This window comes from Echinococcus granulosus (assembly GCF_000524195.1).
Source record: "Echinococcus granulosus chromosome Unknown EG_S00010, whole genome shotgun sequence".
NCBI lineage: Eukaryota > Metazoa > Platyhelminthes > Cestoda > Cyclophyllidea > Taeniidae > Echinococcus > Echinococcus granulosus.
The window spans coordinates 1,634,268-1,704,048 of record NW_020170390.1 but is presented as its reverse complement, the minus strand read 5'-3'; the positions used below and the strand labels follow the sequence as shown (position 1 = coordinate 1,704,048).

The following is a 69,781-nucleotide window of genomic DNA, read 5'->3' as shown; positions in this document are numbered from 1 at the left end:
GGAATGTTGTCTTCCACGATCTTCTAAGCCAACTGCACAGGTAGAGGTGGTATCCGAAAAAAATGCAGCAGTGCGCCCATCGGTACAGTACCTCGTTGAACTTGAATTGCCTCATTGACTGACAGACAAAATCAGTCACAAAGTCGCGCTGAAATCAAAATCAAATATGACTTTACCGTATAGACGAAAATTTATGCGATCAAAAATTCAGGCCCTAGGGACCTCTCCCTCTCCTCTCTGCTTTCATCATATTTACTTATCCTACATTGTCCCTGATTTAAGTTGATTCTAAATTGGCTGTCACGTTTTGGGTGGTTAGTGAATGACTGAATTTGCGGTCTGCCTTTAGGCCAATTATTGTTCGGACTGTTGATCTCAAAGTTACACAATCCTTCAAAACATGCAAACCCGAATAGATGCAGAAGCGTCAGCAACTTGACTTACGTGTTTGGTGCCGTTTTGCTACTTAACGGTGCAATGACATTAATTTTAACGTACGTCCCGGTGCCCTCCTACCTGACATCCATTAGCAGCGGTGGGGCAAATGTAGATGCGTTGATCTTCTCTACCACCGCGGGACGTGTATTCGCAGCTATCTGTTTCTTCCTCGGTATTACCGATGGCGCCTTTATGACCTTGTTGGGGCCAATGCTAGAGTATCTCCTGGATGATACCAACTTTCCTGCTGGTCTGGGCATTAGCCTCTGTATCATGGGTGCTTTTAACCTCGCCGGCACACTCATTGGCGGTAAGGCAGTCCTCCCACTTTTCTTTTCCTTTACCGGACCTTTTGGTTCGCCAATATTCCGTTCATTTGTCATTACTATTCCCGTTCCTTTTTTAGCTCGTAGTAGCCAACGGCTCTCATTAGTGTGTTTTTCCCTACTTTAAAGATGCGCTGCGATGTGGCTTTTTCCCGATCGCTCTAACCTCTTATCCAACCTTTTTCCTTACAGGCCATTTACTAGATGCGTCGGGAACATACTATAGTGCCAATCTAATGGCCGCATGTCTCCCTTTGACAGGATTTCTCATTCTCATTGTTTTTTCACTCATTTTTTGCTCCAGAGAAAAGAATTTTTTGGATTTCGATGAAAGCACAGCATAGAACGTCCAGCATTGCTCAACATATCTGCCTACACTGCTTCCCTACGTTCACTATCAAGCCCATCAGGAAACATGCTTTGCTCGACTTTATGCTTCATAGTATTCTAGAACGCTGACTGTAAAATTGTGTATGTTGGGGATTTTATGTACGCGGACTAATCAAAAGGTGGTAATATAGCCTAGTTTTCTCCATATGCAATCATATTCTATCGAACTTCCAACCAGGTAGTCGACAGACAGAAGGATATCGGAGCAGATGTCTTTATTAATCGATGTAGTGAGTGGGCAAAAGAAAGGAGAATGAAATACGCATGCGCTTGGCGGCTAGGTGATGTGCGTGTGAGGCGGCTGCGTGTGTTTTTGGTAAATTTGCGGTAAATGGTTCTGGCCTTCGAGTGTTTGTCATTACACTTAACGTACACCGCTGCTTAATGTGAGCTCATCAAAAGAGAGTGAGCAAGACTCTAACTCTCCAGAAACTCGAAAAAAAGTGTTGTTCCAGAGCCAAAGACGTTGTCAGGACCTCCTCTTGCCAAAGCATTGGTGGCGACGACTTCTGAAGTCGGCCTGCAACCATTCCGTTCTGCACCTTTTACTTACCCAAATGCTATTCTGCTATGTGCGACAGACCAGAGGGAATGTTGTCTTCCACGATCTTCTAAGCCAACTGCACAGGTAGAGGTGGTATCCGAAAAAAATGCAGCAGTGCGCCCATCGGTACAGTACCTCGTTGAACTTGAATTGCCTCATTGACTGACAGACAAAATCAGTCACAAAGTCGCGCTGAAATCAAAATCAAATATGACTTTACCGTATAGACGAAAATTTATGCGATCAAAAATTCAGGCCCTAGGTGAAAATTGCAGAGGCAGATTTCAGTGCTGGTTGTTAATACAATTAAGACCTCAAAACATACCTTTCAGAGACATTTTTAAACCCGATTAGAAAATTCATCGATAAGAGAAAAAGTCGAGCCGAGAAAGGTTTTACCAGCACAAGAACCCAGGCCGATAAGGGAAGGGTACCATGCAAGTTGGGTTTGTGCCAAGGTGCTGAGGCAAGAAGTAGACTCGAGGCCAGTGAGCCACTGAGTACGGACATAATCGTAGACGAAGGTCCAAGGAATGACAACACCCGCTGCAGCTAGCCCGTTGGTCAGCACGTAGATGAGGAAGGGCGCGTTAGTCCACACGGCAGGGGAGAAAAGGCAAGAAAGACTGTTGTGCAGTTGACGGCAAAATTCCCTCGCTTGCGCGCCCGGGGCCTCCGTAGGTCGCGTCTTCATGTAGTCACGCCTCTGCGCCCGCGGTCGGTGCCGCGTCGGTGTCAGGATCATGAAGATGGGGCACAAATACCACAGACTCTTCAGTCGATCCACCACCACCCTTCGGTACACCGGAGCAACTGTACTGAAGCAAATCCCACAGGTTAAAAAAGAACTGTATTACCTTCTCCCACATATACAGCACTTCATTGCTTTACTGATACACTTATTTCTGTCCTTGGTTATTAGCGGATAACCGGAGGCTCGAACTATTTGGAGATCATCATTACTTCTAAGGTAGGAAGCCACAATAAGTCGCCATAGAAAGTAGAATAGTCCCTCAAAAGTGCATGCACACCTGAAAGCACTTTGCAACACACCCATACACCCTCTCATGGTGGCAAACAGAAGGATTGAGTATTTCTCTTCTGCTACCCTGTAATCACTCCCCCACTCCAGCCGCTATTGGCCCAATGCCTCAGGCCTGATCGAAAAACTTTTAGGCCTAGAAGACTTCCACAATTCTAGGTAAGTAGAGATTCATGCCTGCTTTCACATCTACTCTATCAATCCGAATTTGGCACGCCCCATTGCCATTGAAATAGTTTACCAACACTCAGATGAACCGACCTGGTTGGATAGTTATGGGACTGAGTTCTGATGTGTCTCCCAAGGATTTTCGTCTATAGGAGAAAATATAATCATAGAATAAAGTCCAAAATTTAGGGACTAGCTATTACTAACAACGATTAAATGTTCAGTTAGAGGAGTGAGCATTGGTTGCAAGGGTCTAGCGAAAACATCATCGCCAAGACCATTGGCACATTTGACACTACAAAGCACACCTTGAGGTGAAACAGCATAAAGTTAGTGAGATGACTTCTGATTCGGGTGTCACTTTAACGACTGTAGGTGTGTCTAAGAAATGGTGTTACTTGCATGTTGACTTTGCTTGGCACAGTGTAGATATTTGGGGCATTACAATTGACCTACACATCAATACACAAAGCACAAAATAAAAGCATTCGATTCCAGCATTAAAAGACGAGAAAACATCATAATTATCAAGGAAAATCGATTTATGAAACATTGGAACTCACACGGTCGCACCATCCACCTCTCGCATTTCTAAAGCAGGACAAAAAATAGGTTCCGCAGTGCAACATAACCAGAAATTAATAACACGTTCTATCCATAGGCAATGAAACATTTAAACCGTCTCAAGAAAGGAATACAAGCATAGCGTTGTCAGTCCATCGCACAAACTACATTCGAGCACGTGATCCACTTGCGAGGTGTATGGTGTCATTTCAAGTAAAGGTCGATTCATGTGATGACAAATATGTAAACGATTTCACCAGTTGAACGTCAAAAGCTAGGCAAGGACAGAGTTTTGGTACGTACTGCAGCACAGCAGAGTGCACTCAACATTCAGCATCTTTCTGCGCTAATAATGAGGCTTATAAGGACGAATCTATGAAACTATCCTATTATCTAGTAAACCAACTTTCAGAGCGAACTGTGCAGAATTGGTGTACAAATCCGATCCACGCTCAATATTTCACTGTTCATAGTTGGTGATTTTTGCTCTTCCCCTGGACCTCCAACACCAATATTTAGGTCCAGATACTATCTAAACGGTAAGCAATCGCTAGATTGTCATCAACAAGTCACAAACTGCCCATTCGTATACATACTCACCTGCCTTTCTTACATTTGATCCCTCATGTATGCCTACCCCCCTACCCCGAGTAAATTCCTGATTAACACCAACCAAACGTAATACAGACCCTGCAATTAGTCAAGAAGCCGCGGCGACATCACGACCACACATGTTGCGGTAGCATGGCCACTCACACATACCGAGATGTGACTCGTATTTCTCCCACTCGCTCTGAATTGTGGCTCTTTCGTCTAACCAGTAGAAGAGGGAGGCGGAGATCCAGGCATGGAGAAAAATACCGCCCTGCAGAATGAGAGCCTCGCGCCATGTCCAGAATGAGAGGATCCAGCTCAGTAGATGATTCGTAGCAAAGGCTCCAATTCCTCCACCACACACCATCACACCACACGCCAATCCGAGCCTACAAATCGGTAAAAAGTGCGTTGCCTTGGATGAAAACTTACCACACCATCAAACGAGCCCTCTACATCAGTATTAATATAAGAGTGAAACAATGTAGGTAACTGCAAGTTAAGAGGAAAATTGGTCGCGTTCTATAGGTGTTTCTTAACAGCGAAAAAGCCTCGCCATTTGCTGTGCGTTCGCCATTAAAGTAAAATAGTTGCATGCCTCGCTTCTCCCATGCTAAGCAAGCCTACTCCATACCCAAGTATTTTTCAATGTTAGGATCCAGCTGAAGTGAAAAGGTAAGTTAACAAAGATTGAAACGTTCAGTGCCAGTAGGCACATGGATGATTCTCCGGTGGACTTACCATTTGCTATCCTTGAATGTAGAAACGACGGCCATAAATGCGGCTGTATAGGTCAGTTGCAAACCAAGCGACAGCAAAGCGCCATACGCAAAGTACGTGAGAATGATTTCCTGCGCCAAAGAGGTAACTAAAGCCAGTATGCCACAAGCGTCCAAGCTTACCAATGAAGCTAATACATAGGAAGAGTGCTCCCCACGCAGCTGCTGTTGAATACCCCACAATAGCTGTGAATGGGCATATGAAGGGTGACATAAACTGCGGGATGGCGTAGACCAGTGCCGGCAATAGTGAGGTGGCTGTTGCGCCTGCGTGAAATATGTCCTTAAATTCGGTGAACAAAATGCCCGCCGAATACGTACATCCATCAGCCAAAAAGTATGAAAGGAAACCTCCCACAACAATCATCCACTTCAGAAATGTACTTGAGCTCATCGCGACTCAAAATTCCAAACAGCTGTCGGGACCAAAACGCGTCTGAAACTGAGCGCGGCGTATTTACTTGTTCCATCAAGGACAAAAGAAAGCTATGAAAAGAGGACTGGCTAAACGAGCAAATAGACAGAATCAAGGCATTTAATTAAATATGCACTTTTGACAACTTGCAAGTCAATTTTTCATTTGTAGATATTGTACACGATCAGTTACAGTTGTTAACCAAGGTGGTCACCCAAAGAAGGTTACATCAGATGGTAAAGGCAGGACATATGTGATGTAGCTTTAATCCAGCACCTTCCTGGTTAGTATTGGCCATCTTTCTTAACCATTCCAATCCAGACTTGAATGATTGTGCAGCTGAGGCCTGGAATCGTGCCTGTTCAAACCCTGTCAAAGCTAGACATTTTCTCACACTTGAGTAGCGTGTCATTATTTGCCTTATCAACGGAGCGATTTGTCCAACTGAATCGTTAAGTCTACTACACATGCCTCGATCAAAACAAACAGACCGTCCTCTAGGATAGGTTCAAATTCGAGAACGACAAACTGCCAAACACCAATGCTGTTTGAGCAGCGTATGTGCAAACATTTCCAGTACAGCCATGAGCCCATCTTAAAACAGCAAAACTTTATTGCAAGATACATTTTGCTAATCTTTGATGGGGCTGGCTGCATGCTTACTTTGATTCGTTTCAAATTATTTTCAAAACCCCATAAAAAGTATAAAAATGGCCTGATCGGTACGCGACATTGGCACAACATTGTAACGCGTCCGATGCGGCAGTGTACAATGGCTAGATGCCAATTAAATGGTGCTGTCATTCTTGTTAGCCGGTCTCATTATAATTTTGCGACTACCACTCTTCTACATTGCATCCAAACTCGTTGCAAAAATACACCTCTGAAATTAAAGGATCGCTTCATGGTGCAGAGAGTTATTGATGTAAGTATGGACAGGGAAATTTTGCCAGTATTTCATCTTCAGAATATCTATTTTTTATGACAGACTTTTGAGATAGTGTCGGGTTAATTGAAGGAAAATATGAGCGCTTCCTCTTCACAGACGTTTAAGTTTCTACCCCGACCAAGCGGCCGACTTTTCACGCCCCCCTGCCAGCATTTAATTCGACTCAATTAGACACACTAAATCAACATCTTAACGGAAACACTTCACGAGAACTTGCTTCGTCCGGGCGATCTATTCGTTCGCCATCTCGCTGAAAATTTTGGGGCTTTTGAAAGCAAGCAAAAGAGTGGTTCATGCAGCGGTAGCATACTCGGGGTTTTATTGACTGTCGCACATTCACATCTTGCACGCAATCCCAATATTAGAATAAGATTGGGAAATCAGCGAAAAATTAGGCACATTGCCTTCTTCGCATACTATTCTACGGCACCTGCTTGCTTCAAAGTTTCCTAGACATCCTTTAACCTCAACCTTGCCATATGGTTCTTTATGCACTCCAAAATAGGACTAATAAAGGCCACAGAATGAGATGTGACCTCAATGGAGTTGTTTAAATGTCTCCTGGGATCGAGCATGTCGCAGGCAGCAGTGCACGTGGGTGTTCGCGACGGTTGCTGCGTGCTCGGCAGGCGGTGGGTCGTTGCTGATGAAATTCTCCACCAAACTCTTTGATGGCATGATATATGCATCACCAACTGATATGATGTGCAGTCAGTGTTCTTTTTTCTGTTCTAGATTATTTGCTACGGGAGGGTAAGTAGCACATCTCAATGATGATTAATCACGATGGTCTTCGTGCTTTGTTGTGACGATAAACCCGTTTCTGATCGCTTCGGTGACGACGCTGTCTCCTTGTAGGTTCTCGCGGTGACCGGTGGCCCGGAGGTGGATGAGATGTAAACGGTGAGTATTACGGGATGACAAATTCTTTCCCCGAATGAAAAGCGATGTGATATCTTCGCTGATTGACTGACGGACGGTAACGATTTTTTGCACTTGTAGGTATTTGTTCAGTGGTAGCTGACCGGGAATGAAGTGTGAGTGAGTCAATGATGAAATAGATCCAACTCTGCTTCGTGATGCTTTTGTATGAGCTTTTTAACACTGACAATTTGACTAAATGTGACGCGGCTTTATTTTAGTTTGATCACATGGTGGTGGGCCTCGGGTTTGCACTAGCGACGAATCCTGTCTTGACAACTAGATGTTGGCACAGGTAAGTCGACGCGCAGGATGTGATGGCATCTTTCGGGTCCTATTGGGATGCGGACAACTTTCAACTGATCCTAGAGGGTGCTAAAACAGTTATTGTTTTTTCAGGTGAGGTATTGGACTTGTGGGACGTCTTTGACTCTGGTTGACATATTGGGGAATCTGACATGCGTAATTTGTGAAATACACTTGTTTTATCGGCGCCACTTCTGGCGGTGTTCTTGCTTCTTGTGGTCCAGCTTTTGAATTTGTTGCCTGTGTATGAACGTGGTTTTATTTGGGCGGTTACATACTTCGGCCACTGGTATGTGAGGTAGTGGTCAGTTGTTGTTGCGAGGGTTGGGAGTGTCGCTGACACCTACCAGTGCCCGACTGGTCGGAATTGCGTCTATGCGTCGGTTGAGCTCGAGGTTGCACCCTGTCGATGATTTCTCGGTTTGCTGTGGTGAAGTGGGTGACTGTGTCCATGTCTGGCGAACGGCTTAAGATAACGTGACAATTTGTCGTGTGTGTGCATCCAGCGCTCTGTCCGTTGGTGATTGTTGCTGTCCATAGAGTGCCTGGCCGAGGTCGCCTCGGGTTTTTCAATGGCGCTGCCAGGTCCCCCTACCACGTCTGTGTCAGCGGCGCAGTGTGCGCGAGAGTGGAAGTTGAAAGCACTATTGTGGGAATCACGCTTTCTGTGTAGTACTGGATTTTCGCGTTTAGGACAACGGTAGTGGTACTGCGAAATATCCGTGGTGAGGGCGAGTCTAACACTAGTTCCGCTGAACGCTGCCCCAAGGCACTGCGGTCTGCACGCCGCCTCGCAAGTGTGGGTCACATGACAAATGGTGTTATTTAGCGAAATACAATGGGACAAACTAGATAAAATGCGGGTTTAATGAAAGGGGTCATGAATGTTTTGAGGGAACGCTGTCTGAGGAGTCGAGACTGCTGTCACTGGATTTTCTGAGGAGGGGCAGACCAGTTTGGTTTCTCCCCCCCTCAATGTTTGAGTAGGTTATTGGCTGCCCGTCGATGTCATTGCGAGTGACAGAAGACAGTGAGGTGGTGCGTGAATTGCCAGAGAAGTAATGTAGCGAAAAGTTCGCGGCAGATACATTGGCGCCGGTGATGGTAGAAGTAGCAGCATTGGGAACGGTGGAATCTTCGTTCTCAACGGAGGGCCTCTGTTGGCGACTGTTATGATGATGCCTTCTGCGACGCCTACGCTGGTGATGCGCCACTGCTAGCGGTGGTGGCACGGCATCCAGCGACTGATTGCCTGTGGTCTCTGTGCCAGCGGCGTCCAAGGTGGCTTCGGAGTGGAGAGAGAAGGTTGACAAATCGGCTACTAGGGAAGAGGAGGGTGTTGAGGGTTCCTCCACCTCGAGTAGTCGTGGACGCTGGTGGCGGAGAATGCTGACCGTATCTACGTAGACAGAAGGTCCAGAACTCTCCACTGCCCCACTGCTACCACCGCTGGCGTCACTGACGCCAGCAGCAGGATCTGTGGGTGGTGATATTAACTGTGCCCGAGTCGACTGCGAGGAGCTTCGCTGTTGTACACCCCCGTGATCTGCCTCTCCCATCAAGTCATCACTGGGGACATCCACTGCAGCAGCTGGACACTCCAAGTGAACAAGATGAAAAACGTCGTTTGCTGTGTTGCCGGTCCCCGTGATGCGTATGAAGGTGACCAGTTGCAGAGGGAATTTAATGGTCTGCCAAGAGCGGCAGAGAAGCTGGGTGGCGTCGAAGACCACAGTCCAGGACAGACGATCTTGAGATACCTCGACAATGTAACTGTATGCTCGACTATCGAGATCCCAGAGCAGAAATCTGAAATCAGTTGCAAGGCTTGTCGTCAATATTCCTCACCGTGACGCGGGAGGACATTCTCTCTCCCGCAATGGATTATGGGATTGGAGTGGGAGCCTAGCTCGCGTTAGTTTAAATAGCACATTGCTAAAAATAACGAAGTGGGAATTGACCCACCGCATGGAGGAGACCAGGAAAGGTTGTGACAGTTGGACGTCAATGGAGCCGTTACCAAGTTGGTGACAAGTAAATCCATAATTGAGATTGTAAACAGAGACGTCGCCATCAATCAGAGAATTTCTGAGTCTGCTCACTCCCTCCAGTACCGTGGCTCCACGGTGAATTGTTGCCACATTGGTTTGCGGTACCTACAAGAGACAAGTGTAGTGCAACTAGAGGAGGGGTTGCCAGGGCAAGGGAAAAGGAACATGACCCTCTATCACTCTATTACACCTACCAGGAGGTCGTTCTGAACCGTGAATTTTTGGCGCGTGTAGAGGCACTGAAATGTTATGAGATGGAAGTACTTGCCCACCGAGCTGCGAGTGCCCACAATGCGAATGTAGCGAATAATGCGTTCGGGAAAGTAGAGTGTCTGCCAGGAGCGGCATGCGTAGTTGCTGTAGTCAACCACCTTCTGCCAGGAGCTCTCATCCAACGACTGGGACACTTCCACATAGTATGAATACGATCTGAAATCACAAACTCGATAACAACTTTGCAATGCTAAAGGCGTGAAAACTAATGACCACAATTACTACCTTTTCCATTTGGTGGCTGCATCACCTCCCTCCACAGAGGATTTGCGTGGCCGTCATTTATGGCTGAAGTGTGGCTCCAATGCAGCAATAATGGACTTACTATGTGACCGTGGTCGTTTGCATTCATCTGTCGGCCTAAGCACGATCGTACTTTACATATCCTTTATCCCACTGCTAATTCCTCTTTCTCCTACATGAATGAATCACTTCATGTTGCCAATGCGGCTAGCGGTGTCCGTAAACCTCTCAACAGTGAACACCTTATCGGTTTGATTATGAGTTCTGAACCAGGCTTATTCCTTTGTGATTCAGCTAACGCTGCCTCATTTTAAATATGCTAAAAAATGCATTTTCTTCTTGCTTTGTTTTTCTACTTGTCCTTTTTTTTCTGCAAAATGGTACCTTTTGGCAGCTGAAGCCTAAGTTTCCTTATTTACAACTGCTTTGCCAGAGTGTGGTTTAAAATATGCAAAATTTTAATACTTTTTTGGTTAAACATCCCTTTATCTATCGAGATGTTGCAATTTCGCACGAAAATTTTGACTCGACGACGTCAACTTTTTGAGAGAGAAAGAGCGCTGATGTCACTTTAACTAGTTATTTTTTCGAACTTTCACCGGCTCTCTTAAATAAAAGATGTCTTCCTTTACAAAAATTTCTACGCTGCCGCCTGTGTAATAGGCTCCGTACCGCTCACTACCGCGTCTAATTCATATAAATTTTGAATAAGTACAGGTGTAGGAAGACTTCTACTATTTGAGAGGCATGATCGAAGTTTGCAGGTCTTCGAAAATTTTAAGGGGATTAAGGTTGATAAGAAATCCCTCTACTATAGAAACATTGCAAATCCTTCATCTTCTTATGGGCACCAAGATTAGCGCCCCCTTCGCTCAACGTTTCCCTTCGATCATTTTAACGTATTTAGTACTGAAAAAGCCAGCTGCCACAATGATTAAATTCGAATTTGAAGCATATAATCCCAACATCACTGATACGCCTCGACAATTCCGCTGCATGCTAAGTTTTGTCCCACCCGTAAAATGTGTTGGGTAAGGAGAAGTGCAATGACTTCATCCTGCTCAACACTGCACTATTCTCTTCCACGAAAATAACTCGGATGTCAATTGTCAGTCGTAATGCTGATGGCGCCAATGCAAGGCCATTCAGAACAAAATAAGGATAACATTTGGCGTATATTATTCATTGTCCCTTCCTTACATTTTCAATGCTGCCTCATGACCTACCTCGGCTCTATTCAGGCGGTACAGACATGGTCACTCAATTAATATCCCCATATAAGCGCCGTAGACAGCTCCATAATAGACTTTTCTAAATGGCTTAAATCTAGTGTCATTGCTACCATTCTTGCAGGACGTGGGATTGAAGTAATTGCTAAAGGTAGACGCGATTTACAGCACTTCCTTTAGGCATCTTCACAGATTCACCCATCCAGAGCAGAAGCCTTTCATCTGTGGCATTAAGGTTCTGTATTCAGCAGTAGATGTCATCGTAGTTGTCCTCTAGGATCGTGTTCGTCCGCCACCGCCACCAGCGCGATTCTCCGGGTCTACCCTGAAGATGTAATAAGGCAAACAAGCGTGAAAGAAGATGCATGAATAATGCACAGAGGGAGTGAGGCTCGTGGCATGGCCCGGAGCCCATTTCGTCGAGCAAATCAGTCAATACGAATCTGGTGAGGGTAGGAACGTAATCTCTGATACCTGAGAAAGAGGCTCACCCTAAATAAGTGCCACCCTGATCACTGTACCCCCTTCATAATATTGCTAATAAAGAGTACCCCCCATCTAATCAGTCCACTCGCTCCAGGAGAATGAAGGCCGAGTTTGAAGAGATGAAGGCCAAACTTATTGGGGTACATTCTGCGGGGACTTCAGTGCCTTCGCGATCAAATACACAGCTAAGAAAACAAAGCACTGCAAGTTTCCTATATCGTTCATTCCAACTAGGTGTGCTTGAAGCCTTGACCACCAACCTTCATTATGGTTATTTTTAGTGATACTAAGTGGAGATAAACGCGGCATGTCTTATTGGTCCATCCAAATATATCCTAATGTACGGTAATCTGTATAACAAAAAACCATCGCTCAAAATTGATCGTGCACAGTGGTAGTATCGGGGGCCTAAAAGATGTGTTGCAGGATTTGCTGCCTGTAAGGCTAGGTTCAAGGACGTTCCCATAAAATGCAATTTTAAGGTAGATGTTTCTGATTTGCAATTTATGTCGTTTTGCACTTATCAGCGCATAAAATCTCGTGAACCTTACTTTGTGCGTTTGGGTGGTGATGTATCTGCAATCTTTTAAGGCGACCAATACAGGGTGGAATTATGGTGATTGGATCTATTTACGAGTCCTTAAGGGTTGGATGAGTGAGGTATTATCCTTTCAAGCATGTAGATAATTTGGAAAAGCAGAATTACTCTCATTCCTTAAAGCCAATTGTTGAGGTGCAGGTGGTATTACTGATCTGACGCAATGACGGCGCCAAGTGTATGCGTGATCTATGAAAGCGGCCAAACTGTGACAAGTATTTTAATACAGTTAAGTTTAATTGCCAGACGGCATCTGACGGACGTTTCGAAGGGATAATGTTTGGTTTAATTATGTTGGCTTCCACCACTTTAGACCGGAAGTAAAATAATCTCTTTAACCTGGGGTATAAATGAGTTGGGTTTAAAATTCGGGTGCCCTTCATGAAACCGTTCAAGCTTTTCAGCAACGTACGTGCTTTAAGTCACTATACGTTGCATACTAAGAAGTATAAAAAAAAATAACTCCAGTCATTTATTTTTTGCTTAATATCATGTTAAACCGCATGAAATCTTTATTCTTGGCAGTTTGTACCTTTGCTAGATGACACCGTCCTCCGGCCTTGTTTACAAACTCCCACTCCTTCTGCACATTAGTAATGGACCTCATCGCATACTGGTGCAACTTATCTCCACTGTGCATTCACGACGACGCAAATCCGTGCACTAATTCAAAATACAGTTTAAATTAACAGAATAATCTCATGCAATCGGTTCACAAAATTCCGATTCTTGGAAAATGAGTTTAGTTTGTGTTGGAAGTTCTTTGGAAGCTTTCCTTGACAAGAATTAATAGTTGTTCTAGATGTGCGGGAAGCTACTGAGATATACGGCGTTGAATGTACCTCGAGTTAGTGAAAGAGAAAATTTGACAAACACTGCGATTGCAAAGGGCCCGTCAATTCTCAAAGTGAAAAAAATATCTTTTCTGAGTGAATCCGGCTGTTCATACGATCCCATCTTTCCATAAAAAATAATACCCGGATCTAGGAGTGAGGAAGAAAGGGATAATCCTAATGGCGTCTAAATTGGCCCGGTTGCTGTCTTTTATAGGGTCGAGTGTTGCCGTGTTTACTGCTGTGTCTGTTGGATATTCATTAAGAATGTAGAATGATGATCATTTTGCCTTACTACATCGCGTACCTTTTTTAGCGATCCCGTTACCCTCTTACATTGGTGAACTAGTAATTTCCCCCATATTAATGACGAAAATTGGAATCTTCAAGTTTAACGAAATTCGTGCTTTGGACACATCAAAAATATGTTTCATGTTCAGCCAGGATATTTTATTTCTTAAAATCAGTTTCGACCGCACTCGGAATTTTGGATGATGTTTAATGGTTATGACCTTGTCCCTCCTTGCCTGTCACATCGTGCTGCCTCTGTGGTAAGGCTTTCTAGAGCCAATCAGTCTCTCGGTTTGGGGAAACGGGTAGTGTTTCCGGCTGAGCTCCTGTGCCTTTTCTGATGATCGTTTTTTAACAGTTGACATCTTTGAGCCGTTTGTGAAAAAGGGGCTACTTTACATATTCATATTGAAAGTTAACGTATGATGAGTATTTTCTTACAAGATAACTGCAGGATTTTTCCTTTAAGGGATGATGAGTTCTCAACGCGGAAATACTCAGCGAAGCAGGCCTCAAAAGTATCAGAATACAAGTGCCTTCAAAAACAATATGCATGATACATCAAAGAAAACTGCATTGTTGAACCAGTTAGAAATGGATGGATTATGTGCAAGGTGTGAAGCGATAATCGAGTGGAAGATAAGATATAAGAAACACAAACCTTTGACTAAACCTCGAACCTGGTATGTTTTATTTTTTTCTGTTGCCCTAACCCATAGCCACGTAACTTTCCATAATTCCTTCATAGCTGTCATGAAGGCAATGTCAGATTTGCCTCTGAAAACCATTATAATTATGTACTCGCAATCTTGCTTTTCAGCATTAGATGTGGTCAGCGAAGTGTTAAGAGGGCTTACTTCACCACGTGTGAGCTCTGCATTTCTGCCTTTAATACATGTGGAAAATGCGGTCAGGAGATTAATGCCGTTCCTCCTTTGTGAGTTTGCTCCTTGAGCAAGTAATCATCTTCTAGACCCGCCCTTGAGCAAGGTGAGATCAACGAGCACTCCGAAACGAATTTCGTAAAAGTTTGCTAGAGGGAATCGCGTTAGCTACTAGTACTTATGCCCACCGGTTACGGTGGCCTTTTAGTGAGGAATTTGTTTCAGATACTCAGAGGAGGTGTGGTGTGCCTGCACCATATTTGGTGCTCACTACCCCACTCTACTATTTTGTAGATATTTGACTCCTCTGTTAGGCCCTTCGTGTTATGCCCTCAGTAATCTTCTTATTGTTCAATCACTGATTGCAATTCAAGAAAACCTACTACTGATGACGGAATTCAAGACGAATAAATCCGATCACAAGGCCGCGGAATATGCAGTGAAAAACCCCTTGGAGGAGAAAACGCGATCCTCGTCAGAATACAGTGTTAACTCGGGTGACGAATCCCAATAGTAGGCTCCACTCGAATGCCCATTGTGCCCTTCTTCATCGTAAAAGAATCGGTCATCTCTTTATCTGCCTGCACTTTATTTTCATTTAACATATCATTATGGTAAATACACACCCACACAGAACATATGAGGGACTAATTGATTCGAAAATTAACCCGCAGAAAAGTTGGCTGCAGATGAGAAACGCACGACTGCTGACAGTTCACGTTGGCATGATAAGTTTGAAAGAGAGGTCTGACATTGATCGCTAAGCATTAGTCGTACGGTGAAGGGTTGCCTGAATGATGAAGGGTGAGGTTTTTACAATGGGATGAATCTGTACGTCTTGAGGGGTCGATGGCCCTATGGAACAGGCGTTCGAGGATCGTAAAGAACGGTGTTCGATCCGGTCGGCGTCGAAATTTGGAAATGTCCAGCTTGCAGGGTGCTGGCAGAAGTGAGCAAGTGCGCTTGACCTGGATAAAACCAAAGTTAAGTCAGACTGATAGAAAACAACAGCTCAGAATTCTACAAAAGAATTAGGGGGTGAAAAAGCGCCTCACGCCGCGTATACGCTCTAGGCGTGAGAATACAGTAGAGGGCAAATTAACTAGGGACCTCCAAGAGCCCAGCATCCATTGGGGAAGACTTCACCAGCACCGATGGGGGCTGCATTCACCAACCCAGCGACAGCGCCACAGGGCGACTGGGGAAGGACCGTAGCGGCAGCGATCATTCCACCGCCAACTCCAATAGTTTGGTCAGGGACTGCGGTGGCGGCGGCAGCACTGGAGGGAAAGAGGAGGGTGGCACCGGGGCCGCCCACCGCAGCAGTGTTTGTAGCCACGAAGGCACCCCGACTAGTGGAGCCCGGATCGGCCGCAATGACTGTGGGTTGCGTCTGCGAGCCAACTACAGCAGTAGTCGACCCCACGACATTAGCGAAGTACATTTCAGTAGGCGACTTGGTGTGGGAGCCAGGTGGGGGAGCCGGAGGATAACCGGTATAGCGGAAGTGCGGATTTTTCAGGTCCAAGTGATTCGTTATCTATTCGAGATAAGTGAATCACAATAAAAGCGCCTACAGTACTAACGCGCCAGAAAATTATCGTTGCAATCAAGATGCCTTCCACATCAGATTGGTGTACCAGGCAGCCAAAATGAGGTTACATCAAACTGGATGGGCGAACGGGAAGTCGCTTGCGTTCAGAGGGACTGAATCTGCCTGTCAAACGATAGTACATACCTTTGTATCGCTGTTGGGAACCACTAGTTCGATTTCAACATCGTAGGACTGCCGCGTGTTAGCGACCATTTTCACGTGACCTGTCAGAATCTGGCCCTCTTGTACAAACAACGCGGTACCCAGTAAACACCGAACCTAAAGAAAATAACACCCATCAAAATCATAAAGTGCATCACAGTAATTTTTTTATAATTAACTGCAAAAAGCAAAACTTAGAATATCGCATTTGATTCCTGGTCACCAAGGTTTCTAACAGACGAAAGGATCGAAAAATGTTTTCGGCCAAAATAAATACTAAAGAAAAGGCAGATTTAGGGTGTTGAACCAATTAATAGTCAAGGTTACTACAGCGCAGTCGCAGTGGAAAAATGAGATTGTCAAGGTCTCTGTTACCACATAGAAGATGAAAAGATACCTAGCAGGTGAGATAAACGCACCTGATACCAGTGTGTAAGTGGTTCGGTTGGCGCTGTTGACAACCAAACATCGGTCTGAGAGCCCAGAAAACCAACGTCGAACCAAAACGCCAAACCATGTATCTAAAGCACCGATACGCTACCACTCATCAGCTGAGCATTGTATAGAATAAGCTAAGGATAGTAGAACATTCACATTTTAATTAGTGGCGTGGTTCAAGTATTTTGTGAGGGAAATCGTCTAACTACACTACATAATATAACTTTGCTGGTAAGGATAAAGAACAACACAGACTGTTTGAGGAACTTGGACAAGATGTGTCCAAAACTTACAGTTGAGCATTGACTGATGTGGAAAACTAATGGGATTTCAATGTTGGCGAGATCAGACTCGCTAACAGTTCGGAAGTCGACATTATGGACACAGGGTTCAGTCACAGGACAGATACTTATATCAAACGTATCCACGACCGGTTGATTAAAGTATTCTTTGATCGCAGCTCCGCGCAATGCACTCAGATCCATCCCATGGAAGCTCTATTTAATACAACAATATTAGGCTCATACAGATCCAGTTAGTAATGGTCAAGGCACAAAGCAAAGTTGAAGATCGGGGAGGTAAGGAATAACTTGTTGTTCATCACCATCTAATAACTGAAAACGCAACATCGAGAGTTAAGACACAAACCTGTTGATACCAGAAGTTGGCTTTCGTATACAATTCTGCGAAGAGGGCTTCATCAGAAAATGGCGCGACAAACATTTTACCAACAGAGGGAAACATGACACCGGGATTTGGCTCTGCGAAAACTTCTCCGTCCCAATTCTGGTAATTTTTGTTTACGAACGCGTCCCCCATCTCGGAATCAGAGCTGCCATTTTCACCAGCATCCCTTTTCCGCTTTGCACGGTGTTGAAAAGCAAGAAATTTGCGAGCATGCACGTAGGTCTCCAACATCCGTTCATTGTAGAGCATGTAGCCCATCGGCTCGGATACTATAACATCCACCGGTTCGGGTAGAGTAATGTCCTCTATCTTGCCACTACCAAAACAGACGAATTTGGATGGATGAGCACAGATATGGATAAAGGAATGGGTGCTTGGTGTGCAAGAGAGATAGTAGATGACAGTTCGGATAAGCTATTTTACTTTATACCAAACATTAAAGGAAAATAACATACCTAACAACCACAATTCGTCCGGCAAGCTTGTTGGCTTTCACGAGGACTTGGCAATGCTCAGCCATATTTGATGCTTCCACAGCGTAAACACGCTTTGCCCCAGCTTGCACTGCGAAAAACGACAGAATACCTGAACCAGCACCTACATCGAGAACAACTTTGCCGACGAAGTCAGCTTTTGAATTCGCTAGGATGGCACGCTGGTACGTAGACGTTCGAATATAATCCTAGAACAATTCATATTACTAGATGCTTGAGAAGTTTTACCTGCATCATATTTTGTTGTTGGCTGAGATAGCTGTAAAACTGGAAATACTGAACAGCTGACCATGAATCAGTCCTTTCATCAAACACGGACCCATGACCACATTTACTTAATTCCTTTGTGTTATTGTCAGAAATCGTATCCTATATGTTGGTTAATCAGCATAAAAGCCAACCATAAATCTTGAAATCTCAACAGAGTCGCTAAACGACACTAAGTACAGGGTATTGGGGTCATTAACGTCAATAAATACACTTTTGCCGAGGCAACGAATACATTGGCTGGGCTTAACATTTAATTCCAAAATAATTTGTTCATTTCTGAAGTGTGTTATAAGACAAACCCTTACTTAACAAAGGACAAAACGGTTTCATGAAGAGACTGCACTGCAAGACACAGCTCACGTTCGATCAATTCACAATGAAATGCTCCAGCCGTCAACTTCCGCAGATCAACGTTTTTAAATTTGAAAACCATGAGTACGAGCCCCAGCAGAAGTCGCCAGACGATAAACGAATCCTTAAAATAATGCGGGTTCCGTGACAAAGAATAAAACGACCAAAATAACGCAGGAGCCCAAGACCATAAGAGAAATATACAGTTGTTTAAAAGCAATTAATAGTCATAAGAACTTGCTTGTATATATTTTTTTGTTCGAAAGCCTTTCCTTTTATAATAAATAAATGCAATCCCACATAGGGAATAGAGTGCTAGAACATGTTTGCAATATTTTATGATGTACGAGCTTTTTTAAAGCTACGGTGCTTGTTGCTCCGATTTCTACCCTTTTTGCCCTAGATTTTGGAGGGCTTTGTTCAGTGATTATTTTAAACCAGGCCATATTCGCCCTCATTACATGAGTATTTTGAACCTCCTGCAGTGTTTAAGATCTTTGCTGAGATAGCCGTAACTTAAAAGAGCATGAGAGGAAGTATATTATTGGTGTTAAAATGGCTGAGAGGTTGATAATATTTATTTAACACTGCTCAGTGGAGAGGGAGGACGACCCAGGAAAAATGAAATGGCCGTTTTGCTTAACACATGGTTAAACAAAATATCACTTTACTGCACTTTCCTTAATCAGTCACCTGTGGCAACCCTGACAGCTACAACGTAGTCATTACTTCGACATCAACTCGCTAGCCAGCAGCAAAAGTCTTTCAATTTCAATGCTGCCCCGTCACCTACTTAGGCCCCATTCAGGCGGTGCAGACTTGGCCGAGATACTGCTTGGTCAATTAATTAACCTCTCTATATGGACACCGTAGACTGCTCCATAATAGACTTCGCCAAATGGCTTAAATCTAGTTGTAGCGTCCCGAGACTGCCTGAAGACGAAAGACACAATACTCGGGCAGAATATATACCCAGCGCAGAGAAGGTGTCTGGGCTATTGGCATGACCCAAAAGGCCAGCCCACCCAGCGAGGTACAAGAGGGGTAATTCAAAGTACAAAAGTGGCGCCTCACCAATACCGAGGGACAAACCACTATCGTATTACAGAGTTTCGCTTCAGTCATTGGTACCATTCTTGCAGAAGGTGGGATTGAATTAATTGCTGAAGGTGGACGCGATTTACAGCACTTCTTTTAGGCGTCTCCACAAATTCACTTATTTAGAGCAGACGTCCTTTATCTGTGGAGCTAAGGTTCTGTATTTAGCAGTAAATGTTATCGTAGTTGTCCTCTGGAATCGTATTTGCCTGCTGCTGCCAAAATAATGTGGAAGGAGACACATTAATATCGTATGGATAGTTTGGCGTCTACTAGTTTGGTCTGAAGACAAGTCGAGGAGTGAAAACACAATCTACGACAGGTGGGGTGCTCCGCGTAGTTCAAAGTATAGCTTGACAAAATACCACCTTACTTCACCTACAATCGTCCTTAGTCTTATTTTTCTATGTTAGCTTCTTTAAATTCAATTAAATTCATTTTATTAAATCGTGCTTAATTTAGGAAATGGGGGAAGGATTATGGCCTTCATTTGTCGATGGAATTTTGCAGTTATACTTTCCCAAAGGGCACCAATTATATCGAAGTTGTATTTTGTTGAATCATATCAAAATCCCATATTTTACTTACTTCTTGAAAAATTGCTTTGGTAGTTTATTCTTACCATGGCGACCATTGGAAAGTTGTCCACTTGATCAATTTTATTTTTGCTGTTTTTACTTCAAATGCTCAATCGCATGGACATCAATGAGTGCCTTAAAAGGATGATGAGTTAAACTGCCTATTTTATAAATAGCTTAAGTCAGTCTTAAGAATGTTTCTTCGGCAAGCTTTATAATTACATCTAGTAAGTCTTGATATTAATCACGATGCCCTTCGCTGTTATCATGACTGCATTTTATACTAATTGACCTGCTCTGGCTTAAACACGATGCACTAACCTAAACCCCATATTTGTTTAAACTTTCGACATTTACTAAGGGTATAATATCCCCATTCTAACTATTAGTTTATTAATTTTTACCTAGGCAGTCAATTTTTTACTTCATGTCCCATGCGTTTCAACTAATCAAAATGAGGTACAATAAAGTGCATAAATTCGTCTGTGATTTCCAAAAGTTACGATGTTCTCTTTTAAAGCAGGTAGCGTGTTAACCTGAATGTTTTAAAGTGTACAAAATACTCCCCATATATTAACCGTATTAGCCCACTTTTTGCAGAGAAATTCATTTTGCCCGGGGCGTAATATTTTGAGCACTTTAAGTAAAGAGATCCAATATCTCCTAATACTCTTTTTGAAAAGATTTTTGGAGGGATTATACAAACAATAACCCACGCAACTGCACTAAAGGAGTCTTTAGTTGTTAACCTAAATCTTTTTCGAGTGCGTCAGTTGCTGCATTGCAATACACGCCTGTTTGAATGTGCCTTTCGGGTTAGAGGCTGTGGGTAAATACAATCCCCGCGGTGGATCGGGAGCTATCGGACCCCGAGGAGGTGAAAAAGCACCCTGAACATGCTTAAAGCGTGGTATCTCCACCCCCTTAGCCATCACTACCCCATGAAGCGTGCCCTCGCTCACCGCGTCCACTCGTTTCAGAGTAAAGATTGAAAGTGGAACAGAGCCTTTTGCAGCAGCACAGTAAAAACAGTTAAATTTAGTTTTCCGCACTTTCGGCAAAAAATTTTCTCAAGAGCTGGTAATTTAGTCCCGGCGCGGACTGCACTCTCAAGGTGGGGGCATAAAATTTTTTCATACTAGTGAAAAATAAGGCAATATTGAAAACTACACAAGTGAACTGAGAACGGTTTTTAAAAACGCGACGATTTTAAAGTCAAATCTACTTTTAAACAACTCAAGCTGATTGACATTTGCGGCCTTCTGTTTTAATAGCAAGTCTTAATTATAATGGACAGTGGTAAAAGCTCAAAAGAAAACAAAGCTTTTATATTCTTAGTACGGAAGGAAACAAAATGATTCAAACGTCTACACTTTCATCAAATCTTTAAAAGTACTGTGCAAAATGTTGGTACTTAGCCAGTTTTTTGAACAAATTTTTCTCGGATGCTCTCCTGCAGTTTACGGCCTATTTCCCTCTTTTAAGTTATGTCCTTGGAAAGCGGGGTGTCTGTACATTAGAATGCCATCTTTCATGCATCAAACAGTTTTGAGGATATGTGAATGAGCCTATGTCCTTCTTACACTCTTAGCGAGGCTGTTACAAGGCTAATAGGATATCAGTCAATGCCTTCTGATGCATGTGAATTGCTGTTTTTCACAATCATCTTGTTGCAAAAACGTTAAAATCTGAGTTCCTACGAGTTGTTTCAACTTGTTTTAGTCCTTTTCTGACTTTCATGACAGAAATTGGTATTAGTTTTAGTGGAATACTCTGATTACTTGTTAACGTTTTGTTTTGGTTTCTCGAGCATTTAAGACACCGCCCTTGTACTTCCGGTGAGCGTCCTGACCTCTGGTCCATTCCAGTAAAGGCAACCCTCTTTGAACGTCGCCAATAGATACTATGCTTAAGTCTTATCCTACTTTGTTTTCAGTGAAATCTCAGGGCGCTACATAGATAAAATCGCACAGTAGTAGTATGCATATAATACCAACCGGCTAAATTTCAACTTTTTTAAAGGGGTCTATAAAGAAAACCCTCAAAAAAAATTTGCTGCAGTTCACATCAGAAAATATTCTGTATTTACAGGAATGAACCCTAAAACTAATTATCTGCAGAAAACTATCACATGAATGCGTTGATTCACTTATTATGTCCCGTGTATTCTGCGACTGACTTAACCTGAAATGCTATCGTATGCTGGATGGTTTTGCAAATTCGATGTAGCAACTCCCTTCCAAATACTTGCTCTCTGAAAATACTTATAATGTTATGTACAGAAAGCCCAATTTAATATTTTTAGTCACTCGGATTTATTGTGGTGTAGTACGTGATTGTTTAAGTGTGCACTTTAAGCAATGGGCGGTCAGTAAATACGAATACAACACTATCGGTCCCCAAGGAGGAAACGAGTTACCCGTATCCTTTTATTTATCACTACACAACAAAGGATGCCCTCGCCCAGCTTGTCTGCTCGTTCCAAAGGTGTGAAGGCTGCGGTGGAAGAGAGAAACACCGAGCCTATTACGGTGGGCTACCCAATACGTCAAACACTTTGTGATACCAATGGCATTGCCACCGGCAAGCCAAATCCACTGTATATGAAAATAATAAAGAAATATTTCGAGGCTTTAGTGCATGATGCTAAAACTAATGAGGTGTTGTGCTTCTATGTAGTTACCGTTAATATAACGGGGCCTTTGTGTGTGAGTAAGTGAATCACTAGGGGTCAGTTATTTGCAAAATGCAAACAAAGGGCTCCAAAGTTGTTTAATTTTTCCTTTTATGTAAACAAGCAGCTAACTGAAATTCACAGTGCTGCAAGAGAGAGCTGCATTAGGGGAACTACTGACTCCTTTTTTCGAGACTTGGATCAAGCCCTTTTCCTAACATATTTAAAGCTTTCTTAAACTACCTTTTCAAAATAAACTAAGCATATTTTGCCATGATAATGTTCGATTCCACTCGAATGTATGTTAAAAAGGACTCTAGATTTATTCACCGCTCCATCTCACGAATTATGGGTCACAAATAACTACTTGAAGCGAGTTATGTACTGTGAATTTAATATTTTTGCTAAATATGATACAAGACAGCAAAGATGTTTCAATAACCAGAGTTCAGCAAATTAAAAGATCGGATTAGAAGTGCCGGTCACTTTTGAGGCGCTTCTTGAGTTTCATACGCCTGTTCTGGAACCAAATTTTGACCTGTGTCTCGGAGATCCCCAGCTCACTGGCAATCTCGTCGCGGCGCGTTCGAGTGAGGTAATGGGAAAAGTGAAACTCCTTTTCCAGCTCCGTCAGTTGATGTGTGTTGAAACTGATTCGCGATGCTCTGTTGAGGAATTTCTCGTAAATAAGGTGGAAATTAAAACGTACTTTTTCGGGGCCATTTCACTGTTCCCCTCATTGTTATTGGATTCGGAAACTTCGGATGGTGAAACTAAAAATTTCAGTGAACTCTTTCTGTAAACCCGTTTTGGCCCAAAGGCGTTTATTCCACTCCCATTTACCACTGTGTTATGTGTGAGTTGACGAAGGCCTAGCATTATACGACAATTCTACCACAATTCCGGCCATTTTCGGAGGTACAGCAATCTTCAAACATGGTTAAACGTATATTCTTTATTCAAACTCAAACTAGTGTAAATACGAAGAGTTCATTTAGCCTAATTACTTAGGTAACTCTCCGTTAATGCAGCATAGGTTAGTCATTTTAACAAATGGCTTCAGTTTATTACATTGGACGCCAAAGCCTCCTGTAAATTTCTTCGTCCCACGTGTGAGTTTAGAATATCTCCACATCAAATAAAATTGGCCATTTTAAGCAGTTCAATTCGCTAAGAACTGGCCTTTGGGCATCCAAAGTGTAGACTTCACAACCATGCAGGTGGATAATGTTACATACTTGGGCTGAATTCCTGCCTATAGTGCCTTCCTGTTAAAAAGCGGTCATGAAGGCTCGGTGTCTCAAACCAAAGCAGGGGATACTTTTACGACCACCTCCAGAGTTCTTATACGTCTACTCAATGCTTTATAGTTAAAACAAATTTTAAATCCCATAAAAAGTCGAGCCGTGCTCTATAAAATAGCTTACAATCTATGGTCGGCAGTCATCTTGACACAGAGTGTAAGGTTAATATTAAGTCTGCGAAATATTGCGATTTTCCGCACATTTTTCGGCATAAACTCTTGTATTGCAAAAAACTGGCTCAGGCTAAATAGTCTACTGAATTAGTGATGAACTTATTCTACGTTACTTAGAGACTATTTTGACATACTTTAAAACCTAAAAAAGGGGTAAATCCATGTTTTAAATGGGTGCTAGATGTTAACAAATAAGGGTATGCGATTGTGGAATAATAAAAGTCAAAATGTAATAACGTTCCTGCATAAAATTATAAAAAAAACTAGCAGGTCAATACATATGTTTATCTTTTAAAAGAATCAATGTATTTGTCACCGTGTGCTCACCCGATTTTGACTTGGCAGGCAAGTGTTGAGGATAAGGTGGGAGATTTCCCGTAAATTTCTTCTCGATTGGATCCTCTAGAGGAGCATCGCTCATTATAAAAGTAGAGACAAAGGTCCCATTGTTAACTGCTCTTTTATTTAGGGCCGACTAAAGGCAATAATGTGATTGGATGAATTTTAGCATCTCACATGCAACCCTACACGAATGATTTTGGTCTATGTAATACGTTGGTTGTTTACTTAGCCCTCTTTTTTGATGAAGGGGTTACATGTGGTTCCCGCCATCGCACCTCCGCCGGGTGGACTAGACTCCGGTTCATGTCAGTAGGCCCCAAGCCCATCTGTAGGTCGATAATGCAATTTTTACCCAGGTAATGCGTCTTTTTTTACCCTCAGGAAAACCTCAGAGAGCTACATTAGTGGCAGCAGAATGAGAATTCCATCTTAAGGGACATCTACTCCGAGTTCTGCTACCGGATAATAAGCCTTAGAGAGGAGGTAGAGCCGCATAAGCTGCAGAAAAGAGAATCGGTGACAACCCCTAAAAGAAAACTAAAACTGACGTCTAACTTTGACAACTGCCTCTGCAGGAAAGCTACTAAAAAATAAAGCAGCTCTAGCCGTGAACCATCTGGAAAATTACATTACAGTTTTGCCCACAGTACATACATAAAGATATAGAAAATGTAAACTGGCCATACCTCCTCCACTTCACTACTAGCTCGACAGGCCCCAGCTAAATGTGCTTGAGCCGCTCTGAAGAACAACTTTGCAAGGAGGTATAGAAGAGAAACCCTTCCCTCAAGGAATTGTTCAATTCCATCCTTTTTTACGTGATCGCTTTTAGGCCAGTGTTTTGTGACTATGGATTTTTGTAATGGCCAACACATTTCCAGTGTCTGAATTCGGTTTCCACAGAGATCAAAGCTCCAGATGCAACAGAACTGCCAAGAGGAATCATTGACACTGTAGTTAAGTATCTTCACAGTTGAGTGGAAATTTGATGACTGACAGGATTTTTCCTTACGGAGCAGATTAATAAGTGATGACTGGCTTGGGAAGTTGAATAAGGCTAGCACCACGAACGACACTCGAAGGAGGAGAGGACCACGTAATGGGCCAGCTGTTTAATTTTCAGTTACGGTTAAGAGGCCATATAGGTGTCTTGCCATTGCAACTTCGCCATATTGTACGTCGATACTATGTATCTTGCTCTGATACTGTATTTTCTATTGTCTCTAAAAAGTTGAAACGCAACAACTACTGAGGGAAGCAGACTTACGTATAATATTCAGTCTGAATTGTACTTTCTTTTAGACGAAGAGTATTCTTGAAGGCAGACCATAGCTTACCAAACCTTATGCACAAGGAATTAAATAAACACCTTAAAATTCTAATAGGCTTTGTGCTATTATGGAAAACAAATCATACAAGAAAGCAAACATTGGTCAAACTTAGAAAATTGACATATGGTGTAATACTTATTTTGTTTTAATGTGCCCTTCAGGGAGGAGGAATCAGGAACTACGAATCTCGTGACCGGATCGTCCTCTCCCTTACCTTGTGACTGCGGCTCCTCTCCTTCTTGAATATTGTATTTTCCCTCATACATCTTGTCACCTTTAATAAAGATGTCCAGCGCAAGTCAACCGGGCTTGTCTAGGAACGCTAGGAAGAGGGAAGCGGAGACCGAGGAGTCTCGCTTCACAATGGCTCTCCTAAAAGTCATTCACAACAACAACAAATGCTCACTCATTTGAGCAAAAAATAAGACAAACATGAATTACTCGTTAATAAATCCACTACGTTGGTTGTTTGACTCTCTGATTTGGTGAGGAGCCACCTTCAACTGGGCCACTGTACTAAGCCGGTGGGGCTGACCTTTGGGTCATGCCAGTAGCCCTAGTCCCCAATGTGTGTCGAGTACACATATTCTGACCCAGCATTTTCTCCTCTTTCGTCCTTAAGGAAGTCTCAAGATACTTCATTAATGCCAACTGGTCCTGTTATAAGGCTTTATTCTCGGATACCCTTTAAGTAGGTTGATTTAGGCACTCTCGTGTCGGTCGTTGTCGGTGATGTTGCACTTGGCTTTAGTCCCCCTTAAATTAATTTAAGTTTTGCTCCTCTAACGTAAAACATCTGTAGTATGCTTAACACTCCTTGAAAATGTGCCTAGTTTGGATTATAAAAATCGAACGAATCTGACCTTGAAATGTGTTGTTCTTCACTACTAATCCCTTCCCGGCTTAATTGTAATCTGTGGTGTTGTGTTCGCGGTTTTGTGTAATGGAGTTTCTCTTGGGTGATGTGTCTGACTCAGACTTTTTAATCAATTATCAACTTGAAAACCAGATTGGACTTGGAAGTCTCCCTTTTCCCACAATGAATAGTACGCCTGTATTTTCTTAAACTTCTCCCGTAGAAAGTGGATCAGGTGTCTGTACATTCTTCCTTACAAACTCTTGTCGACTAAGCACACGATGTCCATTTCGTCATATTAAAGGCGATAAAACTGTTGTTTGCAAGCATTGGCTACGTGGCCTTTGCAAGAAGGGGGACGATTGTGATTTTCTGCACGTGTACGACATGACTAAAATGCCAGAGTGCTACTTCTTTTCAAGGTTCGGTATGATTCCTACATAGGTACGTTATTCGCTTGGTTAAGGTGTGTGTATGAATAAGGAGTGTCAATTTCTGCATGTGGATCCAGCCACAAAGATACAGGATTGTGCCTGGTATGCTCGGGGGTTTTGTCGAAATGGTATGCTTTAACTCTTCTTACAATCGATGTCTAGGTCCAGCCTGTCGCAATCGTCACGTACGGCGTGTAGCCTGCCAAAATTTTATAAACGGCTTTTGTCCAGATGGCCCTGACTGCAAACAGGCGCAGTATGTATATCCTACTTTGCACTATTATTTTTTTAGTCCCAAATGGTGGCCGCTTCCTGGATCTGATCAAGAACATCACAAACAAAAATGGATTTGTCATCATTGCAGTAGGTTTTCAACTGGTTTTTTTTTCCTCGCATCATCCAAGTAGCTCATTTTCAGTGTTCATATAAATGCGTACATTTCAGTGCTTATGTGCTTATGTGTCGATACTTAAAGCACTTCGTTAGGGTAATCTATAAATCCTCCCGTTTTTTGATATCTCTGTTTCGTACACGGTTTTGCAATGTTAGTAAAGGTTTTAACACTGGAATGCATCCAATGTACCCTAAGCATCGGTTTTTATGGAGCACTAGTCCCTTAAAGCGGAATTTCTCAAGGAATGAATAACGCATACCATAGCGAATGGCAAAAACTCAGTACACGGTAATCCTCAACAAAATGCTAGCATCTTAGAATAGGTTCGTGCCAGGACATTTTCCTTTCTTTCTCAGCCTCCCCTAAGGCAACTGAGCTGTACGTGAGCACCGTTATGCTTGCTATCACAGATTATTGTGTCTGGCTACTTTGTACTCATTTTTTGTCTTGCAATTATGAATGAACTCTTGTGTTACAGAGGAGAGAGGCCACAAGGTTCAGTTCTGCCATAAACTGCCTTTGGAGGAGCGCCAGCGATTGCAGGAGCAGTCGTCACAGCGCTATCAGCCGCCCTTTCCATCTTCGAATCAGCCCCTTCTGGGCAACAATTCTGCCTTCTCCCAGGGACCACCTGGCAGAGGCAATTTGGCGGTCAATCCAAAGCATGGGAGCATGTCGGTGCAGCAGAAGCCATTGGATGAAGTTACCTGCTACAAGTGCGGTGACAAAGGTCATTATGCAAATAAATGTACCAAGGGATACCTTGCTTTCCTCAGCAAAGGCTCCAGTGAGGCTGCTCTCGGCATCACGCCAGGACCTTGATCTTAACTGCCTTTTATCTCTGCACAATCTGATACTATTTTTGTATACGTCTTCCCAGTTCTATCCGCGCGGGGGTTGGGGACGCGGTGGGGCCATCCCTCCTGTCGTGCTGGTGCGGTTAGCGTCATCGGTCCCCCTAGCTAACTGGGTTTGTGGGGTTGGGGTTTTGCTCCATCGTCCGGGTTGATCAGGGAGCTCGTTCCTGACTGGATGCCTTCACTTGATGTGAAAGTTTCTAAGCGTGTGGGGGCAACAAATCATTGGCATAAACCTTGTTTGTGTTGTCCCTTCGTTGGCGCTATTTGGATTGCTCCGCTTGTGCTTAGAAGAATTGATTTTCGATGCAATTCTTCTGTTGTGTTATTGGAAGTTGCGACGTGGACCCGCCCGGTTAGCGCCGTCGTTGTTGATAAAAAAGATGGCGTCTGGGCTCGTTTCCCCGTCCCGAGTTGTCGCCTCGGTGAGATCCATACCTCTGTCCCTAAGCACCACCTGTCCCAAATGCCTTAGTAACAAGGTCAAGCAACCACTTCCAACTCTCCCGTTCCCCCTCATTTCACGCGGTTATGGGCCACTTTTTTCAGTGATTAGTCGTTCGGTGGTGTCGTGCGGCATCGGGAGTACGTTCATTTCGAATACTTCATGTATCTAGTGCCTCAGCAGGTTCGTTTCTCTCACGTTGATGTCACAAGTGTCCCGAGTTTCGATGCACATCGCCTCAACTCTACCAGGGACCCGAAATCTCTTTCCTCAAAGACCGAGGTTAATCGGAAGGTCTTTACCTATACAATTGCATTTGGTAAGTATGATGTTATGATTTTTTTGTAAATCGTGACTTGTGAAGTTGGGCTATCTTCTGGTTTTAGCTGGTACAGTTCTAGCAACTACTTCGGCGAAATATGCAGTTAAGACGCTGATCCAAACTATTGGGCCTTCGGCCTCAACTCTGGCTCTTGCTAACTTGGAAGTGAGTTTGGCTTCCATTCCTGAGGGCAAGAATGTTGTTTTCAAGTGGAGAAATAAGCCATTGTTTGTACGACATCGAACTCAAAGTATGATTGATCAAGAGCGCAGCGTTCCACTCTCGTCTCTTCGCGATCCAGAGACCGATGAACAACGTGTAAAGGACCCAAAATGGCTCGTCTGTGTTGGTGTTTGCACCCACTTAGGTAAATGGTACAAGCAGCTGGCCTCCCTTTTCCGTTCTTGATTTAGATGAGAATTCTCTTAATCCTACAGGTTGTGTTCCTATTGCTGATGCCGGCGAATTCGGCGGCTATTACTGCCCCTGTCACGGCAGTCATTTTGATTTTTCGGGACGGATTCGAAAGGGCCCAGCTCCGACCAATATGGAAGTGCCTAGCTACAAGTTCATTGATGAGAATACTATCCTAGTTGGTTAACTTTGAGGTGTCCTTCTCGACCACTTTTGAAATTCCCCAAGGGGCCTGTGACTTCACACGACCATTTCGTTTTTTCTTCATCAGAGCTTGAGTGCTGACTTTGTTATACGAGTGCCATTAATAAGACTATTCGCAGCTGTTTTTTCTCACTGCTACTTCGTAAGATTGGTACTTTGGAACTGATCGCTCAAGTGCTTATAAACGTTGTTCCTGCCTGATTTTTGCTTATTTGCCAACGAGATGGCTGGTTGCGGTTCTTAATAAGCATGGTCTAGTTTTATTATTTTTAGTGTGTAGTTCTTTAAGGAGGTCAACCTCCGGTAGGTTTCGTTTGAGCTATTACCGGAGTTGGTCTCATGGGTTCGGGGTCCCTGCTTATCACTTGTGGGAGCGACCCACACCCCTTCTGTCTGTCATGCGGGAAAAAAGTAGATTGTGGGTATTTAGCCACGTTCTAGGGTTGGCTTCTTGGTACCTCGGCACTTATCTGTGCCTAAATGGGTATGCCTGGAGCCGGTTTTGACGTTTGAACACTTGATTACAAGTTCATTCATTACCATCTGGTTTGAATGGAAGTGGAACTCCCACTGGTGTCTTATTTTATGTTTTCCGGACGGGACCCTTCCAAAAAGGGTTGGTGATAGGTGTGAAATTCATGTTGTTCGGTTAATTCATTCCCACCTGATGCATAACGGAGTAAGACAGTAAGTGAAGCCGCTAATTGTCAAACGGCCGCAACCGTTGTCTTAGGAAGCTTGGGTCAAGAGAAAGCAGCTTGCCATAGTTATTATCTAACTTGCAAGGGCGTAACTGTGACTGTTCCTAGCTGATACTAAGGTTTCGACGTCATTGGGGCAATTTCTTGCCTCTAATAAGCACCGCTTACCAATACTGGTCAGGCTTGTGCATAACTTCCGTTATAAAAGGTGGTGTTGCCCTTACTTCGAGTTAAAAAGATTTGTTATGACCAATCTGGAACCCATTTAGACAAATAGTGAATGGTAATGTGCAACTGTAGTCATGAATTGAGAGGAGAAGAATATACATGGAGCAGCTTTGTGAACTACCATTTCTCCATCTGTATACGATCTGAAAATTTTGTACAAAGATATTCTGACACCTTTAAAACAACCAGATAGGTTCAATGAAGCAAAAGTTTTGAATTCCAATTAAATGCGTGGCAAGTGGAGAGCCGTGTAGCTTTGCACATCTGTGCTGAAATCGTCAAAGCTCAAGATAGAATGGAGGAACTTATATAAATAAGGGAAAAAGGGTCGGGAGGTTACTAACATTCCCCGGAGGTCATTTTAGAGAGAGGAACCACTACCTGCGGAGAATGAAGCATGCGTGTAGTTCAGCATATAGTTAAAAAAAAAAAACCAATTCACTGAATATCTCCTCGCTTTTTGAGTCATTCTCGCTACTCCCATTGACCATCCAACCGCTGCAACCTTGACGACCACAATGAGGTCAGTACTTTGACAACAAATCGCGAACCAGCAACACCGATCATGCAAGTTTTTGCATGTAAAAAGGCATTTCATTTCAACGTCGCTAATACATTCCGTCAACTCCACCGCATCCGAAGTCTTGTTCTATTCGTAAGGGAGAGTGCACCAACTTCAAACTACTCAACACCGAACCATGCTTTACCATGGGAACAACTCGGATGCCAGCCGGTAGTCGTAGGGATGTTGATCTAAAATCAGAGTCACATAGCAAATGCTAAAGTTTAAAAAGTTTCACTAAGCAAAAATTTCGCATCTATTCCTCATTACCCTATTCTTTCAATTTCAACACTCCCTCACCATCTGTCTCGGCTCCATTCAGTCGGTAGAGACTTGGAGGAGGTACTGCTTGGTCACTTGATTATCAACTTCATATTGGCACTGTAGACAGCCCATAATAGACTTTTCCGAATGGCCAAAGTCTGGTGTCTCTTTGGTAGTTAATACCAGTCTTACAGAACACGGGATTGAAGTAATTGCTGGGGGTGGACGTGATTTACAACACTTACTTTAGGCGTCTCCACAGATTGTCTATCCAGGGCGGATGTCCTTCTTCTGTGACGCCAAGATTCCGTGTTCGGCGGTAAATGTCATCGTAGTTGCCCTCTAGGATCATGTTCGCCCGCCGCTGCCACCAGCGCGACTCCCTGTGCTTTTCTCTAGATCGAAATAAATCAAAACAATGTCGAAGAAGATAGATAAACACGGAACAGAAGGAGTGAGGTTACTAACATGATCCGAGGATCATGTTGTGGAGCGAAAGTGTAACCTGCGGTAGCTGAGATGTCCGCGTAGTTGAACGTACAATTCACCACAGTACCAACTCACAACAATCGGCGCTGGAGATTAAAAAGACAAATTTGTGTTTTTTTTTTTGATAGCAAAGTTGAGTTTTTAACTGGTAGCGTAAAATGGCCATAATAAAGCAAAAATTACACCTTTATGAGAGCGGATTGATTACGTGACAAATTCCATTAACTGAATGCAGCCCAAAGTAAAATACAAAAGAACTTTGGGTTCCTTCATGACAGTATGCGGCCATTTAGACTCATTTCCATAAAAATTGTACGTACTGGAAGTATTTCACATTTTTATAATGGGAAACATGCCTAGATAAACTGCTATTATGCTGAGTTTGCCTGCAAATAATTGCTTGCTGCATGCATGAGCTTGGCACCCTTCCTTTGGACAATAAAACCCGTTAAGGTGCAAATCTTTGCAAGTATACTAACCTTCATTCTCCAGATATTTTGAGTTGCTGCTCAAAAGTGCCTTTGACACACGTCAGATATTCTAGTTACACATGCCTTACGCGTGGCACCAAGCAACAAGCATCACTGTGCTGTTTTTCTCTGCATATCTGTTTCACTGAGAAATCTGTGTCAATTAGTGCCATCAATTGGTACCATTCAGTTCTACCAATTCACTTAACGCCACTAACATTCACTTTCCAGTCGCTATAGATGTTCAAAATGAGAGACAATTGCATGGTTGGAAAAGGCGGCAGAGGACGAAATCAAAAGTGCTGCAGCTGTACAAGCATTCCTGTGGATGTTCAATGCACTTGTAAATAGAATAAACTACTGCACCGCCTATTCGGTAACTTAACTAGACTAGATTTGATAACGTTTCAAACGCCAAGTTTAGCTGCATTTAAAATAGCACCTTTATTTACTTAATTGACATTAAGTGTTTTCTCCGATGTCTCTCAGGGTCTTCTAAAACATTCTGCATAGCTCACATAAAACCTTCGTGCAAAATGTGATAACCGGTGCGAAAAATTCGTTTCCCTGTTTCTTGACGGTAACACATGACAGTTTTCTGTACAACTTTCAAACACTGGAATGACATACCTGAGAACGAGAAACGTCCTAAGGATGGTCTGCTACCATCGACCGTGGTCGGGTGATGCCAAACCGACCGCACGAATTGTCCACAAAACGTTAACGTAACACCACAGATTAATGACCACACCGTTTCGTGAGTGGAATGGTTTAGAACAACACTAATCAAACCTCACTTCTCATTCTTAGCGTATTCTTTGATTTATGTGCTATCGAGACTAAACAGCACGAATTTGGTCCAAAGTGTGTAAAATTGGTGGAACAAGGTAACTGCGAAAAGCAATAATTTATCCGAAGTAACAGAGATCTCATTTATACCCGAGGGAGTCATCGAATAGTCCAAGTAGGGTGAAGACTTGGACATATTTCCCTTTCTCTAGAAAAACTCAAATTTTAGAGCAAAAGTCTTGAATAAAGTCTATTCTCTAGTGCAGTTATAATCGAGTTTTGGACACCAATGTCAAATAAGAGTTGAAGAATCTACCTTACAAAGGCAATTCGAATGCATGTCCACCAAATTAGACGCTTCATACGTTGATACAGGAAGCACTACAGCGCCGCAACCATAAAGCAGAGGCCCATTTATACCCACACAAGAACTAGGCAAAAAACTAATAAATTAATGGTAAAAAGACGGCCAAGACCCAACATTTTTGCCTACTTAGCCAGTTCCAAATTAGGGTCTCCAATTTAACAGATACAATTAAGAAGTCAATAGCTTTTGCTGTCTCAATCCCTGCTCAGAGTGACTCTATGCCTATATCAGCCTAGGATACCGCAAAAGCACTCAGGTTTAAGATTTGAAGGGCTCACAGTCACTGAAGGAAATGGGCTTTTAAAAGGTCCCCACAATGTATGGTGGCTTTCGCCGTTGTAAACAATGTCACATTCCGGTCTCTCTCCGTTTTGGACAGATTAAAAAACCCTAAGTAGTAACCATCAGGGCACTTTAAAAATTTAAGACCCAGGAAGACACCTGGTTAGGTCCTCCTTGGCCAGCTACCTTTCACAAGACCTGCGCAGCTTAGAGCAAATGACTGCATGCATCCCCTGATTAGAACCCCTAGCATTGCTGTGTGGGGCATTTCTAACATGGGTGTCAACATACGAGACAACAGGATTTAAGACTAGACCGCATCCGCCACTGACGATTTCGAGAACGAAGTCAGGGCAAACCACTCAAGGCACATGGATTGCCACCCCAGCACTCACAGTCAGGTAGTGATGCTGTTCACAGGAGATTTTCGTCTATACAAATACATGATACAACGGTTCATGCCTGAATGCTCAACAAAATCTTGAAATGAGTTGAGTCCCACTGGAAATGTCTGGCAAATATGTGAGTTGGTCGGATGGTAACGTAAATACTACCAAGTAAAAGCAGAGTTTAAAGCTATACAAGGGTATGAGATCCAATGAACCAAGTAAGACGGCCTTAAGTTAGCTTTCACTAGCACCCTTTGGCAATGTCTAAACTAAAATGGCTGCAAGACAGCCTACGAAAGCAGAAAAAATGATGTGGTTGGACGAAATATATAAAGCATAAATCTACAATAATGTTCTGCAATTCACATGAAAAAAAAATTTGAAAGCACGACTGAGGATAGTTTTTTCTACTTTTGCCTGTCAATGCCTTTTGTGATGTCTCTGAAAACTTCATCCATGCCTTGGGAGCCATCGAGAGTAAGAAGCAAATTCCTTTTTTGATAAAATTCCAACAATCGAGACGTCATGTTGTGGTAACTCTCAAGACGCTTTCGAAGAACCTCTTCGGTGTCATCACTTCGCCGAACAAGTCTTTCTCCAGTGATCTAAAAACCACCCGATTTATGAATGAAGAGGGATCAGAATGGCAACTGAGTAGAATCATCGGAATATTCACGTACGTCATCAGTCATGGGAACCTTTGGAGGGTTGAAAGTTTCATGATAGGATCGTCCACTGGCCAAGTGAAAAAGCCTACCGCAAATCCGAGTTATGAGCAATTCATCAGCAACTCGAAGTTCTACAACAGCCGTAAGATCCTCCTTCCTCTTATGCAATAAATCGCTAAGCTGCAAATTATCAGTTGTCCGAAACGACTAGCAAACCTTTTCAGCTTGGGGAATCGTCCTAGGAAATCCGTCAAGAATGAAACCCTTTCGGCACTCGGGGCTGTCCAACTTCTGATCGATCAGTTCACATACAATGTCATCAGGCACCAGTTGACCCCCTTCCATAAGTCCTTTGACCTTATTTCCGAGTTCTGAGCCCGAGGACGTGATAGCTCTAAGCATATCACCAGTTGACAAATGACACACTTCATATTTTTTCATCAGACGGGACGCCTATAAGAATCTTTTAGAGGATAAACCCATATACTTGAGTGCCCTTCCCACAACCCGGTGGACCAATGAGTATAAGGTTGGTTTTGGATGCACCTTTCTCCTCAATGTTATGACCAAATCCAAGAAGGCTCAAAATACCCATTGTGAGTAACCCACGCTATCAACGAGGACAGCAGCAAAAAACGAAATGACGCAACGGAGGGAATGCACTGATGACAAAGCGCGATTGTCCATTAAAAGTGTTTCAAACTTGAGAATTTTTTGTTAGTGGGTTAATAACAGCTTGCTGATAAGTAGCTATAAGTGCTAAACCAACGCAAATGCCTATTAAAAGATTTGAGGATCCATAATATTAGCTACTAGTTTTAACAGTCCATCCAACCTAGCAGATTTCTATGCAGAAACAATTATTTGTATGTGTTATAGGCGCCTATTCACAAATAACGTAAGAAGTTAATTTTTAGGTGCTTGCAAACCTTTCCAATAATAAGGGTAAACACAAAATCTTTCCATCAGTGAAACACTTTTTGTTTTGGGCTTTTTAAGGAGGCATGTAGCTTGCCTGTTACTCTAATGTTGTTGCAATTTTTTCCGATTTTTTCTAAAAGCCTTACATTTAAAGTGTTTTTTAGGAAGCATGTCCCATTGGGATATTGTTTTATCATTTCATTGTTGTGATAATTGGCGAAATCCGCATAAAATCATCAATGTCAAATTTCTATTTATCAAAACATAGTCCGAAGCTGAAAGACCACCATCTCTAGCCAATTGTGATCCTCTTTCCTATGCGCTTAGTTTGTACCTGGGTCATTCGCTGCGGGATTCGGCGTAATTAATGAAATGGCTCTAGAAAAGATGGAACACGATTTTGCCGCCACTGTGGATGAGCAGATACCTGCTTTCAAATGTCTTGCAAAGGTGGGGTGGTCTTCTATGACCTACTCTTGATAGTGCGGCAAGATTGATGAGGCTTTAGAAAAGTGTTACGCATTGGAAAAACAAACGAGGACGGTAACTGTGCATTGTAGTTCACGTGCTATCTAGGCTTCTGATGCTATTTCTACTGGTCGTCTTCTTGTTTTCATTGTGGAAATGCTTGGTGATAATAAACAATGGCAAAAGTTGAACGAGCATTTAGTAATTATGTCGAAGAAAAGAAATCAATTGAAGCAAGCTGTTGCAAAAATGGTCCAGGCAGCGATGGATTATGTTGAAAGCATAGCAGATGAACAGGTGAAACTGAACCTTATCTCCACCCTAAGAACAGTAACAGAAGGAAAGGTATTTCGTGCGCATTTCTGCTTATCACGTTCCTAGATTTATGTCGAAGTTGAGCGGGCCCGTTTGACACGAATGCTGGCTCATATTAAGGAATTTAATGGTCTCATAGATGAGGCTGCCGATGTGCTTCAGGAAGTCAAGGTGGAAACGTTTGGTTCTATGGATAAACGCGAAAAAGTTGAATTTATATTGGAGCAAATGCGACTTTGCTTAGCTAAAAAGGATTATTCTCGCACACAAATTTTAAGCCGTAAGGTCTCACCAAAATTCTTTCAAGAGGAGGGGACTGAAGATCTAAAGCTCAAATTTTACAAACAAATGATCGAAGTCGACATTCAGCACGATGCCTACCTGTCGATAAGCAAACATTTTTGGGAAATCTATAATACGAAGTTGATACAAGAAGACCCTGATGAGAAAAGAAGCGTAATTTCTGTTTCCTTGTATTTACTTCCTAGGCTCTTTGTAATATCGTCGTCTACCTTATACTTTCCCCATACGATAGTGAGCAGAACGACTTGATGCACCGTCGGATGAAACTTCGTGACCTTGAGGCTCTTCCTGAGTATCTGTAGGGTGTTTTTTGTGTTTGCAGTGCATATTTCATTTTTTAAAGCCCTCGGTGTAATATGCCTAATTTTTTTCCATGCGAAGAAATCAAATCAACTTTATCAATATTTCTTTTGTGGGTTTTTGAAGTGAATGACCATCAAACACCTCAAGTCCTTGACCTCTGTCTTTTTAGGGATATGCTTAAGGCATTCACCACACAGGAGCTTCTTAATTGGCAGAACTTCCGTGAGAGTCACGAAAAAACTCTACGATGTGAGACACTGGCCTTCTGCAGTTCTACTGATTATCAAAGACCGGAAAAATCCTTCAAATCTCTACAGGAGCGTGTCACTGAACACAACATTCGGGTGATATCCGCATATTACACCCAGATACGTCTCGCTCGTTTGGCTGAGCTCTTGCATTTGGATGTTGAGGTGAGTCAGTCAGTCCATAACCATCATCACGTGTTTATCAATCACTGGAATGTTTAATGACTTTATACCCTACTATTACCCTGTCACGGACTTGGGTAAACCTAAGTGGAATGGAGCAGTATCAGCAACTTTTACGCTAATCTACCTGTGCTCACTGTGGTCGCTTATTCGCCTGAAAGACCCATCATTTTCGTTTTTTAAGTGGTTGAGACACGACTTGATGCCCAAATGATCAGTGTCGTGTCCGTTTGCGGTTTTTTATTTTTTTACGAATGTAAACTTGTTTACTCTAGGAGGTTTTTCAAAAGCCTAAACGGTGAAATTTTGAAACTTGTCTTGAAACTCGCTGTACAAACCATTGGAGACACTTTGCGTATGGTGATGGAATTTCCCCACTATCACTTCTTTTTGGCTTATTTCTTTTTAAGCGCCACTTATAGGCTGATTCGTTTAACACGTGCTACTTTGATCTAGTGGTAGTAATTTATGTGTGTACTTTTGTAGCAATTATTTTTAATAATCGGGAGCAAGTAAAACGGTCCACTCGGCTCACTCAAATGGATCACCTGTATGTTATTCAGGATTTCCTGCCTGCACTCAGTTATATTCACCGTTGGTGTTAGTGATTTTTTTTCCTTATATGGTTAAAATTTTGCATTTCTTTTAGGAAGCCGAAGAGTGCTTGTGCAAGCTGGTGGTGAACAAGACTGTTCAGGCTAAGATAGATAGGCTCGACACCGTTGTGCGCTTCACTGAAAGCAAGTTGGCAACTGATGTGCTCAACGATTGGTCTCACAACGCTACCTCTCTTATGTCCCTCATTAATGAGGCCACCCATCTCATTAACAAGGAGCGGATGGTTCACTCTGTGTAATCTATTTGATAAGTGGCGCGAGTTTCTTATTTTTCACTTCTTTCCATTCCTGATTTCACACGGGAACTTGCCGAGCATAAACCAGTTGGCATCTTAGATCTGTTCAAATCTCTACTTGTGCGTCTTCGGAGAATAGCACCAGATGTATTTATTGCAAGGGCGCGAGGCATTCGAGGTTGATCCCTGTTCATTTTTCAGGGCATAATTTGTAGAGAATGTTCTTTTATCAGAAGGATCATAAAGGATTTTATGAAACAAACTAGGAACTTGTTATTTTAGTTTCTCTAAGGATGGGCACGTTGATAGCTGTAAACGGACTCTTGCTTCCATGAAATAGATTTGTGGTCGAGGAACCGACAGAGGTTCTCATAATGCTTTTAGGACAGGAAGTTATGCATGCATACTTGAGTGGTGGGGAATTGTATGCAAAATACTCTAAAACAAGACTAAAACAACACTATTGGTGTCAGGCGAGCACGCAGGACTGTCGTACAGGCGCCAACAAAAAATCACGCAACAACGTCCAACTCCTCGATGGAGAGTGTGAAGACAATAGGCTGGGTACTTAGAGGGCATCTTTGAAAGCTAAAGATAGTTCAGAGAGCCCCTAAAAAGAACAAAAGAGCACAGCTAAGTCGAAGGTTTATGTTTGTTGATTTTAAAGTTAGAAAAGAATATATAGCTAAATTTCGAGGTGGGAGCTCACAGCATACCTCATACTTCATCGTTAGGTAGACCTCTGTATTTCGGAATAACCGAAGAAACACTGGTAGCCACTTAGTTTCCTTCCGTCCCAAAGTGAACGACGTTCGCATGCGCCCCTTTTTTACGTAGTGGTCGAAGATAAGGTCTACCTCGTCAACTAAATCTGGGTCTTGGCTAGAATCTACACTAACAAGGAGGAAGTTCATCTTCTTTGCTTCATGGTAGTCGCATCTGTCAAGATCGGGTGCCGCCGGCACGTTGGTTACCCAGAAGGCGGGGAAATAATCCGGGTGGATGGTGGCGACGAAGTATTTTCCACTCGTCAAGAGTCGGAAATAATCACCTTTTCCGTCTAGATCCCAATAAAAAATATGGTGATAGGAATTTGAGATTACAAATACGCATTTATCGAACCCTATAAAGTGCCAGAATCGTAAAATCCCATGGTCGGAAGTGTGGCGATCATTTGCAAAAAATAGCCTAAATAGAAATTTAATCCCTACAGCATTCTGCGATTCTAAGGTTTGAGCTCAAAATAAAGCATATGGATGCAACCAGACTTATAAATAGCGTTTTGATTCCAAATTCAGAAGTGTCACAGCGCATTTATAAGCCAATGAAGAGAGTTAGTGTGAGCTAAAATCCCCGACATTTGATTACCAAAGCTAATGGTGGTGATGGAGATCTTTTAGCACGCAATAAACCGCGACTTACTTGAAAAAATGGCATGGTCGATTATTTTTGGCTTCTTCTCATCAGTAATGTTCATCGCCAAAGTAATTGAACCAGGAAGGGGCATGACTTTGCCATCCTTATAACCGAAAGTGAGACCCTTGATTCCTGAGTGAGCCTGAAAGGGTTACGGTCGTCATCCATAAGCGGTTTGGATTCTCCACGTCACCCTTATTCAAAGCATTAACATACATCTAGTAAATGATAGGGTTCAGAAACGAATACCCAGTTTTGTGCGTCAATTTGACCAATACGCGTATGGCAATCAAAGAACTTCTACTAAAATTCCTTGGAAAATATTATTATAGGCAAAATAGTACCTGGTGTTAGAGCAGAAAGGCAATGTAAATACACGTTTGCCCATTGCAGAGACCCATATGATAGCAAACATTTGTCTTCACAGTGGAAAAGGGCACAAATCTCAGTGTTTATGCAAGCACTGATGTCAAACTTTGGTTGTTAAACCCTCGGTTTTGGTAAAAGGGCCGCTATCAGTTTCCACTATCGTACCTTCTCCAGGTGGACTGGCCTCCGGTCCATGCCAGTAGCCCCCAAGCCCATCCGTAGGTCGCCAACACATTTTTCGCTCAAATAATGTCAGGGAAGTCCCGGGGTGCTAGACTAAAACTATTCTTGTCACGTTTTACAAGCAATGCTGAAAAGTACTGGTTTATACTGGAACAAATTTATGCTTGATTGCACAATTTTTAGCCAAAGGAATTAATACGATCTACTATAATGTTGAAAATTCCCACACCGCCTATCCATGCAATCACAAATTGGACAGAGTCTTCGTGTTGTTTAATTTATCCACAGTGCATAGGTTCCACACCAACTTTAGGTTTGGCCTCGGGAATTGTAAGTGTGGAGACACAGATCTTTTGCCTGGTTGTAACAATAAATGAGTACAGCGAAGTTCACCGCACACTGTTACAAAAGGCACAAGCAAATTGAGGCAATATCTGCTGGGTACAACCTGTTGATAATTCTAGAGGAACTGATTAACATCATCTGAATTGGGATGTTTACATTTTGGCTAAGAAACCAGATTTATTTTGAAGGTATGTATCGTGAAGCCTGGCCATCCAACTTCTCCCTTATGCAATGATCCTTGTAGAAAAAAGGAAGGAATGGGGGTGGGTTTTTAACTTTAGGTTATCTAAGGGAAAGTTCAGTTAGTACAACGAGCAGAAAAGCTACTCGAAATAATCTTAGGTTTACCACAAATAATATTCCCGATTTAATTCAGATTCTGATGGCGTTCGAAGTTTGATTTACTCATCCACACAAATGTAACTAAAGGACGATTTGGAAAATGCTGGGTGGACGAACTTCGTCCAGGCAACATTATTACAGTAGTATAACAACAAATGGTACATATGTGCAAGTTTTTTAAAAAAGGTATTCGTAAAGATTTCTGATCGCCGACATTGCGCGGATGTGAACGCAGTCATTGTATGCTAATGCAACATTCGAGCAACATGATACCAGAACCAATCGCCAGTACAAATAAGACTAAGGTGTGTGGTTAAAGGGTAGTAATTTAAGACTAAACGAACCTGAAGGACGAAGTTGAGTAAGGACTTCTTGTTTTCATCCCAATAGTGCGGTAGGTCCTCCGCCGGTGGGTACTTGTCACAGCCCAACTCGAGAGTTATCTCAAAACAGTTTGTCTCCAAGTAGTTGTAATCTTGCATGCCTGAACGACAAATCAAAAGGGAGCTTGCTTCAAAGCATTGATGCCACCTTCCGGTCCCGTCAACAACAGAGCATATCCACTACCCTAACCCATGGTTTGCAGTAGAAATTAATGCACGTGCAAATAATCTTTACGACAATCCACAATGGCAAGCAAATTTTTGTCATACAAGTTTTATCAAAAGACAAGGCCTTTAACCTCTTTTCCCATTCACCATTTCCGACAGGTGATCATAAACGTAAGCTGAAGAACCATTTAAAGGATTGCAAACAGCCGTTTCATCTTTCCTTGACCCATTTAGCTTTGCGGTACATTTAAAGTACTTGATAGACAACCATAAGCATGACGTTATTCGTGCACTAAATAAGGTACGTCATAGCCACGGACAGGTCAAAGCAATTGGACAAATGCTGCTATGAGAGCTAAGGAGCAAACAAATTTTGGAAGAGACACAGCCATTTCGATTTGTTATTTTTAGCAGATTGGCTGTAAGGAAAAGCAAGCCTATTCCATCCACCTATGTTCTCAAACTCGCGTAGGCGATCGCCGTGAGGAGATGCTCAGTTAGCCAGAGGAGCGGGCGTATGAGGACGAGGTGAGCGCGCAAGTGCGTTCAGCGAACGAGCCAATCACGAAAGACGAAAACGCCCCGCATCGACGCTGCTCTTTCAGATCGATACTCCTCCGTTGCCCACCGATCAGCTTCATGGGAATGATTTCAGGGAGGAGGACTTCATGCACAGATTTTATGCATTATTGACCTACCCGCGTGAGTAAATCAGAGAATAAAATTCAACTAAGCTAGAAGAGTATGCTAGATTTACGCAGTCAAATTCAACTGAAAAAGTATTTTCTGCCACTTTATAGAAGTAGGTGCAAAATCATGACCAACTCAATCCCTGGCATTAACCTTCGTATCATGCTTTCAAGCTTGCACTGTGTATATCAAACAAGTGAAGACGCTAGTAGGTTTCCCACGACAGTGGTAAATTACATTATCGGAACAGAGCAACAGGAGTTTTTATGAAACAACCTCATAAATCCGCAATGTGCAAGCACAATAAAAGGAGCATGCCTTAGTAAAACGCATGCTGAAGTGGTGATTGATGTCGTTTTATAAAACAAAGATTGAGAGTAAGAACATGCACTTATTCGATAATAAATTAATTGTTACAATGTCAGCGCACATTCTTAGTATGTCCTATAAATAAAGTGCTTACGCACCACTTTTAACAGGATACCAATTCGCCCCATTTGTAATCCCACCAGGGAAAGAACGGTCGCCCGTACAGATTACCTCACCAGTTTTCATGCGTGGATGGTAGCTTGAATAGGCTTCGGCTAAATCCCTAAAGTGACAAGAAATAAATTGTACCATCGTATTTTATTTCAATCAAGTTTGTCTGTGCATACACATCGTATCCGTAAAATCACGAATAATATTTTTTGCTCATAAAATAGGTTTAGTGAGATGATACGGAATAAAAAATGATAAACATGACCCTGATATAACTGAAGACAAACCAATTAGAGTACAACAATTGCTGAGTGATTTGATGCTAATTACATAAGATAAAGTGATTTTGACCAAAATGCATTTCACACAAGTCACAGCAAACGTAGGAGCTAAGTTTATGCAAGATCGTTTGCAAGTAAAGTCCAACATTTTGATTGACAACTCACACAAAAACGTCATTATCAGGCGTCGGCGATTTTCGTCTCTGCCCATCGATGGAACCATCAAATGGGTAATTTGCCACCAATGCTCCTCCATGTATGTTTGCGGAAAGAACAAATGGAACTTTATGGAGCCACCTCTCTATCATCTCAGTTTCGATTTCTGCCTAAAGCAAAAATATTTGCTTACTGATAGTCATTTCACACAAGCATCATTAAACATTTGCTTTGTCAATCGCGTTGGGAGCATGATGATCGATCTTATGACCTCGATTACTTGTCGACTTATACATAACCATGTCTTCCAAGATTACTCTGACATGTTTGCGTAGAATAATAAGGAATTTGAGTGTGCCTACATTACCTTCGGAGCCCTAAAATATTCACTAAGGATCTCGAACCGTTCGCCTAGATCGTCTGCGTTCCATTGGTAATGAAGGCGATCCGAGTCGGGAAAATTCCTATTCAGATCAACGCCATTCGCGTTTTTTCGGCCTCTATTTTTACTATCGTTCTGAAAAAAAAAAGTTTCGAAAGAAAGGTCATTACAAAGACCAATAGTAGACTGGATCGATTTACGGATCAATATTTTCGCATTCTAGCAAACATTAGGAATAGAACTTACACCCGGCACGGCCATATCGAAACCATCTGGATTCATCGATGGCAAAATGTGAAGCCGTGTATTTTTCAAAAGCCATTTAATAAAAACGTCACCATCAAGGTACTGAGTACAGATGTAATCGGCCAAACGAAGAAGAAGTTCACGACCAACTACCTCATTACCATGCATGTTACCAATTAGCTTAACTTCGGGAACACCTAGGTCAATAAAACAAATAGTGCATTTCTAGAACATCTTTAATTATCTTGCAACGGAAGGTGGCAACCTTAAAATCTAGTCAAAGCCAATGCAGCTCAATCCAAAGATTTTCTAAATAAACAAAAGTCGGTGTGTGAAGTAAAAACTAGCTTTTATTGAAATTCATTGCTTTCTTGCCATGCACAAATGCCCTAAATATAAAGAAGTACATAAACATACCTACTTTGTGCCAATAAGATGATTGGCCAAATGCCAAAACGTAAAGTTTGTTACCGTTCACAGTTACATCGCAATCAGATGCTCGCAGATAATAAAAAAACGATGAAGTCTGGCACTTCTTGTTAATCTCACCCAGAATTGACCCGATCTCAAAATTTGAATGATAAACTGTCCAGTTAAAAGCCAGTCCGGCATGGACAAAATGAGTTAACGCCAGAAATATAGGCAGTATTGAAGACATCACGATACAGCGAACCGGCACTTTTTAATAAGGTGCGTGATGTTTCATGAGTTGTAGTCAGTTAATGTAAACAAATGCCAAGGTATCACGACAAGACAAAAAAGCTAATAATACGCTTAAAAAGCTTGCAATTACCCAGGAGTGCATGCGCATTGCGCAAAACTGCTTTGTCCGCTGGAGGTGTTAATGGCATAAATTAAGCCTTTAATTAGGTGCCTGCAGTGAGAGTGTCATTTTTAATAGGCAAATTTACTTATCTCCTAAAAAATGAGTTGTTTCAACAATGCGTGTAGGTTTGTTATCGTTTTCCTCCACTTTTTAAGCTATTTAGCGCAAAATATTCGTCCCAAGAATTGTAAAGCTGTGTTTCCGTTAAGGCTGCAATAATGTATGTCAACACATGAAAAGAGTTTATTGTTAGTGTTCAGGGTGTGTGATTCCACAGGCATAGTTGTAAAGCTGGCATGTCACAACGGGAATACTCAATAATCTCACAGAAACGAGCAATTACTTATGTCACCTAAACAGAAGTAAATTCACGGCAGCATTCTGGATGATCAATAACGTGTAATACGATAGTGGTGTATCCCTCGGTTCTGGTGAAGCGCCACTTTTGTACTTTGAATTGGCTCCCTTGTACCTCTCTGGGTGGGCTGTCCTTTTGGGCCATGCCAATAGCCCAGACACCTTCTCCATGCTGAATATATATATTCTGCCCGAGTATTGTGTCTTATTTCGTCTTCATGGAGTCTCGGGACGCTACAAACGTCCCAAGCCACTTTGATCTCAACTCTTTTGCAAACGCTCCTCTTTTTATTCTATCCACTACTATTTAAGGTAATAGATTATGCTAAATTTCCTTCTGAAGTAACCTAATCCGCCATCTTCTCAAATTGTCATTTTAACTGAACACTGCTTTGAGCCGAATTTCTTGCACAAATCACTTTATTTAACTCTATTCGAGTAAGCGGTTTGGTACCCTTCTTGATCGATTTGTTTATGGTCGGACCCCTTGTTCTCTCACTCTGTAATTTTGGTTTTGAGGCCTGCCAGCAGCCTAGGGAAGATTCGGGATGCTACACGAAGTTATCGGGACATACGCGACCAAGATATAGCATTACAGAACTCGGTATCTTCCCTGAACTCATTAAAAGACTTGAGAGTGCAGAGCTGAATCCCCTCTGGATTCATAAAAGATCCGACGACTTGTCAGCAGAGCCAGAACTAAGCCAAGGTTTCGGTGTCCAAAACCTCACCCAGACTGAACAAATAACGATTCAGTAAAGTGCAACGAGACCAGAGACTATCTTTATGGCAGTCGGTATCAACCCATGTGGGGGCTGATGAGTTTGCATGTGCCCTACGTGACCACTAACTCCGGCATCCAGTCCCAGGCTTCGTTTTCATTTCGTGCTAGGCACAGCATTGCACAATTCATGCAGACCTTTAAGCGGGAATCCCCCAGTCCCACTGGTAGACCACACCGCAAACACGGATTGACTGAAACGTACGACTAAATGTGAAGTGATAAGACGTTACCAAACTTCAAAATTCCAGACTGTCATCCTGCTTCGTGGCCATAAGGAACATGGGTGGAATTCACGCTTATTTTATATTTTGAACCGCCTTTTTAACGGCCCAACGTGATACGATCCAAGCGATATCAGTAGCACAAATTTGAGGTACTCGAATGGTACAATGGTTATATTAAAGTGAGCCGGTGTCGTCATGATGCCCATTGAGGAGACCTGTTGGACCTGTGTTGACAAAGACAGTATTAAATATGGAAACACCCCGAATCAACAGGCAGCATGGAGGAAACCCAAACAATTCCAATGCGACTCACCTCGAAGCAGTGCTTAGCTTTGAGGGTATGAGAAATAGCATACAAGATAATACCAACGAACTTTCACTGACTTTAGATTGGTAGAAAGCTCGATACGTGCATAAGTAATGGAAATAAAAGGATAGAAATGGAAAGGAATGGGGGAGTGAAAACAAATTCAAGCGCCCTGAGGAGGAGCAAAAAGTTCGTCGTCTTCAGAGAGAGGATCGGCATATTCTTTCACTTCAAAAATCAATGCTTCTTCGAGAATCACCTTTCCCTCTTTGTATCGCTGACTTTCCTCCATGGCGTACTCGTACATCCACCCTAATTTATTACCGCAGTTCATGCAGAGGACATCGCGTACCAGATGCCGACCAGTTATCATAACACGGTCCTAGGTGTAAAATTCAGAGGTGTTGGTAGAATAAACTTGATGAGAACTACACGGTTAGTTGAGTACGCTTAGCACAGATGATCAGTGACGGCCTAAAGTTAAAGACCAGTCAGTAAGAAAGCCAAAAGCACACATGGTGACCATTAAACTAAGAATGAATAGCGTCAAGTCAAAATTTAAATGGACAGACAAAGGGGACAACAATAATATTATAGAGGCAGGGCCCTACTCAAATTTTCCACGGAAGTTCCACGGGCTCTTTAAACATGACATGAGGTAACCTCAAAAATATATGAAGTGAAGAAAATGCGGCACAGGTTCAAGTCGCAAACATTAGATGGTAACTCAGTAAAACCTGAGAGTAGGCCAAAAATGTGCAGGAAAATTTAATGCAAAAAGTCACTAAAAGGAAAAATACACGTGGGCAAATAATTACCAGTTATGCAAAAAGGTAAACGACTTACCTGAATTTCACTGAACGTAACATTCACAACACGATGAAAGAGGAAAGCGCGCCCGGTTGATCCGGTGAATCGCGTACTTAGTAATTCATCTCTATTAGTAAGTGGAGTATGACAATGACAAACGAACACCCTCTCCCCGCCCAAATGTTCGATAAATAAACGACCCATCAAAACCCCAAAACTTGCACTCAACCGTCATACAAACGAGATAATCTGGCCCTGAGAATGTTCACTTGAATTTGGGTGGAAGTTGGATAAAAAAAACACAAGTTATTCGTAAAGTATTTTATAGATAATACGCTTTAAAAACGATTTCATTCATTTGTGTGGAGCACTTTAACCATTTTGTTGGCGCCCAACCATAAAGCATTTACCACTGCATGTAAATTAACGTTTCTATACAAGGTATTCATGGGGGCCTTAACACCCTTTTTCGAAAACTTTAAAAAACGCACTTTATAACGTTTTCCTTTATTTGGCAAACACAATATTGTTTCACATCCTAAATCAACTTTTTCAACTTCCATTTTGATCGAGCCTTTCCATTGTCATTTAATCCGAACGTGTCAATTTTCAGTTCCCACCTCTATATCTTCCTTTCAAAAATAGAATAAATTACAAAAAGCTTCATTATTTTTTAATTTAATAGAGTTAGGGTTCATGAATGGATCGAAAGCTTTTCACGTACGTGTGCAGGCACTTCATCCGCAAACAAGATTTCCACCACATAAAGGTGCACAATTGCTCTTCCACTGCTTGCCAACGCTTAGTCTGTCAAATCTGCATTACCACTTGGAAGAGCGTTAGTGCACAAACGCACAGAAATTAAGCTGCCATGCGAGCTAGTGCTGTACTCATACCACTCATCGCTCTCGTAGTCGGCGTGCTTTTCCGTTACTGGCCTCGCTCATGCCTCTGCCACATCAGCCAGCGATTGGACGGCCGTGTGGCTCTGGTGACCGATGGACCCTCCTTCATGGGTTCCGAAATCACTGCTGAATTGGCGCGTCGAGGAGCTACTGTGTTGATCGGTTGTCAGAGCAAGAAACATTTCGATACCGTCCATGATAAAGTTCTGCGCCTCTATGGCAAGAACGGTGAACGTGTGAATTTGGACTTTGTGGACGAGCGGATTAAAAATGACCTTACACCAATTAAGGAGTCTCAGGTGGGTTGTGCTGGACTTAAACTTACTCACATCGGATTCTTTTGATTTGAACGAATGGCTACCACTGTAGCCACACAGATGTCATAAAAATGTTCGAAATAAGTGGTAAAATTAAGACTTTGGCCAGACGTTGGATTTAACCAGCAATACACCCAGTTTAAGAGAGTCGATTTTTTTAAACTACAATATATAATTTCCTCCATTAGGGTATTTTACGCGTTAGCTAAGTCATAGATAAATAGCGAATTCACATCCAAGACTATCATTTAGTTTTAAGACTATTACAAGTATTTTATTCCTGTAACTCTTTTAAAAAGGTAGGCATTGATCTCCGCATCACCATTTGTTTTTTTTAAGCGCCTCATCAAAATTGCAGCTAAAACTAAGGAACACAGCTAATGTATCATCGTTTTTAGTCTTGCAAGTAGAAAACTCATTGTTGGGGATCTTTTTTAATCTAAAATAATTGTTTTAAGAGCTTAATTTAAGGAGATAAGTAATCTAAAAGGTAGAAAAAATGTTCCAAATTATAAAAGCCGTGGCACTTATTTCAAAGTCAGGGTAATAAAATCAAATAATACTGATATCTGGGAAGTCCCATTAATTTACAGTGCTACTAATTTAAAGGTCCGGCATTTAAATGCAGGGATTTCTTGTCCTTAAAAAAGTATGACTAAATCGCGTTGGAAAAATGGGCCGCAAGAGACCTCGACATTGAAGCTAAGTTACTGAGGCAATTGCCATTGCTTGACGAGTCAAGTTAAAAACCGACCTATAAGCAGAGAGTGACTGTTAAAAGCCCTCGCACAGCATTCCTCACGCCTATCATGGGTCTCAAATGCAACTGAAAAGCGTGAAAAAGTTAAGTGCGCATCTGTGACTGGAGGTGCCGCCGCTGCATGTGAGTTTGCAGACCAAAATAGAACTAGTTTCAGAGTAGATTACCAATAGTATTTTCGCTCAGTAAAACAATTTAAATGGTTTGACCTGACTCAAATAATTAACACTGAGCTAAACTACTGTGATGGACCACTCCTTGATGCCACGCGTGAAGTTCTGATGTTGCAATAGTGTTTAAGCTATGCCATTTGCTTAAACCACGTTTCATCATATGAATGAAATCTCTGCAACTGATTACATGACCGTGACTTGAACCACCTGATCGTCAGGCTGCTAAAATACTACTATTAACCCAAGTAGTTTCTATCTTTTCAAGTGTTGAATAGACACTGTTGTTAATAAAATGTGATAAAATATAAAATTTTGCTTATAAAAACACAGAGGAATATTTTGATATTTTAGTTGACGTCTTGAAATTGAAGTCACTGCCGATGCACGCTTGTTCACATGGCAACAAAGTAGAGCGAAATAAGTGTTCATAAAAGCAGTTTACTAATTACAAAAGCATAATTTTTTAAGAGCCTTTGTAATTTCCCTTGAATGGTAATATATTCGGGCGGAAGAGTTTTGTACCAGACAATTCGTCGCCCCGGGGCAATGCGAATCATTACTTCTGGCATACATTTTGCCCTTCTTTTTTGCACCCAAGAACTTATAGAATTGCAACATTTACACCCCAAACTAAACTGAGAACTTTTTCTCTAAAAAATATATTCTCTATTAAAATTGCTAAAAGCAACTGATGGAATTAAAAACTCGGGGTATATCAGTGCCCAGCATGAGAGGTCCAAAAGGAAAACCGCACTATTACCTCCTTATTTTAGCTGAAATACATGCCATTGCATCTGAATTCCCTGAAATCTCTAGAAGGCTTTGCAAATGAGGTCATGAATGTGACTGGTCGATTGGACTTCCTGATCAATAACGCTGCCGTTAGCCACGGTCCCTACTTCACCACCATGGACGATTACGAGTCCACTATGGCAGTCGGTCACTTGGCTCACTACCTGCTCACAGAGCACCTGCGACCGCTTCTTTTAAAGACAAAACCCGGTGCAAGAATTATCATCATTTCGTCGGCTGAACACACCACTGGCTCGGTGGGTTCTTGTCATTTCTTTCTCCTCTACTGATAAACTCATTAGTAGCATACTCATTTTGACGTTTCAGTTCAAAGAACACGGTTTCTTTATTAATTATGACGGATTCAACTCAGTCAAAGCTTTTGCACAGGTCAAACTGGCCAACGTTGTACATGGAGTCATATTGGCACAGAAATTCAAAGGAACCTCTGTGGTTCCAGTTAGTGTGCACCCAGGATACGTGCTTCCCGACTTCGGTGTAAGTTTGGATTATTTTCATCGAATACTAACGACGAAGTAGAAACGCAGTGCATCCATTGGGAAGTGCTTCGATTAAATACGACTAAGAATTGCCAGTCAGAATAGATTAGTGTCATCCTGACTCAAATGTTATCTGAGAGATGACTTGCAGCAATATGCTGAATCGTGTTATCCATTCATAACAAAATAAAATCATCAGGAGACAATGAAGCTTAAGAACGGGCATTTTTATGAAATCTACGAGGCCGAAGTCGTTTGAGACAGACTCTTGGGTTTGTAATCATTCAGCTGATTGCTTTAAATAATTATTTTTGCCAAAATTACATAAGTCATTTGAACAAATTCTTATTTTAAAAAATAACATTCAGTTACGTAAAACCAACCAATGTGAATGCAAAGCCTGATACCGTGCCATTTTCAGGTATTCATGCCGGCCATTTTTGGAGCATTTTTCAAAACTCCTTGGGAGGCCGGTCAGTCTGTCCTCTACCTGGCATTGGCACCCAAACTTAAACCGGGAGGTTACTACTCAAACTGCCAGTTGGTCGAGCCAGCAGCTGAGGCAAAAGATAGAGAGATCATTAAGTTCGTCAGGACAGAAAGTGATCGTCTTATTAAACTGAAAGTTTAGCTCCACCTGTCCGCACAAAAGCAAGTGCATCACCCGATAACAATTTTTAGAGCGGGTCAATCGAGATTTGGAAGGAATAAATACTGCTTACCTCAATTTGTTTCTTTATTTATATTCCTTGACATTTATAAGCAAATCTGTCTCATTAGCTTTTTACCGTAATAAATTTACCAACTATGTGCCAAATTTCACTACTAAATCTCTTCTGCAATAGGAAAAAGATGTTCCTTTGACTGATAAAGGAACTGCCAAATTCTTTGCAATGGGAGACAATCCATGTGTGAGCGTAGAAATATTCAAAGCCAAAAATAGGCATTCGTTTTCTTTGACCAACAAGCATACCTTGAGATCGAAAAGACCTCGGTGAGATACGGTGCCAGTACTTCTTTTTATTAGATGCGCAATTACATCCTGGGTTACATTATAACCTTACAAATACACATACGCATATCATGACCAAGCGTCTTGGGTGCCATAAGTAAAACCAGAACTTCAAAATTTCATTCCAGGTCCTTTAAACTGAACAGAAACTCACCGGACTTTCCTGTTAATAAACCCACTTTCGAAAAGATCTGCAATGGATGACATTCGAGATGATGCAAAACCATCTCAGATTGCCCTGACAACAGAGGGGTTATATGAGGATACCTACTGAAAAAATACAAATGAGTAGACTTTCACAAATGGTCAAGTAAATGCCAAATTTTAATTACCATGGATATAAGTAGGGTGCTTTACTTAGAATAAATGCCACTACGATTCAAGGACAACGAAAGGAAAAGGCTTAATTGCATATGCCTAGGGGAAGTTGATTTATAAGCCGTGGTCAAGGAAAGTAAGTAGTGGCCAGTGATGTAGATCTCAAATGCAAGCAAAACGTTGGTGACATTCTAAGGGTAATGCGTTCAGTGTTTTCTAACCCATGTTGCTATCTTTCCGAAATCGAAGAACCCAGTTAAAGTTAATGAAGACATGTCAACAAAAGCACATTCGAAAAACACAAAGCCAATTCAAATGCCTTGTAAAATGTGCTACTGATTAACATTTCAAAGTAGAGGTGCCAAAACAGTGAGTCTGATCATAACTTGAAGGATGTTTTAGCGGTAACACCTGTACAGTTGAGGCTTTGTCTTATTCCCATGTAGATGATCGAATAAACATCAGGCCAACGATGACAACAATAATTAACCAAATGCAATAACCATTTGGTAGGAAAATAATGCAACGTGACGCCCGATCGCACCATAAACGAGGCTTAACATGAATGGGGGGAGTGAATATGGTTGTTTAGTTTTAGTTAATTAATGACAGGATGATATTTGGCTAGTGGATTTGTGTGGAAACCTTCTACTTTCGTCAGACTATGCGCAGATTTGAAGTGAGGGTCTTAACGACGTGTTTTTTCCCAACAGAATCCTAAAGTAAACATACTTTAACAGTGCAAGAAATGGAGACCATCAAAATGTCGAGAAAGTAAAGTTGTAAATACAGAACCAGACATGCGTGAAGGACACTGTTTACTTAACTGAGCGCAGACTCTAGATCGGTGCAATTTTATGGCTGCTGCAGTAGCAGAGATAATATCGAAGCGACTGCTGCCATTTACGTTGCGAGGGATCAGTGGACAAAAGACTAAAAAGTTGGGCAGTTGTGACTATGACAGGAATGACAACCAGCAGACGTCTCGGATTGCGTGTGCAATCTTCACTTAAGTATGAAAAGTGGGAAGAGGAGTTTTGAACTAGTACGGAGGCGAAGTGATGCATGCGTGCATATTCAGGGCAGTGCCGATAACGGATCTTCAATCCGTTAGGGATAAAAATAGGTATACAGATAGAAATATATGTATCTGTACTTTGGAATCGGACTTCTTGTGACTTAAGCAACTAATATATAAGTGATTCGATACCTTCTTATGTAGTGAGCTCCCCCTTATTGAAATCCCATTTACCTTAGGTCATACTGTTTGGTTGATAATTAGCAAAAGAAAGCACTTTATGGCTCGCCTTGCTGGTTGACACTACATGCGTGTATAGATCGTCACCACCAACTTTATTTACACAGCATAGATAGAAGTGCGTCCATCTTCATCCAGAGGGCAAAATGAAAGTCATCATGGTCAAATGTGCGTGCCATGGAAGAAATAGAGGGGGCAGCACTTGGACGAACACAGACATCACGTCATAATCGCCATCTTCATACAGGTGCTTTGGCCGGAGAGGTGGAAGATTTGCCAGAGGAGGTGGAACGCTTATTTGCCGCATTTTTGGTCATATTACGCATATGCCGAGAGGTGGAAAGACCGAGGAGTTCGAGGTCCTGCACCGAGTTCATCCCCGCCTCAGCGTCGGCGGCAGCCGCTAGGACACCGGGAAGGTCAGTTCCCACACCACCCGCCCGCAGAGGTCCGGACACACCACCTCCACCCCCCATGAAGTTAAGCAGGCGGAAACGCGCCGAGCTCTCACCAGATAAGTTGCCACCGCCGCCCTCGTGGCCGTCGCGGGCTGCGGCTGCCAACTCTCGCGCCGCCTGTTTAGCTTGATTGAGAAGGGTGAGGAAGAGGTCGGAACGCAGGAAGCGCCCATAGGAGTCGCGCTCCATCAATGCTTGGATGCGTTTTTGTGCATTCTCGAATGTGTGTGTGGAAGGCGAAGCCAATTCTGCGATTGTCTGCTCGCGTGTGACTGAGTCCAAGTTTATCTATCATAACAAAGTCGGCAGTAAGAATTGACCATGCCCTACAACATTAGTGCATATTTACACACCAGCACTTTGCGAGTTTACCTAGTCCGCAATGTTCAATTCCGTCAGCTAAAATTAAAATATTCCTATTTAAGGCATCTCACCCACGTTACGTGAAACGAAAGACCTTTCCTAGCATAGGTCATTATCAGCTAATATTTCTTTTTAGCAGAAAAGTATAAGCCTCTAGCTTGTAAAAGAAATTCATGTTATTCTCATAATGTGTAAGTTGTTATTTGCTCTTTTCAGTTCAGACACGATGCCAACCACAAAACGAGCGCTTAGAGGACGCAAGCTTTTGTTTTGGAGGCTGCTTGAGCTTGAGCCTCAAACCCTTGAATATGCCATGGGAGCCGTTCTGCCATAGCATATATAATACCTTAAAAGAGTATATTTACAATTATTTGTATTGCATAAATGGAGAGATGAAATTTTAAGCATAACGCACACTTATGTAGGATAAGAGATTGTAAAAAAAGGCCATAATGTTTTTAACTTTGTGTAGGAAATAATAGGAAGTTCTTTATTTAAAGAATTTTCTCATTTAAACCCCAAGAGAACGGGGAAGTTCCACGGCAATGAATGAACGAATGAAGAGACGATCTTACCTCTCTGCACGCCTGAGTTGCAATGAAATCTTCATAAATTTTTGGGCTTTTGCCTGCTGCTTTTTCGGTTGCGTTATAGTCTTATACTCCTCACACGCAATCCAAAATTCAATGTTCTCATCGCTAAATTCAGTCGCCAAAAATTCCTTAAAGAGTGCTAGACCATCTGAAAACGGAAATGTGAAAAGAAATTCCAATTAGTGAAGCAGTGAAGGCACTTCCTGGATTATGAAACGTGCAGTACATCGAATGCATCAATATAAACGAATGACATGGAATGTATTATAGAGATGATTGAGGATATAAGGCATCTTTTTTTCCAAAGCTTCTGCATCGGTGGGATTTTATTTGTGTGTCTATTAAATAAATTACTTATTGTAATCTTCGCGGCATTATGAGATTCTTATTGGCCAGAAGGCTTTTGAAGCACGTGTTACATGCATAGGAAACGAGTGATGATTGACGTGTTTGGGATGTCAAAGATGTGTGGTACCAGGCACCGAACCGCATAAAAAGCCTACGAATAAAACTATCCACAACTTCTTTTTCATATAAAAGTGGAATTAAAGCTAATTTCACCCAAATTTGTGCTAAAATAATCCATTTATTAGTGGCTAAATATATTTTGAATTTCATGGTTGTTTGAACTCGCTTCACTCAATAAGCAGAATTTGCAGCTTTGATTGTCATATGGACGCCTTTTTTTGATCGTGGGTCTGTGTGACGCGAAGAAAGGTTAGTTCAACTATTCGCAGTGTTAAGTAAATGAGCTTATTTCAAAAATAAATATAGAAATTTTCGACATTTTTTAGGCACTTGACTGTAGCTGACCTGTCAATGGTTTGTCAAAATGCCAGGTGGACTAACTTGCTGTTAAACTACAGCATATGCGAAACTTTGATTGTTTGTTTAACTCCTCGTTTTGGTTCCGCTTCTACACTCCCGCTGGGTGGAATGGCCTCCAGGACATGCTAGTAGCCCCCCCCCCCCCAGCTCTTCTTTGCGTCGGCAATACATATCTCGCCCCAGCGTTATGTCTTCTTACGTCTTCAGGAAAGTCTCGGGGCGTTACACATATACATATGCAGGATTTTCAGACTAAAACTACATGCCATACTTACTAAAAGTGTCACAGGGGTATTTCTCTCTCGCCTCAAAGTAACCTAACAAAACAAAGCGAAATCCCAAGCCAACAGTCTGAAATACGCCAACTAATGTTTGGAGGCTCTAAGTAAACAAGTCATGAAATAATTTAATGACTACTGTATTTTCTGACATGTTAGGTAATAACTGTCAAACGAATGAACCAAGCAATTTCCGCTTCACTATGATGCTGTGGTACCACAAGCGATATAACGGAGAAGGCCTTCATCCGAATTCCACCGAAACATTTGTGTAACAGTCTAAATTTCTCCAATTTCGTCAGTAAAAAGTTGCACGAAAACACGCCTGAAATTGCTACTCCTCCTTCCCGAGGGCAGGGGAAAAAGGAAGTGGATTGCAAAGCTCCAATAAAGTCCTGTGTGGTCATTTCAGTCAACCATAATTAATTCAGGAAAGCAAAGTCTGCACAGGCATTTAATCTAACTCTGATTTAGAAAATAATTCCACCACTTTTAGTTGCCACTTTAAAATTGGCTTCAGCTTTTCGTTGATACTTCAAGGTGTTGAGTTTTCATTCTGCGCAGTTTTTGCTAAATTACAGCAACTCCTAAGAAGAGTATTGTCAACACTTTTTTCTCCCCATCCCCAAACAGCCACCTGTAAAGCAGTTTGATAAAGCTTGCCTCATAAAACAGAAGGTTTGAATTAACTTCGGCTACCTGCGAGACGATTAATTCGCAACTAATATGGGGAAGTATGGCCTCTCCCTTCAAAGAAGGAGTAATAAATGTTAATTAAATCTCTACTTAAAAGATGTCTTTTAAGACAATCTAAGAGGCTAATTTTATTTTTGTCAGTCTATTTCGATTTGATGAAATAGCCTGTATGCGCGTCATTTTGTGACTATGGTTGCAGCTGTTATGGCGACGTTTCCTCTGCCCGCCTTTTATAACCAATGTAGTATCCGGAGCAGTTGCCGCCTTAATCATACCTTTTAAAAAGAAGCAGATTTCTCATCCTGTTTTCATTATTTTTATAGCATTAATTATCTTTTCAGATGTATGCTTCGATGATTTTGGCGTAAGTGCTTGAAAATGATCAAGTAGTTGAAATGCATCTGCAGCATTTAGCCAACATCTTTGTGTGGAAATCAACAGAAGGCAATGACCTTGTTGGGTTTGGAAACTTTTGTCTGTATTAACTTAAAAATACAGATAAGTAGGATATGGCTGATATTGCGAGGGGATAGGACCTAATGATTGAAATGCATTTCGATGTCTGCCCCCGCTAGCCTGTCAATAGTTTGCTCTCGCTTTGGACTTTGCTACACGACATTTTATCTCCTTCGCGCCTTAATTTAATCAAACCCTAGCACTTTTAAAGCAAAGCCGAAGGCATTCAAAGCTTCGACGCAAATAAAACACCTATGGCTTGAGATATTACTTAACACAAGTGAAATATCTTCCGTAAACGAAGCTTAGAGGCTGAATTGTTTATAACCCTCTACACCATATTTGACAGTTTTATCTGCACTTTTGACAGTAAAGGTCGGCAAAACCATCTGTTCAAGGTATTTAAGCGTATCGTAATGTGGTGCTTTGCAAGTTCGAAAAAGAGCGCATTAGTCCAACAACGTTAGTACAAACAGCCAACAGGATTTGGCGTCTGAGGACTTACACTTGTCAGCTAGCAGGGCTTCGAATGATTTCCTCCACCTATGCACCTGTTCGTAGCTAGGCTTACCAGAAGCAATCATTTTAAGGAGCTCATCCTGTTGAACAGTTTTCACCTGGGTACATCGCTTTGAGAAGAAGGGCAAGGACCTAGGTGGGTAATGAGCAAATAGCTAAGGTATGTAAGAAGTAGAAACGGTAGCATACTACAAGAAGAAGAAGACCTAAACCTGAACTTTTTTGTTCGTCAACGAATAAAGAGGCGTACATTTTGTCCTTCCAACTCGAACTTCTTCGTAGGCTGTTCCCTGAGGTGCTTTCCATGGATTCAAGACTGCCGAAGTGAGCGGCGTCTAGAGCTGCATTCCAGCTCTGTCGAAGTGCTCGCTGTTCAGCTACCGACATCGTATTCGACTGACGTGCTGGAACATGGGCAGTGATTGCGGTAGCGGCCCTCTTTATGGTCCAAGGAAAACGCATATGCAAAAGGAAAATCACTTTTGGGATCCTTATAACCAAAGAATGCTTTTGTCGCTTAACAGTTTTGCTCTATAAAAAGGCTCATGCAAACGCATCGGACCTTCTTATACTGGTGCACTGGAAGAAGGTAATTTTTCCCTAATTAGTCTTATGGATGGCATATTGAAGGACTGTAAACCTAAAAATAACTTTAAGATTTCACCTAATCATAATTTTACAAGTGTAGCGGAAGTTGTGCGATTTTGTTAGTGTGAGCAACTTAGTTATCCCCAGTGAAGAAATCACAACTAAAAAATTCTTTGACATAGATGATTACATTGCTAATATTTGTCGTTAATTAGTGTTTATAGTTTTTTTAAGGAAAAATCAGCCTAAAGGTGGAAATGGGAAGCAAAATCGCGACAATGAGCCGAACGACGAGGGTGGTTACGTGTTCGAGCTCATGCAGTGGGGACAGAAAATTATTTAAAAGGTAGCATGCAATGTTGGAGACTGTGCTTAATGGCCCAAAATAATTTCACTGCAAAAGCTAAATAAATGCAAATAAAGGGACAAAAATTTCTCTTATTTTCAATACAATACCCTTTGTGTCGATGTTTGAATTATGACTGAATTGTTTTGGAGATAGATGGTATCCATTTAGACATGCATTGCAGAAAGAAAAGGAGATCGTTTTGCCTTTTTTTGTAGATCATTTACAAAATGCACACTAATATAATTTCTTCGAAATAGTTCCACATCAAAGCCAAATTGTTGATCTCACACATTATTTCATACAGTAATGAGAGAATGAAGTGTTCACAAACAGCATTCCTTTAGAAATTCTATACTATTTTGGACAACCTGAGCATAAGTAATCAAAAATTAGAAACTCCAATGGGAGCTCATCTGTCAGCGTGCAAGAGTACGCTACATGGTCCAATGTACTTAAATATTTTAGCGAAAACGAGAAATGATTTTATGCTACGCTGGCAGCCATCAGAACTCCGAGAATTTGTATGGACTCGCAGAGAATTGTCCAATGCCCACACTTATTGAACCGACGTTTATTCGATCTTGTAGCGCTGGCGTTCCTCAGGCTCCACACCCCAGACATGTAACATTTTTGAGCGGCATAACACCAGACAGTTTATGCATAAACAAACTTCCTGTTTTAAAGTAAAAAGGGAATTGTTGGGACTTCTAATTAGAACATTTGATGAAGAGTTTTATCGGAGATGGGGGCAAATTAAAATTTAATATAGAAAGCTCTACAAACACAGGGGTGGCGCATTCGACTTAAATATTGTTCCACCTCACCCCAACTGGTGTTTTCATAGAGACAACCCATTTTCAAAGGCACACATTAGTTGCTTCACTGCACCCTTGTTAACCTCCCTAATTGCCCATAATGGCAACAACCGAAAAGAACGTGGGGCTTCTCCACTCGACTTCAGTACATGAATTGCGTCGTTGACCAAATATGCGTTTGCAAGCATGACGTAAAAGCGAAAATGACTTACATCCATTCACTCCATTATAACTACTAGTAGTATAATGCTTCAAATTACTACTCATGGTATTAGAAACTACTACTTGCAAAATGTGCATTCCAGCTGTAATGAGGGTTGTAAGTATAGGTGGATTGGAAGGAGTGACCAATTGCCACTTCGAAGCATTGACTGAATGTCCCAAACATGGCGACGCACCTCCCAGTCGCGTTGTGTTACCTTCCGGTCTTAAGAGACAATGTGAAGGTAGTATTCAGTTACTCGGCTACTTAAGACAGACCGTCTAGTGTCCCCATCTAATTGCTCCAGTACAAAATTTGGTATATGTCGTGAGTATGTGGCGCTTCTTAGGGAAAGCAGTACAAATCAAGCCCGTCTATTGCGGTAACGGAAAAAATCTTTTAAATCATTTATGATAGTGCGCTTACAATGCCTAATACGCTTTGCAAAATTTCTAATTCTCCACCAACCTCTTCCCAGAACACGCAAAGTCTTTAATCAAGAGGAACTAGAACTGGCGGAATTCATAAGTGGCGATTTGGATGAGTTGAGAAATTTCCTGATAGTATCACAGTTCCTGAGCAAACACAAATACCGAGTTCGTTAGCAAGTGACTAGAAGTAAAGGGAACTATTAGCTCCGTCATCTTCCTCTACGCTGCTTCGCCTTGTGATTCATCATCATCAGCCAAGCGATGTCTTCTTCTTCTTCTTCTTCTTCTTCTTCTTCTTCTTCTTCTTCTTCTTCTTCCTTTATCGAAAAGAATTTGCATATAATTATGCTAATCGGAATGCGAAGAATAAATAATCCGTTTGAAAGCAAAAGTGTGGATACCTTCAAAGAGGCGATCTTCCAATCTGACTCCGTGTTAAACATATCGAGCACTTTCATCATTTGTAATGTTCATATTTTGAGGCTTAAGGAGGTACTTGTTTCACGACTGGAACTATATAATAATGCTCCAATTTGAGTTCCGAAAGTAAGTTTGCATTTATTTGCACGAAAGGAAGTAGCACTTTGTCACCACTGGTCTGGACATCTAAACACGATTTCGGCAGCTTATCAAAAGAATTATGCATTACTTCAGTTCAGGTCATACATGAATGAGTAAGAGTCCTTAAGTCCGGGAATGTGCTAGATCGAAGTCATTAGCGGACTCGTTCCGATATACCCGCTTCTAACTTAAGCTACAGCCTTGGAAAACCGACTTTTGCCATCTCCGTCAAGTGCGATTGAGTATCTTTGAAATTCACGTGCTTTTTAAAGTGATTTCTTTGAAATAAAACGGTGTTAGTTTGGGAATTGAGGTCATGCATTTTCAGTAATGCATCAATTTCTTAAACTGCATTTGCTCATCATTAAACATTGCATCATTTTGATTCAAGTGGAAGGGAAACGCGTTACCGAAAATAGTCACGTCTAAGGACTGGTCGCCTAAGGGTCCAGTTGTTTTCCCCATCACTTATTGACACACCCATAAACGTGAGTAGTTTTAGCAAAGTCCTGTGCTAACTTAAATGACAAGCATTCACATTGATTAAGCGCGTCAAAGTGGAGAACACTAGCTTCAGCACGAAGTCGGATCCTCGAAGACTGTAAAGTGGTGTCCAAAGCACGGAGAACAAGTCCTTTTTTATTTTCTTGTTTATACACGGTTTAAGTAATTCATCTGTCTGGAATGGGTTGCATCCCACCATCGCGCACCCTGCGAACAGACGGCTATCCTTATGGCCGCATTGCCGGTTGCAATGTGAATTACAAAAGTGCAATGGCATGCTTTCACCTATGGTGACATTCTGCGGTCATTTGGGCACCTGACCCTAGAGGGAAGTGTGGTTTCAAAATAACACATGTTATTTTACGAGATGAACAGTTAAATAGTGTAAGCCCCCTAGACCTCGGAAACGTAGTGTAAACGCACCATTGTGCAAACAAATTACACTACTTTTCTGTGCCATTGAATAATCTACAGTTGGATAATGTTAAAGGTTATTGGTACTTCCTATTTCCCCCGTTTTCCAGTTTATTGACGTAAAGCTAAAAGATACACAACCATCTCTTGCCCATTTCATACCCATTTATCATTTCTTCGATATTCTTTAAATTCACTGACCAACGTTATGAGTAAAAAAGTCGGTAAACAAGTTCCATTTACCAAATGCTTCCAACCTTTCAGTGGGTGCTAAACCTTACTAATAAGTAATATAACTGTATCTAAACCTCAACGTACACATGTATACGATAAACCAAAAATCATTTAACGTCTAGAAAAATTATGGACTTAGCGCTGATGGTAGCGTGGTCACACTAAAAATGCTTAAGTTTGGTCGAGGCTATTATCCTTCACTTCCACTTTTGGTGCATGAAACTCTCATTTGCATAATGTATGTGCCCAATGCTAATACGTTTGAAAGGCGGGTATACTATATGTAAAACACCTTAATAACGTCTTAGTTGATCATCGAGCGAATAGTACAGAGTGTGTTAGAAAGTGTTGAAGGGGCTTCAGCGTCTCGAACAGTTTTGTGGTAGAACACTAGTGTAAGTGGCAAACTCCCGGTGCTTACACTAGCCTCACCAGTTAGGAAAGATGTGACCAGCGAAGAATGGACACTACGCACCGCACCCGACAGGCTCAAACATGCTCACTTGGTGCAATTGATGGTTCGAGTACTTGAGGATGACTTTGTTCTCACTCCTCACCAAAACAGATGTTTGTACAATAATTGGAGAGGTTCTTCGTCTGAGCAGCTCCCTTCAATGTGCCAACACAGGTTACAATGGTGGGCAAATTTTCCCACGCTAAATTCGCTCTTTTAAGAGACTTTGCGTCCGGGTCTTTTTATTCAGGCTATTAGCCCCAAAGAAGTGGACATGGGTACATGTTCAAGCAGTATCAAAGGAGAGGCGCAGTGTATCATGTAGTATTTTTTTAGCTGCAGTGCAAGTGAATTCAACCTGGCCTCGAGAGGGTTCATCCACTTTCCACCATGGAGCTTGGCACTTAAGTTGAACTTATAAACTCTTTGCTTACGACTAAAGTGATGTATAAAAATTTAATAAAGCCAGTGAGCTGGCGGTCAACTTAGAGGAATTTTTCAAAAAAATGGCCTTAACTGTAATTGCAAAGAGATGTGAAAATCGGTTAGGCACTACAGAGGCGATTGGGTAAGCACAGAAATCCGCAATGGCATTTTTCGGAGCGGGCACATAAAGCAAATTCAGAAAACACGATTTTTGTATCTGCTCTCCTGTAGTCGGTAATGATGAAAAAGTAGATAATACACAAAACTCACATGCATCAAGCTTGGAAATAAGCAAACCGTTTAGATTCAGGATTTATTTCAACTATTTTTCTATTAATATCAGTGCTCATTCATCCTCTGGTGATAAACTTCCACAAGAGTCTTTAAAGCTTTAGGGTATCATGAACATGGTTGAACCCGTATCCTTTTTAACTCTTGACATGGGAAAAGATATTTTCTACTTAATTACTAGTAAATAATGTAAAATTCAATGAGCATGAAACTGTGATGTTAAACCACATTTGTCAATGGGTGCGCATAAATTCGTGCCTGTCAAATCGTCGTCATATTTGGTTAAAGTTGTCCACCAGGTTGACAGACATCTACTGTTTCTGCAACAGTTAGAATGCATAAAATACTACGGACAATTTCAGCATCCAGACGATTCACATAATGTTGGGTACTCAGGACCCAATGCAACTCTAAAATGCATGGCAGTTTGCGTCCTCTGCAAAACTTCATTCTCAACGCTAAAGCTCACGTCTGAAAATGAATGCAGCGGCTTGGATTCGGAAGTAGACACTCTGATGTAAAAATGTTTTGCGCATGCCGTATTAAACATCCCAAATGGGTGTTCAGTAGTCAAACTGAGCTGTGGATGTTGGTACAATCATGCTTTTAAAAATTAGGTAAGAAGAGTGAGAAAAATTATAAATTCTTTTGTTTCAATTATTGGACCACCTACTTCCTTGTTCAGAGAAATCTGTAGCTGTGCAAGTAATAAGTTCACATTGGTTGTAAGCCATTTTTTATCAATAAAGACTAACATTCATTGGCAAGCATTTTGAGCTCAAGTAAAATGTCCAAACTCCCGATCCCACAACTTTGTCCCATTATTGTGAATTCGTCAGAGTGAAGCTTTATGGGGATAAATGCGATAGTACCGTACCTCCTCAAACATGTCATACGAATGCGGGTAATTTCTCTTTAAAAAATACAATGCGTTTCAAATTTTGAAAGTCGGGCTCTTTAAGCAAGCTTTTATTCGATATGCTCCATGTTTTCTGGGGTATACAAATTGAAGGTGGATGAGAGTAATGCACCAATAACTTTTCCTTACAATAAGTTTTCACAGAAAGTAATTTAAAAAAGAAGTGTTTGAAGTCATGAAGGACTTTATGCACTTTGGGAACTTCGCAATTGGGAGTCCTTTTGAAAAGTACTAAGGTTTAGGAGTCTATGCAATGGATGATCAAAAGTGCCAATTAGAATAATTCCCAACAGTGTATGAAATTGGTGGACCCCAGCCACTTTCTAATTGCACGTAGCAACTTCTTCCGAAAATCTGATAAATATTGGACAGACAGCTTATTAACCATTGCTCCAGAAATATGCTAGAATTATCAAATATTTCTGCAAGTATTTTGTTTAGTTAATTGTCTTCATAACTTACAATGAACTCCTCTTCATCTCCAATATCCTCAGAGGAAATTCCTAATAACCGAGCCCACTTCTTCGTAGTGCATTGAGGGGACTGTCCTGTTTTACTATCAGGGGTGGCTAAATTACATGTTGAAGAGGTTTCCGAGCTGTGAGCAGTTCCTGTGGTGGGTTTTATCCTTTCTTCCTCTGCTAACTCCAAAGGCACATCCGATGTGGGGGCAGTCTTGTATTTATCGTCCGGACACTCGGTTGTATCAGTCTGACTGTTGAGGGCAGACTGGAGCTGATTACATACGGTTAGTCGTCGGGTGACCTCCACAAGGCGTTCGACGCTGGCACTGAGGTGGGAACTGGAAGTGAGATTCTCGGTAACCTCGATATTTGGTACCTGTACAGGTACAGTGGCTCGTGATTCACTCATTACCAGATCATAGGGGAAGTGGCCAAACTAGGTACGCCAGATGTGCAAGTTTTCAAGGGCGAGAGCAAGAGTGGAAACCTAGTGCTGATAGTCATGATGCGCGCGCTTGTCAATACCCAATGGCTAAGCAGGGTGTGATATGGCAGTGGCCAATCAAATACCATCATGGGGTAAGGTCACTAGGGCGGGTAATGGTGGAAATCCCTGTAGATAGCAAACCGCTTGACGAAAGTGTTTTGCTTCAGCTCGATTCTTATTGAAAAGGGGACCAATCGCGTCTGCGTCATGCTGCTTAATAATCAAGCGATGTTCTGAAAATGTTGCGATACCATTCTAAAACGGTTTAATTCTTTTAAAACAATAAATAACTGTTGTCTTTTTGGTGGGGGGATGTCGAAACTCCTGTCTTCCCTTTCTTCAACGCAATATACACTGCCTTTTCTTCCACTGTACAGAGTAATTACTTGCACGAGATGGGTACTAAACTCGGCTTTTTGCGGTTGACTGTAAATCTCCAAAATGTCACAAATTTAACCTTATGTACATTTAATTATTACTAACTCACAAAAAGCGAAGCAACTTTGGGCCCAAATATAAGAAAGGCAGAGTTTTAAGCTGTTTTGTTTTACAAGAGTTTGCTTTTTCTATGGAAATAGGGTGGTGGGGTGGGGGCGAAATGCATGCCGCACCTCATAATTTAAATGTCAGAAGACTAACATTTTCACCTTTTGCACGAATGGTACTCGAAAATTTCGCCTTGTCGCACTGTGAGTGTGCGATGACTAAATCGTCTGGATTATTTGGCCAAAACGCGATTAGCTTTGCCTATTCACACCTTCCCTCAAGGCACTAATATTAAGGAAATCGTGATAATAAACCTTGAGAGGAGTTTTACAAATTCAATTTTTTTTACAACAGGGGGTTGGTGTTCACACCGACATAATGCAAGTTTGCAAACCTTTGGTAATGACCTCTTCGTGAGCTGTTGTACAAAGAAATCTGAATTAAATCAGTGTTTTACAATGGTGGGTAAATCAAAGTGCTCGACTTGTCATGAGCTTTTCTCCTATGGTAGGCGTGATATCTCGAACAGGGTACGTTAACTTTAGTAATTGAAACCAAAAATTGAATTTCTTTAAACAATTTTTAGGCCATAAAATGAAGTGAGCTAAGTGGATTTCACTCACGCAGCAAAAGAAAACGTTAAGCTCATCTAACTCGTGAGCGGAAAATTGGGTCCACAATACATGATCTACTTCTGGATGTTTGATACCAGAAGGCAGTTCAGTGAGGGGGCATCTCAGGAGCAGTGACGGAAACATACACTTACGAATTGAAAGCCTACTTTTATACCCACGAGGCCCACAGTGGATGTCAAAAAAGCCGGAGTGAACTAAAATGCTACTAAGTATTTACCAAGAATAGGGCTGTAGAAGTTGTGGAGAAATTACAGGTTCCCAAATTAATAAAAAGGATCCGAGAGTTACTCATTTTAACTTTTTAAGCACGTAACACCAAGTTTGCATTTAGCTGCCTCGGTTTCCACTGCCCCAGAATTTGTTAATAATCAAAACGTCTCTTTGAGGAGGCATTTGCTAAAGTTGGTAAAATATTCATGAGTAGGGCACCAGACAGCATGTCTTATGTTTAGGCACATTAATCATGGCGCGAAACTAGCTGTCAAAGGCAGTCCGTAATGTCAACAAAACGCTTCTGGTTATGTGTTGAAATTATAAGGCATAAGAGGACTTGGTAGTTAAAAGTGTACAAGTACAGAGTGGTCGAACAACTTTGCTATTCGTACCATAACCTAAAGATAAAACAAACACATTCCTTGAATTGCAAATGTCATACCTTTACATTGATCACTTCAAACCAACGCATCAAGGCTCATTCTATGTTAAACTGCATCTAAACTCGCATTTAATTCCCTAACTTCTCTTAAGAATGAGCTTCTTCTATCAAAAAAGGGAATTCAGATCTAAAAATAAAGCCATTTTAAATTAAAAATAATCTAAGTGAAAATTTTGGTTTGCCTATTAGTAGTGGGTAGGACGTACTCCGGCAACAGCATTCAAAAAGTTATAGTCACTTTAATTGTGCATGCTTCCGCAATCACTTTCCGCTGAGAATTTGGGCTCAAAAAATTCAATCAAACAAAAACTGCTAGCGTGACCTGCAGAGTATCCACCTGAACCAGATAGCTCCATCAAAGTGAATTAGTCTCCTTTAATTATTCCATGCATTCATGCGAAAAATTTTACGCTGAAGATGCTATGAACTGGACAAAGCGTGAATTTTGTGCAGCCTTCTAACACGTCTGAAGTAAATTATTTAACAGATGGCGGTTTTTTATATTAAAATTCTGGTAGCACTTATGCTCAAGCAAATAGTAGGCCAGGCAGAATCGGTGTTTTACTACAGGGATGAAAACATTTAATATGTAAACAGCAAAAATGATTATTTCTTTTAAGTCAGTCGAACCCCATGTGCAGCCGTCTCAACACCGGATACCCTCATCTTCGGACTGAATTTCAAAAACCCGTATGCATTCCAAGAATAGCTGATAGAGAGCTCATAAAAGTGTGGAAAAGGATGTGAACTTCTGGGCGGCCCCCTCATACATAAAGTCTTCGTGGTTGCTGGCGATTATGATGCCGATAAAGCCTCAAAGTACTTCATGCAAGGCTCAAATATATCATTATGTCTTTGCTGTAAAAATCTCTTCATATACTCACCAGAAAAGTCTTATTTCTGAGCTCAAAAACTCCATCAACCCCTACTTAAGCATTGCTTTAGGTAGACACTAGTGTTTTCTGGCTTTATAATCTAATTCAGATAAAAGAATTGCTCGTGCATTTACTCTGGATCCTGAGTCGAAAGAACTAGCCAACAGAAATTTATTTGGTTGATTCGCTGGAGGAGTTTATAACCAGACTTCATTAGCTTCCCTCACAAACGGTGAAGGACGATGTCATGCCTACAATAACCTTGCATTTTTTTTAAATGCATTCGAAGTTCATTCGTGCTATTTTGAAACATAGAACAATACTTCTGCTATGTTCTTCCCAAGATTCTAGTCTCGACCAAGTTGGCTTCCATTCTTTAATCGGAACTGTGTCAGTAGACCTGTGAATATGTACATTTTAATCGCATTTGACTTGTGTCATGCTGGAGCAACTTACATCGGGATAGCATCCCTCAACTTTCCCAGCACTGAAAATCCAAATGCAAGTCTTTGGGTAATTCAAAAAGAGGACTAGTTAATGCTAAGCTTGCTTATTTAAATATTTTTTGGATGCTTATATGTAAATCAATCTAAGGCTGATATTTTAGGTAGTTTTCTTGGTGATTTTAACAGATTTTGGCATAAGTACATTGATTTTATTTCACATAGTCCTCACAAAATTCAAAATCGTGTACCGCACTGGCTGTTTGTCTAAGTCTTCGTTTTGATTTCGTAAGCACTTAGGGCTCCAACCATGGTACCTCTGCTGGGTGGTATGGCCTTCGGGTTATTCCAGTAGTCCTCCAGCCCCTCTGTACGTCGGTAATCCATTTTCTGACAACTTATCATGCCTTTTGTAGCCTTCAGGGAAGTCTGGAGGAGCTACAATTAAAGCACGGACATTCACAGTGCAGAAACAAGTACATTACAAGAAAAGAAGAAGGTCTACCATTTTTAGTACGTGGCAGAATCAAGTTCCAGTCCCCCTTTTTACAAATGGAAATCGGCTAATCTCTATGCGTTAGTTTGACTTACCGTTAGGCTCCGATTCATATATATAAGTAGATAAGAATCGTAGTTCCCAAATCTGCTTACTAAGGAATCCATTTTAAATGATTAGAAGTTGCACTTTCCTTTAAATAAAAGTTAACAGAACAGACTGACTCGTATTTGGGCTTTAAATTAAGTGCAAATTAATACTGAGAAGTTATCTATTGTCTCAGGAGCGACTGACGTTCAAGCACAATTTCTCAACTCAACTTACCAATTTGATATCGTGGTAAACACCCCTCTCTGGACGTTAAGAAAGAGCTACAAATCAAACTTTATCGTTTTTGACTAGCTAAATGGCTTGATTGTGATGGTAGAAATTCCCTAACGTGAGAAATCGTCGTAAACTGAACGTCAAGGATGTTGGGGTTGAAACATTTAGGGGTGTGCTAACGCTCTCCACTAGCATGAAAGGTGCGGACTTGAAAGATCTTACTGATGCGCAGTGGATGTGCTGCATTCTTTTAATCGCTCACTTAAAATCCTTTAAAATGCGAATGCCGTATAAACATGTCAAGATTGTAAGGGAAAATTGCTTGGTCTCAAAACCCATTCCATTGGGATTGCTCAAATAAGGCTACTCATGGTAGAATCCCAAAAAGAGCTCTAGGTCTTGTAAAGAGGCAAACTATAAAATAAATCTCTGACAACCTAAATGACAAACTAGGAAAATTGGTAAAAACTGCACTAATATACCACAAGTATTCTCACCAAATATCACAGTCTAACAATTATTCAGGGCAGAAAGACAAGACGGTAATGGGAAAATGGTACAAACCCTTAGTAAAATATTGGATAATTATTATTTGATTCGTTAAATAAATAAAAGTATTTCTGTTTAGATTTACCCTTTTCTGGAAAATAATTTTGCACTATTTGTTACACTTTCCTAATCTCGAAATATGGAAACAAAGGTCAGTAGTATACTGCTGCATGTCATGAAATTTGAAGGGTTACGTCTTTTCACAATTTGTGATAAATCTTTAATAACAAAGCCGAGTATACCTTTGCAGTGGCAGCATTCTCCATTCAGATGCATTAAGATCATGAGAGTTGAGGCAGACATTGGTAGTTAATGCTTCACTTCATTGTCTATCGGGGGTATGCTGAGGGGGAGATATCAATGCCACAGCTTCACCCTTGCCTCACACAGGAGGATGTGAATGGCAGCGAACGGGGCAACTTGCTTTTTCTACGCTGCAAACTTCCGCTTTCCAAAAGTGCCTTTAGAAGAGAAAGCGAAGGGCTGGCAAAGGGAATAAATTACAGAGCAGTCTCATTCAAGAGCGAGGCTTTTATTTTTGCATACCCTCACAGAATTCAACTCTTTAATTTCTAATTCCCTTGAATTTTATGGAACAAACATTTTACACTTATAAAGACCTTTCTTTCATTTGTTGCGCTTGGCATGGAGCTTT

The 69,781-nt window shown here is 41.7% G+C and overlaps 14 protein-coding genes across 14 annotated transcripts; 4 read left to right on the top strand and 10 right to left on the bottom strand. All coding sequences in view use genetic code 11, as the record gives it.

Annotated features, from left to right (window-relative positions):
- Positions 1-1,765: 1,765 nt before the first annotated feature.
- On the bottom strand, positions 1,766-5,239 carry EGR_02383 (Monocarboxylate transporter; the record flags this gene model as incomplete). Its single annotated transcript, XM_024491632.1, has 6 exons — positions 1,766-1,860; positions 2,098-2,516; positions 3,472-3,499; positions 4,235-4,455; positions 4,808-4,934; positions 4,969-5,239. The coding sequence occupies 6 exons, from the start codon at positions 5,237-5,239 to the stop codon at positions 1,766-1,768; spliced, it is 1,161 nt and encodes a 386-aa protein (XP_024354138.1).
- Positions 5,240-7,384: 2,145 nt separating this feature from the next.
- On the bottom strand, positions 7,385-7,889 carry EGR_02382 (hypothetical protein; the record flags this gene model as incomplete). The annotated part of the gene is made up of 2 exons (XM_024491631.1): positions 7,385-7,464; positions 7,715-7,889. The coding sequence occupies 2 exons, from the start codon at positions 7,887-7,889 to the stop codon at positions 7,385-7,387; spliced, it is 255 nt and encodes an 84-aa protein (XP_024354137.1).
- Positions 7,890-8,314: 425 nt separating this feature from the next.
- On the bottom strand, positions 8,315-10,042 carry EGR_02381 (BTB/POZ domain-containing protein 9; the record flags this gene model as incomplete). The annotated part of the gene is made up of 4 exons (XM_024491630.1): positions 8,315-9,245; positions 9,402-9,592; positions 9,682-9,916; positions 10,011-10,042. The coding sequence occupies 4 exons, from the start codon at positions 10,040-10,042 to the stop codon at positions 8,315-8,317; spliced, it is 1,389 nt and encodes a 462-aa protein (XP_024354136.1).
- A 3,869-nt stretch (positions 10,043-13,911) lies between these two features.
- Positions 13,912-14,394, top strand: EGR_02380 (hypothetical protein; the record flags this gene model as incomplete). Its single annotated transcript, XM_024491629.1, has 1 exon — positions 13,912-14,394. One exon carries the CDS (start codon positions 13,912-13,914, stop codon positions 14,392-14,394), a length of 483 nt encoding a protein of 160 aa, XP_024354135.1.
- Positions 14,395-15,179: 785 nt separating this feature from the next.
- EGR_02379 (Histone-arginine methyltransferase CARM1) lies at positions 15,180-18,402 on the bottom strand (the record flags this gene model as incomplete). Its single annotated transcript, XM_024491628.1, has 10 exons — positions 15,180-15,292; positions 15,435-15,864; positions 16,063-16,197; positions 16,500-16,601; positions 16,812-17,015; positions 17,167-17,521; positions 17,661-17,887; positions 17,928-18,068; positions 18,101-18,245; positions 18,275-18,402. The coding sequence occupies 10 exons, from the start codon at positions 18,400-18,402 to the stop codon at positions 15,180-15,182; spliced, it is 1,980 nt and encodes a 659-aa protein (XP_024354134.1).
- Positions 18,403-23,139: 4,737 nt separating this feature from the next.
- Positions 23,140-24,568, bottom strand: EGR_02378 (Homeobox protein Hox-B1a; the record flags this gene model as incomplete). Its single annotated transcript, XM_024491627.1, has 3 exons — positions 23,140-23,335; positions 23,380-23,443; positions 24,475-24,568. The coding sequence occupies 3 exons, from the start codon at positions 24,566-24,568 to the stop codon at positions 23,140-23,142; spliced, it is 354 nt and encodes a 117-aa protein (XP_024354133.1).
- A 2,582-nt stretch (positions 24,569-27,150) lies between these two features.
- Positions 27,151-29,729, top strand: EGR_02377 (Cytochrome b-c1 complex subunit Rieske; the record flags this gene model as incomplete). Its single annotated transcript, XM_024491626.1, has 8 exons — positions 27,151-27,238; positions 27,273-27,473; positions 27,983-28,291; positions 28,385-28,443; positions 28,697-28,946; positions 28,979-29,125; positions 29,193-29,495; positions 29,566-29,729. The coding sequence occupies 8 exons, from the start codon at positions 27,151-27,153 to the stop codon at positions 29,727-29,729; spliced, it is 1,521 nt and encodes a 506-aa protein (XP_024354132.1).
- A 1,826-nt stretch (positions 29,730-31,555) lies between these two features.
- On the bottom strand, positions 31,556-35,550 carry EGR_02376 (Adenylate kinase 2; the record flags this gene model as incomplete). The annotated part of the gene is made up of 6 exons (XM_024491625.1): positions 31,556-31,688; positions 31,747-31,896; positions 34,699-34,892; positions 34,968-35,135; positions 35,172-35,408; positions 35,443-35,550. The coding sequence occupies 6 exons, from the start codon at positions 35,548-35,550 to the stop codon at positions 31,556-31,558; spliced, it is 990 nt and encodes a 329-aa protein (XP_024354131.1).
- A 273-nt stretch (positions 35,551-35,823) lies between these two features.
- Positions 35,824-38,552, top strand: EGR_02375 (26S proteasome non-ATPase regulatory subunit; the record flags this gene model as incomplete). The annotated part of the gene is made up of 8 exons (XM_024491624.1): positions 35,824-35,853; positions 36,204-36,326; positions 36,360-36,419; positions 36,453-36,689; positions 36,726-37,115; positions 37,148-37,260; positions 37,435-37,678; positions 38,346-38,552. 8 exons carry the CDS (start codon positions 35,824-35,826, stop codon positions 38,550-38,552), a joined length of 1,404 nt encoding a protein of 467 aa, XP_024354130.1.
- Positions 38,553-38,987: 435 nt separating this feature from the next.
- Positions 38,988-44,648, bottom strand: EGR_02374 (Carboxypeptidase D; the record flags this gene model as incomplete). The annotated part of the gene is made up of 8 exons (XM_024491623.1): positions 38,988-39,137; positions 39,266-39,609; positions 39,972-40,107; positions 41,549-41,688; positions 42,913-43,037; positions 43,372-43,532; positions 43,991-44,187; positions 44,408-44,648. The coding sequence occupies 8 exons, from the start codon at positions 44,646-44,648 to the stop codon at positions 38,988-38,990; spliced, it is 1,494 nt and encodes a 497-aa protein (XP_024354129.1).
- A 2,003-nt stretch (positions 44,649-46,651) lies between these two features.
- On the bottom strand, positions 46,652-47,502 carry EGR_02373 (hypothetical protein; the record flags this gene model as incomplete). The annotated part of the gene is made up of 2 exons (XM_024491622.1): positions 46,652-46,870; positions 47,335-47,502. 2 exons carry the CDS (start codon positions 47,500-47,502, stop codon positions 46,652-46,654), a joined length of 387 nt encoding a protein of 128 aa, XP_024354128.1.
- Positions 47,503-48,169: 667 nt separating this feature from the next.
- On the top strand, positions 48,170-51,376 carry EGR_02372 (Retinol dehydrogenase; the record flags this gene model as incomplete). The annotated part of the gene is made up of 4 exons (XM_024491621.1): positions 48,170-48,502; positions 50,227-50,502; positions 50,573-50,743; positions 51,167-51,376. 4 exons carry the CDS (start codon positions 48,170-48,172, stop codon positions 51,374-51,376), a joined length of 990 nt encoding a protein of 329 aa, XP_024354127.1.
- Positions 51,377-51,985: 609 nt separating this feature from the next.
- EGR_02371 (Regulator of G-protein signaling 3) lies at positions 51,986-57,986 on the bottom strand (the record flags this gene model as incomplete). Its single annotated transcript, XM_024491620.1, has 6 exons — positions 51,986-52,024; positions 53,579-54,079; positions 54,455-54,479; positions 54,730-54,895; positions 57,511-57,656; positions 57,775-57,986. 6 exons carry the CDS (start codon positions 57,984-57,986, stop codon positions 51,986-51,988), a joined length of 1,089 nt encoding a protein of 362 aa, XP_024354126.1.
- A 6,167-nt stretch (positions 57,987-64,153) lies between these two features.
- EGR_02370 (hypothetical protein) lies at positions 64,154-64,585 on the bottom strand (the record flags this gene model as incomplete). The annotated part of the gene is made up of 1 exon (XM_024491619.1): positions 64,154-64,585. One exon carries the CDS (start codon positions 64,583-64,585, stop codon positions 64,154-64,156), a length of 432 nt encoding a protein of 143 aa, XP_024354125.1.
- Positions 64,586-69,781: the final 5,196 nt, after the last annotated feature.